Source organism: Taudactylus pleione, unplaced genomic scaffold (genome assembly GCF_031769625.1).
Source record: "Taudactylus pleione unplaced genomic scaffold, aTauple2 ptg001106l, whole genome shotgun sequence".
Lineage (NCBI taxonomy): Eukaryota > Metazoa > Chordata > Amphibia > Anura > Myobatrachidae > Taudactylus > Taudactylus pleione.
In genome coordinates this window covers 1,122,442-1,194,530 of record NW_028285507.1, presented here as the reverse complement: position 1 = coordinate 1,194,530, position 72,089 = coordinate 1,122,442, and positions in this window count along the sequence as shown.

Sequence of the window (72,089 nt, the reverse complement as noted above, 5' to 3'; positions counted from 1 at the left end):
AAAGTAGGTAAGTGTGAAATACAGGCTGACGGTGACTTATAGCAAACTAGGAGGCACATAGGCTGCCTGCGCAGAGGTTCGCAGTGACGTATGCAGAGGTTCGCAGTACTATACGCAGAGGTTCGCAGTAACGTATGCAGAGGTTCGCAGTAACGTACGCAGAGGTTCGCAGTAACGTACGCAGAGGTTCGCAGTAACGTGCGCAGAGATTCGCAGTAATGTACGCTGACTGACTTCCAGCTCTGCATTGACCACAAGGTGCTCAAAGCATAATTAGTCATAAAGTCAGAATACAGAATAGTGTGAATTACATCACAGGCATAAACATTATCACTTGTGAAAAATCCATTTCAATGGAGTTGTCCATTTTCTGCAATTGATTTTCTACTACAGCCAGGAGTCAGATCATGAGGTCTGTATAGCCACCCGCAGTGACCCGGAGCTAGGGATGGCCGCTGAATTGCAGTATGCCTTGCGATGGTGGATGTAGTATTGAGATTACATGGTGCACAGGTGCAGACAATGCCAGACATTTGCAAGGTGCTGTGTTGCAGACACCACTCCTGGGTGTCCACAGCTGAAATGAAGACATGATAGTGATAGTTGATAGTGATAGCATGGCAATCCCGGCATCAAGTGGAGAAAGCATTGTCATTGAGCTAGTAATATTGTTGGTTTTCAACCATCGGCTTCTGATGTTCCTCCATACCTGGAGCAAAACAAGACAAACTGACCTTGCAAAAGCAATGTCCCATCTCCAGGGAGCATACTGAGGAGGGGGCGTACCGAGGGGGGGGCGTACTGAAGAGGGGACGTACTCAGGAAGGGAAGTACTGAGGAGGGGGCGTACTGAGGAGGGGGTGTACTGAGGAGGGAGCATACTGAGGAGGGGGAGTGCTGAGGAGGGGGAGTGCTGAGGAGGGGGCGTACTGAGGAGGGGGAGTACTGAGGAGGGAGCGTACTGAGGAGGGGGAGTACTGAGGAGGGGGTGTACTGAAGAGGGAACGTACTGAGGAAGGGGCGTACTGAGGAGGGGGCATACTGAGGAGGGAGCGTACTGAGGAGGGGGAGTGCTGAGGAGGGGGAGTACTGAGGAGGGGGCGTACTGAGGAGGGGGCATACGGAGGAGGGGGAGTACTGAGGAGGGGGCGTACTGAGGAGGGAGCATACTGAGGAGGGGGTGTACTGAGGAGGGGGTGTACTGAGGAGGGAGCATACTGAGGAGGAAGCGTACTGAGGAGGGGGTGTACCGAGGAGGGAGCGTACTGAGGAGGGGGCATACTGAGGAGGGGGCGTACTGAGGAGGGAGCATTCTGAGGAGGAAGTGTACTAAGGAGGGGGCATACTGAGGTGATAGCGTACTGAAAAGGGGCATACTGAGGAGGGGCGTACTGAGGAGGGGGAGTACTGAGGAGGGGGCGTACTGAGGAGGGGGTGTACTGAGGAGGGGGTGTACTGAGGAGGGAGCATACTGAGGAGGAAGCGTACTGAGGAGGAAGCGTACTGAGGAGGGGGCGTTCTGAGGAGGGGGCGTACTGAGGAGGGGGTGTACTGAGGAGATAGCGTACTGAGGGGGGAGTGTACTGAGGAGGGGGTGTACTGAGGAGGGAACATACTGAGCAGGGAGCATACTGAGGAGGAAGCGTACGGAGGAGGGGGCGTACTGAGGAGGGGGCATACTGAGGAGGGGGTGTACCGAGGAGGGAGCGTACTGAGGAGTGGGCATACTGAGGAGGGGGCATACTGAGGAGGGAGCATTCTGAGGAGGGAGCATTCTGAGGAGGAAGCATACTGAGGAGGAAGCATACTGAGGAGGGGGTGTACTGAGGAGGGGGCGTACTGAGGAGGGGGTGTACTGAGGAGGGGGCGTACTGAGGAGGGGGCGTACTGAGGAGATAGCGTACTAAGGAGGGGGCATACTGAGGAGGGAACATACTGAGGAAGGGGCTTACTGAGGAGGGGGTTTACTGAGGAGGGGGTGTACTGAGGAGATAGCGTACTGAGGGGGGAGTGTACTGAGGAGGGGGCGTACTGAGGAGAGGGAGTACTGAGGAGGGAGCTTACTGAGGAGGGGGTGTACTGAGGAGGAAGCGTACTGAGGAGGGAGCATTCTGAGGAGGGAGCGTACTGAGGAGGGGGCGTACTGAGGAGGGGGTGTAGTGAGGAGGAAGCATACTGAGGAGGGGTTGTACTGAGGTGATAGCATACTGAGGAGGGAGCATACTGAGGAGGAAATGTACTGAGGGGGGAGTGTACTGAGGAGGGCGTGTACTGAGGTGATAGCGTACTGAGGAGGGGGCTTACTGAGAAGGGAGCACATTGAGGAAGGGGAGTACTGAGGAGGGGGTGTACTGAGGAGGGGGCGTACTGAGGAGGGGGTGTACAGAGGAGATAGCGTACTGAGGGGGGAGTGTACTGAGGAGGGGGCGTACTGAGGAGGGTGTGTACTGAGGTGATAGCGTACTGAGGAGGAAGCGTACTGAGGAGGGAGTGTACTGAGGTGATAGCGTACTGAGGAGGGAGCATACTGAGGAGGAAGCGTACTGAGGAGGGGGTGTACTGAGGTGACAGCGTACTGAGGAGGGGGCGTACTAAGGAGGGAGCATACTGAGGAGGGAGCGTACTGAGGAGGGAGCATACTGAGGAGCGGGTGTACTGAGGAGGGGGCGTACTGAGGAAGGGGGTGTACTGAGGAGATAGCGTACTGAGGGGGGAGCGTACTGAGGAGGGGGCATACTGAGGAGGGAGCGTACTGAGGAGGGAGCATACTGAGGAGGGAGCGTACTGAGGAGGGGGAGTACTGAGGTGATAGCATACTGAGGAGGGGTCGTACTGAGGAGGGAGCGTACTGAGGAGGGAGCATACTGAGGAGGGGGCGTACTGAGGAGGGGGAGTACTGAGGAGGGGGAGTACTGAAGAGGGGACGTACTGAGGAGGGAGCGTACAGAGGAGGGGGCCTACTGAGGAGGTGGCGTACAGAGGAGGGAGCATACTGAGGAGGAAGCGTACTGAGGAGGAAGCATACTGAGGAGGGGGTGTACTGAGGAGGGGGCGTACTGAGGAGGGGGTGTACTGAGGAGATAGCGTACTGAGGGGGGAGTGTACTGAGGCGGGGGTGTACTGAGGAGGGAACATACTGAGGAGGGAGCATACTGAGGAGGAGGCGTACTGTGGAGGGGGTGTACTGTGGAGGGGGTGTACTGAGGAGGGGGTGTACTGAGGAGGGGGCGTACTAAGGAGGGGGCGTACCGAGGAGGGGGTGAACCGAGGAGGGAGCATTCTGAGGAGGGAGCATTCTGAGGAGGAAGCATACTGAGGAGGGGGTGTACTGAGGAGGGGGCGTATGGAGGAGGGGGCGTACTGAGGAGGGGGCGTACTGAGGAGGGGGCGTATTGAGGAGATAGCGTACTAAGGAGGGGGCGTACTGAGGAGGGAGCATACTGAGGAAGGGGCTTACTGAGGAGGGGGTGTACTGAGGATGGGGCGTACTGAGGAGGGGGTGTACTGAGGAGATAGCGTACTGAGGGGGGAGTGTACTGAGGAGGGGGCGTACTGAGGAGAGGGAGTACTGAGGAGGGAGTGTACTGAGGAGGGGGTGTACTGAGGAGGAAGCGTACTGAGGAGGGAGCGTACTGAGGAGGGGGCGTACTGAGGAGGTGGTGTACTGAGGAGGAAGCATACTGAGGAGGGGGTGTACTGAGGTGATAGCGTACTGAGGAGGGAGCATACTGAGGAGGAAGCGTACTGAGGGGGGACTGTACTGGGGAGGGGGTGTACTGAGGTGATAGCGTACTGAGGAGGGGGCGTACTGAGAAGGGAGCACACTGAGGAAGGGGAGTACTGAGGAGGGGGTGTACTGAGGAGGGGGCGTACTGAGGAGGGGGTGTACTGAGGAGATAGCGTACTGAGGGGGGAGTGTACTGAGGAGGGGGCGTACTGAGGAGAGGGAGTACTGAGGAGGGAGCGTTCTGAGGAGGGGGTGTACAGAGGAGGAAGCGTACTGAGGAGGGGGCGTACTGAGGAGAGGGAGTACTGAGGAGGGAGCGTACTGAGGAGGGGGTGTACTGAGGTGGGGGCGTACTGAGGAGATAGCGTACTGAGGGGGGAGTGTACAGAGGAGGGGGCGTACTGAGGAGAGCGAGTACTGAGGAGGAAGCGTACTTAGGGGGGAGTGTACTGAGGAGGGGGTGCACTGAGGAGGGGGTGCACTGAGGAGGGGGCATACTGAGGAGGGGGCATACTGAGGATGGGGCGTACTGAGGAGGGGGTGTACTGAGGAGGGGGCATACTGAGGAGGGGGTGTACAGAGGAGATAGCGTACTGAGGGGGGAGTGTTCTGAGGAGGGGGCGTACTGAGGAGAGGGAGTACTGAGGAGGGAGTGTACTGAGGAGAGGGTGTACTGAGGAGGAAGCGCACTGAGGAGGGAGCGTACTGAGGAGGGAGCATACTGAGGAGGGAGCGTACTGAGGAGGGTGCGTAATGAGGAGGGGGTGTACTGAGGAGGAAGCGTACTGAGGAGGGGGTGTACTGAGGTGATAGCGTACTGAGGAGGGAGCATACTGAGGAAGAAGCGTACTGAGGAGGGGGTGTACTGAGGTGATAGCATACTGAGGGGGGATTGTACTGAGGAGGCTGTGTACTGAGGTGATAGCGTACTGAGGATGGGGCTTACTGAGGAGGGAGCATACTGAGGAAGGGGTGTACTGAGGAGGGGGTGTACTGAGGAGGGGGTGTACTGAGGAGGGGGTGTACTGAGGAGATAGCGTACTGAGGGGGGAGTGTACTGAGGAGGGGGCGCACTGAGGAGAGGGAGTACTGAGGAGGGAGCGTACTGAGGAGGGGGTTTACTGAGGAGGAAGCGTACTGAGGAGGGAGCGTACTGAGGAGGGGGTGTACTGAGGAGGGGGTGTACTGAGGATGGGTAGTACTGAGGAGGGGGTGTACTGAGGAGGGGGTGTACTGAGGAGATAGCGTACTGAGGGGGGAGTGTTCTGAGGAGGGGGCGTACTGAGGAGAGGGAGTACTGAGGAGGGAGTGTACTGAGGAGAGGGTGTACTGAGGAGGAAGCGCACTGAGGAGGGAGCGTACTGAGGAGGGAGCATACTGAGGAGGGAGCGTACTGAGGAGGGTGCGTAATGAGGAGGGGGTGTACTGAGGAGGAAGCGTACTGAGGAGGGGGTGTACTGAGGTGATAGCGTACTGAGGAGGGAGCATACTGAGGAAGAAGCGTACTGAGGAGGGGGTGTACTGAGGTGATAGCGTACTGAGGGGGGATTGTACTGAGGAGGCTGTGTACTGAGGTGATAGTGTACTGAGGATGGGGCTTACTGAGGAGGGAGCATACTGAGGAAGGGGTGTACTGAGGAGGGGGTGTACTGAGGAGGGGGTGTACTGAGGAGGGGGTGTACTGAGGAGATAGCGTACTGAGGGGGGAGTGTACTGAGGAGGGGGCGCACTGAGGAGAGGGAGTACTGAGGAGGGAGCGTACTGAGGAGGGGGTTTACTGAGGAGGAAGCGTACTGAGGAGGGAGCGTACTGAGGAGGGGGTGTACTGAGGAGGGGGTGTACTGAGGATGGGTAGTACTGAGGAGGGGGTGTACTGAGGAGGGGGTGTACTGAGGAGATAGCGTACTGAGTGGGGAGTGTACTGAGGAGGGGGCGTGCTGAGGAGAGGCAGTACTGAGGAGGGAGCGTACTGAGGAGGGGGTGTACTGAGAAGGAAGAGTACTGAGGAGGGGGTGTACTGAGGTGATAGCGTACTGAGGAGGGAGCATACTGTGGAGGAAGCGTACTGAGGAGGGGGTGTTCTGAGGTGATAGCGTACTGAGGGGGGAGTGTACTGAGGAGTGGGTGTACTGAGATGATAGCGTTCTGAGGAGGGGGCGTACTGAGGAGGGAGCATACTGAGGAAGGGGCGTACTGAGGAGGGGGTGTTCTGAGGAGGGGGCGTACTCAGGAGAGGGTGTACTGAGGAGATAGCGTACTGAGGGGGGAGTGTACTGAGGAGGGGGCGTACTGAGGAGAGGGAGTACTGAGGAGGGAGCGTACTGAGGAGGGGGTTTACTGAGGAGGAAGCGTACTGAGGAGTAAGCGTACTGAGGAGGGGGTGTACTGAGGAGGAATCGTACTGAGGAGGGGGCGTACTGAGGAGAGGGAGTACTGAGGAGGGAGCGTACTGAGGAGGGGGTGTACTGAGGAGGGGGCGTACTGAGGAGAGGGCGTACTGAGGAGAGGGCGTACTAAGGAGGGAGCTTACTGAGGAGGGAGCGTACTGAGGAGGGAGCGTACTGAGGAGGGGGCGTACTGAGGAGGGGGTGTACTGAGGACGAAGCGTACTGAGGTGATAGCGTTCTGAGGAGAGGGTGTACTGAGGAGATAGCGTACTGAGGGGGGAGTGTACTGAGGAGGGAGCTTAGGGAGGAGGGGGCATACTGAGGAGGGGGCATACTGAGGAGAGGGAGTACTGAGGAGGGAGCGTACAGAGGAGGGAGCATACTGAGGAGGGGGCGTGCTGAGGAGGGGGCGTACTGAGGAGAGGGAGTGCTGAGGAGGAAGCGTACTGAGGAGGGAGAGTACTGAGGAGGGAGCATACTGAGGAGGGAGCGTACTGAGGAGGGGGCGTACTGAGGAGGGGGCGTACTGAGTAGGGAGCTTACTGAGGTGGGAGCATAATGAGGAAGGGGCGTACTGAGGAGGGGGCGTACTGAGGAGATAGCGTACTAAGGAGGGGGCGTACTGAGGAGGGAGCATACTGAGGAAGGGGCGTACTGAGGAGGGGGCGTACTGAGGAGGATGTGTACTGAGAAGATAGCGTACTGAGGGGGGAGTGTACTGAGGAGGGGGCATACTGAGGAGAGGGAGTACAGAGGAGGGAGCGTACTGAGGAGGGGGTTTACTGAGGAGGAAGCATACTGAGGAGGGGGCGTACTGAGGAGGGGATGTATTGAGAAGGGAGCGTACTGAGGAGAGGGAGTACTGAGGAGGGAGCGTACTGAGGAGGGGGTGTACTGAGGAGGGGGCGTACTGAGGAGAGGGAGTACTGAGGAGGGAGCGTACTGAGGAGGGGGTGTTCTGAGGAGGGGGCGTACTGAGGAGAGGGAGTACTGAGGAGAGGGAGTACTGAGGAGGGAGCATACTGAGGAGGGAGCGTACTGAGGAGGGGGTGTACTGAGGAGGGGGTGTACTGAGGAGGAAGCGTACTGAGGAGTGGGTGTACTGAGGTGATAGCGTACTTAGGAGGGGGTGTACTGAGGAGAGGGAGTACTGAAGTGGGAGCGTACTGAGGAAGGGGTGTACTGAGGAGGGGGTGTACTGAGGAGGGGGCGTACTGAGGAGAGGGAGTTCTGAGGAGGGAGCGTACTGAGGAGGGGGTGTACTGAGGAGGGGGCATTCTGAGGAGAGGGAGTACTGAGGAGGGGGTGTACTGAGGAGGGGGTGTACTGAGGAGGGGGCGTACTGAGGAGAGGGAGTACTGAGGAGAGGGAGTACTGAGGAGGGAGCGTACTGAGGAGGGAGCGTACTGAGGAGTGGGCGTACTGAGGAGGGGGTGTACTGAGGAGGAAGCGTACAGAGGAGTGGGTGTTCTGAGGTGATAGCGTACTGAGGGGGGAGTGTACTGAGGAGGGAGCGTACTGAGGCGGGGGCATACTGAGTAGGGGGCATACTGAGGAGAGGGAGTACTGAGGGGGGAGTTTACTGAGGAGGTTGCGTACTGAGGAGGGAGCGTACTGAGGAGGGAGCATACTGAGGAGGGGGCGTACTGAGGAGGGGGTGTACTGAGGAGGAAGCGTACTGAGGAGGGAGCATACTGAGGAGGAAGCATACTGAGGAGGGATCATACTGAGGATGGGGTGTATTGAGGAGGGGGCGTACTGTGGAGGGAGCGTACTGAGGAGGGAGCATACTGAGGAAGGGGCGTACTGAGGAGGGGGTGTACTGAAGAGGGGGCGTACTGAGGAGGGAGCATACTGAGGAGGGAGCATACAGAGGAAAGGGCGTACTGAGGAGGGGGTGTACTGAGGAGGGAGCGTACTGAGGAGGGGAGTGTACTGAGGAGGAAACGTACTGAGGAGGGAGCGTACTGAGGAGGGGGTGTACTGAGGAAGAGGCGTACTGAGGAGGGGGCATACTGAGGAGAGGGAGTACTGAGGAGGGAGCGTACTGAGGAGGGGGTGTACTGAGGAGGGGGCGTACTGAGGAGAGGGAGTACTGAGGAGGAAGCGTACTGAGGGGGGAGTGTACTGAGGAGGGGGTGCACTGAGGAGGGGGCATACTGAGAAGGGGGCATACTGAGGAGGGGGCGTACTGAGGAGGGGGCGTACTGAGGAGGGGGTGAACTGAGGAGATAGCATACTGAGGGGGGAGTGTACTGAGGAGGGGGCGTACTGAGGAGAGGGAGTACTGAGGAGGGAGCGTACTGAGGAGGGGGTGTAGTGAGGAGGAATCGTACTGAGGAGGGAGCGTACTGAGGAGCGAGCATACAGAGGAGGGGGTTTACTGAGGAGGAAGTATACTGAGGAGGGAGCGTACTGAGGAGGGGGTGTACTGAGGAGGGAGCGTACTGAGGAGAGGGAGTACTGAGGAGGAAGCTTACTGAGCGGGGGGCGTACTGAGGAGATAGCGTACTAAGGAGGGGGCGTACTGAGGAGGGGGCGTACTGAGGAGGGAGCATACTGAGGAAGGGGCGTACTGAGGAGGGGGCGTACTGAGGAGGGTGTGTACTGAGGAGATAGCGTACCGAGGGGGGAGGGTACGGAGGAGGGGGCATACTGAGGAGAGGGAGTACTGAAGAGGGAGCGTACTGAGGAGGGGGCGTACTGAGGAGGGAGCATACTGAGGAGGAAGCGTACTGAGGAGGGGGTGTACTGAGGTGATAGCATACTGAGGAGGGGGCGTACTGAGGAGTGAGCGTACTGAGGAGGGAGCATACTGAGGAGGGAGCATAATGAGGAAGGGGCGTACTGAGGAAGGGGCATACTGAGGAAGGGGCGTACTGAGGAAGGGGCGTACTGAGGAGGGGGTGTACTGAGGAGGGTGTGTACTGAGGTGATAGCGTATTGAGGAGGGAGCATACTGAGGAGGAAGCATACTGAAGAGGGGGTGTACTGAGGAGATAGCGTACTAAGGAGGGGGCGTACTGAGGAGGGAGCATACTGAGGAAGGGGCGTACTGAGGAGGTTGTGTACTGAGGAGGGGGCATACTGAGGAGGGGGTGTACTGAGGAGATAGCATACTGAGGGGGGAGTGTACTGAGGAGGGGGCATACTGAGGAGAGAGTGTACCGAGGAGGGAGAGTACTGAGGAGGGGGTGTACTGAGGAGGGGGCGTACTGAGGAGGGGGCATACTGAGGAGAGGGAGTACTGAGGAGGGAGCGTACTGAGGAGGGGGCGTACTGAGGAGGGAGCGTACTGAGGTGGGGTAATAGTGAGGAGGGGGTGCACTGAGGAGGGGGCGTACTGAGGAGGGGGTGTACTGAGGAGGGGGTGTACTGAGGAGAGGGAGTACTGAGGAGGGGGGTGTACTGAGGAGTGGGCGTACTGAGGAGGGGGCATACTGCGGAGAGGGCGTACTGCGGAGGGGGCGTACTGCGGTGGGAGCGTACTGCGGAGGGAGCATACTGAGGAGGGGGCGTACTGAGGAGGGGGCGTACTGAGAGCCATGCAGCACTTGTGGCATGTCTGACCTGTCTCACATACAGAGGCTTTCCTAACACACTGAGAGCTATCATGCTGCGTATGCGATGCACGCCCATGTAACAGCGCTTAAACGGTCAGACACATCTGCGTTTTTCTAACTCACCAGTTACCTTCCCCAAATGCTGACTATCTGACACTTACTTTCAGAATGGGTTCTCTGTGCGCACAAAATCGCAAGACAATCCCTGTGAGTACTCAGTGCGACTTTTCTCGTTCTGCGTAAAAATCGCCATTGCGTACATCTCTGTGTCAGTCCCTGAGTCAGTGTCCACGTATCCAGCAGGTCTCTATTGTAACAGACACTGAAGCTTCACACGTGGCGGCCACATTTCTCTACTACCCGGAGACAAGCCAGCTGCACAGAAATACTGTAAACCAGGGCAGAGTAGCGACATCCAGCGATGCCGGGCGGCTCACCAGAAACTCTCACAGCTGGTTTTAATAACAAAACTTTAGTGCTAGATATAATTACTCTGCTTTAGATGTTCCTTTACCGTCGCTCCCAGAAAATGAGCTGACACCAATATGGATGCATAGGCTAGCTACCCTCGGGCACAGCAGCGTTCGGCCATCGGGGACCGGATCAGACCTTACCGAAACTGACTACAGGGACTGCAATGTTGCCGCAGAATCCGAGCCAGGCACAGACGCCAAATGCCATGTACAGGGCCTTGTACTGCTTACATGCCTTGTACCGCTTACATGCCTTGTACCGCTTACATGCCTTATACTGCTTACATGCCTTGTACCACTTACATGCTTTATACTGCTTACATGCTTTATAATGCTTACATGCCTTATACCGCTTACATGCCTTATACTGTTTACATGCTTTATACTGCATACATACCTTGTACCGCTTACATGCCTTATACTGCTTACATGCCTTGTACCGCTTACATGCTTTATACTGCTTACATGCCTTGTACCGCTTACATGCTTTATACTGCTTACATGCCTTGTACCGCTTACATGCTTTATACTGTTTACATGCCTTGTACTGCTTACCTGCTTTATACTGCTTACATGCATGCCTTATACTGCTTACCTGCTTTATACTGTTTACATGCATGCCTTATACTGCTTACCTGCTTTATACTGTTTACATGCATGCCTTATACTGCTTACCTGCTTTATACTGTTTACATGCCTTATACCGCTTACAGCCTTATACCGCTGACATGCCTTGTACCGCTTATGTGCCTTGTACCGCTTACGCGCCTTGTACCACTTACGTGCCTTGTACCACTTATGTGCCTTGTACCGCTTACGCGCCTTGTACCACTTACGTGCCTTGTACTGCTTACGTGCCTTGTACTGCTTACGTGCCTTATACTGCTTACATGCCATGTACTGCTTACGTGCCTTATACTGCTTACATACCTTATACTGCTTACATGCCATGTACTGCTTACGTGCCTTATACTGCTTACATACCTTATACCGCTTACATGCCTTGTACCGCTTACGTGCCTTATACCGCTTACGTGCCTTATACCGCTTACGTGCCTTGTACCGCTTACATGCCTTGTAACGCTTACGTCCCTTTTACCATTTACATGCCTTGTACCGCTTACGTGCCTTGTACTGCTTACGTGCCTTGTACCGCTTACATGCCTTATACCGCTTACGTGCCTTGTACCGCTTACGTGCCTTATACCGCTTACGTGCCTTGTACCGCTTACATGCCTTGTACCGCTTACGTGCCTTTTACCATTTACATGCCTTATACCGCTTACGTGCCTTGTACCGCTTACATGCCTTGTACTGCTTACAAGCCTTGTACTGATAACGTGCCTTGTACCGCTGATGTGCCTTGTATTGCTTACATGCCTTGTACCGCTTACGTGCCTTGTACCGCTTATGTGCCTTGTACCGCTTACGTGCCTTGTACCGCTTACGTGCCTTGTACCGCTTATGTGCCTTTTACAGCTTACAAGCCTTACACCGCTTACGTGCCTTGTACCGCTTACGTGGCTTTTACTGCTGTTGGGGTGACGAGGCTTCCTACCCCTGGATCATGGTATGAGAAACGCTGCTCCTATTTTATTAATTTTCCTTCCAGCCGGCTGGGAAGATAAGGAAACTCAACACACTTGTGATGAATTCCACTTAGCTCACAGAGGCACATCTTCTTTGAGCCGTCTTTTATACCTTCAGAAAACTGCTGTTACACACATTTGCCAAAAATGGTTTGACAGAAAACAATACATATGATTGGTTTTAACAAGTACATAGGATGTGTCAATGCGTCTTTCAGTTTGTTGTTTCTTCAGTGTCCAGACTTAGGCCCTGATTCAGAGCCGGTCGCTATTTGCGCTCGCTCGTCCAGAAAATAGGGGTGGCTATTCAAATGAACCGTTCGCTGTTTGCGGTCTGTTCACGCCTCTAGGTCTGAACGAGCGAACAAAACTTGCGGTCATTTTTTGGGAAACTACGCCCCCTGGCCGCTCGCATCCGACGTCATGTCCGCTATTTATTAGATTAATCGAGTACATCGACCAGGGTATGAACTGCTCGCTATTCTTGTGGTTGGTTTTTGCTACCACAATTTTGCGAGCAGTTCTGGCTAAAAATAACCCAGTGACGTGGTCAATGACGCTGCTGTTTTAAATATGCACACCCATAAAACGCCCGTTTTGACCTTTAAGCACGCCTGCGTTCTGATCTCCACTCCCCGTTTTCAAGCACCTTCCCCTGTTACCACCCACATACGCCTCCTCTTGTCACTCAAATTAGCAGGCATTCACTATTTTGCGAGCACATGAATTTCGGCCGCACTGACTGGTTCGCGCATGCGTATAGCGATCCGTACGCATGCGCAGTTTGGCAAACATCGCTCGGAGCGAACGAGCTGGTGCTTACGAGTGGCTCTGAATGAGGGCCTTAGTATCCTATTCTGGGATTCTTCAGTGACTGCTCTCCTTCAGCTGCTCGCTCAGTATAATGTGGTTCAATCTCATGATATTTGTGTAAAGGAAAATGGCTTTTTCTGATGAATCATACAGTATGTTTTAAATAAACACTATCAATTATTATAGACTCTCACACAGCTTACATGCCTTGTACCGCTTACATGCCTTGTACAGCTTACATGCCTTATACTGCTTACATGCCTTGTACAGCTTACGTGCCTTATACTGCTTACATGCCTTGTACAGCTTACGTGCCTTTTACTGCTTACATGCCTTGCACAGCTTACATGCCTTGTACAGGTTACGTGCCTTATACCGCTTACATGCCTTATACCGCTTACATGCCTTGTACTGCTTACGTGCCTTGTACTGCTTACATGCCTTGTACAGCTTACGTGCCTTGTACTGCTTACGTGCCTTGTACCGCTTACATGCCTTGAACCGCTTACATGCCTTGTACTGCTTACGTGCCTTGTACTGCTTACATGCCTTGAACCGCTTACGTGCCTTGTACCGCTTACATGCCTTGTACTGCTTACATGCCTTGAACTGCTTACGTGACTTGTACTGCTTATGTGCTTGTACCGCTTACATGCCTTGTACCGTTTACATGCCTTGAACCGCATACATGCCTTGTACCACTTACGTGCCTTGTACAGCTTACGTGCCTTGTACTGCTTACATGCCTTGTACTGCTTACATGCCTTATACTGCTTACGTGCCTTATACTGCTTATGTGCTTGTACTGCTTACGTGCCTTATACTGCTTACATGCCTTGTACAGCTTACGTGCCTTATACCGCTTACATGCCTTGTACTGCTTACATGCCTTATACCGCTTAGATGCCTTATACTGCTTATGTGCTTGTACTGCTTACGTGCCTTGTACAGCTTACGTGCCTTATACTGCTTACATGCCTTGTACAGCTTACGTGCCTTATACCGCTTACATGCCTTGTACTGCTTACGTGCCTTATACCGCTTACGTGCCTTGTACAGCTTACATGCCTTGTACTGCTTACGTGCCTTATTCTGCTTACATGCCTTGTACTGCTTACGTGCCTTATACTGCTTGCGTGCCTTGTACTGCTTACGTGCCTTATTCTGCTTACATGCCTTGTACTGCTTACGTGACTTGTACTGCTTACATGCCTTGTACAGCTTACGTGCCTTGTACAGCTTACGTGCCTTATTCTGCTTAAATGCCTTGTACTGCTTACGTGCCTTATACTGCTTACGTGCCTTGTACAGCTTACGTGCCTTGTACAGCTTACATGCCTTGTACAGCTTACGTGCCTTATACTGCTTACGTGCCTTGTACTGCTTACGTGCCTTGTACTGCTTGCGTGCCTTGTACTGCTTACGTGCCTTATTCTGCTTACATGCCTTGTACTGCTTACGTGACTTGTACTGCTTACATGCCTTGTACAGCTTACGTGCCTTGTACAGCTTACGTGCCTTATTCTGCTTAAATGCCTTGTACTGCTTACGTGCCTTATACTGCTTACGTGCCTTGTACAGCTTACGTGCCTTGTACAGCTTACATGCCTTGTACAGCTTACGTGACTTATACTGTTTACATGCCTTGTACTGCTTACGTGCCTTATACTGCTCATGTGCTTGTACTGCTTACGTGCCTTATACTGCTTACATGCCTTGTACAGCTTACGTGCCTTATACCGCTTAAATGCCTTGGACTGCTTACGTGCCTTATACCGCTTACATGCCTTATACTGCTTACATGCCTTGTACTGCTTATGTGCTTGTACCGCTTATGTGCCTTATACAGCTTATGTGCTTGTACCGCTTAAGTGACTTGTACTGCTTATGTGCCTTGTACAGCTTACGTGCCTTATACTGCTTACGTGCCTTGTACTGCTTACATGCCTTGTACTGCTTACATGCCTTGTACTGCTTACGTGCCTTATACTGCTTACATGCCTTGTACTGCTTACGTGCCTTATACTGCTTACATGCCTTGTACAGCTTACGTGCCTTGTACAGCTTACGTGTCTTGTACAGCTTACGTGCCTTGTACAGCTTACGTGCCTTATACTGCTTACATGCCTTGTACTGCTTACGTGCCTTGTACTGATTACGTGCTTGTACTGCTTACATGCCTTGTACAGCTTACGTGCCTTGTACAGCTTACGTGCCTTGTACTGCTTACGTGCTTTATACTGCTTACATGCCTTGTACTGCTTACGTGACTTGTATTGCTTACGTGCTTGTACTGCTTACATGCCTTGTACAGCTTACATGCCTTGTACAGCTTACTTGCCTTTTACTGCTTACATGCCTGGTACTGCTTACGTGCCTTATACTGCTTACATGCCTTGTACAGCTTACGTGCCTTGTACAGCTTACGTGCCTTGTACTGCTTATGTGCTTGTACTGCTTACGTGCCTTGTACTGTTTATGTGCCTTATACTGCTTACGTGCCTTGTACAGCTTACGTGCCTTGTACTGCTTACATGCCATGTACTGCTTATGTGCTTGTACTGCTTACGTGCCTTATACTGCTTACGTGACTTGTACTGCTTACGTGACTTGTACTGCTTATGTGCTTGTATTGCTTACGTGACTTGTACTGCTTACGTGCTGCTTACGTGCCTTGAACCGCTTACATGCCTTGTACTGCTTACGTGCCTTATACTGCTTATGTGCTTGTACTGCTTACGTGCCTTATACTGCTTACATGCCTTGTACTGCTTACGTGCTGCTTACGTGCCTTGAACCGCTTACGTGCCTTATACTGCTTATGTGCTTTGTTCTGCTTACGTGCTGCTTACATGCCTTGTACCACTTATGTGCCTTGTACCGCTTACATGCCTTGTACTGCTTATGTGCTTGTACTGCTTACATGCCTTGTACAGCTTACGTGCCTTATACCGCTTACATGCCTTGTACTGCTTACATGCCTTATACCGCTTAGATGCCTTATACTGCTTATGTGCTTGTACTGCTTACGTGCCTTGTACAGCTTACGTGCCTTATACTGCTTACATGCCTTGTACAGCTTACGTGCCTTATACCGCTTACATGCCTTGTACTGCTTACGTGCCTTATACCGCTTACGTGCCTTGTACAGCTTACATGCCTTGTACTGCTTACGTGCCTTATTCTGCTTACATGCCTTGTACTGCTTACGTGCCTTATACTGCTTGCGTGCCTTGTACTGCTTACGTGCCTTATTCTGCTTACATGCCTTGTACTGCTTACGTGACTTGTACTGCTTACATGCCTTGTACAGCTTACGTGCCTTGTACAGCTTACGTGCCTTATTCTGCTTAAATGCCTTGTACTGCTTACGTGCCTTATACTGCTTACGTGCCTTGTACAGCTTACGTGCCTTGTACAGCTTACATGCCTTGTACAGCTTACGTGCCTTATACTGCTTACGTGCCTTGTACTGCTTACGTGCCTTGTACTGCTTGCGTGCCTTGTACTGCTTACGTGCCTTATTCTGCTTACATGCCTTGTACTGCTTACGTGACTTGTACTGCTTACATGCCTTGTACAGCTTACGTGCCTTGTACAGCTTACGTGCCTTATTCTGCTTAAATGCCTTGTACTGCTTACGTGCCTTATACTGCTTACGTGCCTTGTACAGCTTACGTGCCTTGTACAGCTTACATGCCTTGTACAGCTTACGTGACTTATACTGTTTACATGCCTTGTACTGCTTACGTGCCTTATACTGCTCATGTGCTTGTACTGCTTACGTGCCTTATACTGCTTACATGCCTTGTACAGCTTACGTGCCTTATACCGCTTAAATGCCTTGGACTGCTTACGTGCCTTATACCGCTTACATGCCTTGTACTGCTTACGTGACTTGTACTGCTTATGTGCTTGTACTGCTTACATGCCTTATACTGCTTACATGCCTTGTACTGCTTATGTGCTTGTACCGCTTATGTGCCTTATACAGCTTATGTGCCTTGTACAGCTTATGTGCCTTGTACAGCTTATGTGCTTGTACCGCTTAAGTGACTTGTACTGCTTATGTGCCTTGTACAGCTTACGTGCCTTATACTGCTTACGTGCCTTGTACTGCTTACATGCCTTGTACTGCTTACATGCCTTGTACTGCTTACGTGCCTTATACTGCTTACATGCCTTGTACTGCTTACGTGCCTTATACTGCTTACATGCCTTGTACAGCTTACGTGCCTTGTACAGCTTACGTGTCTTGTACAGCTTACGTGCCTTGTACAGCTTACGTGCCTTATACTGCTTACATGCCTTGTACTGCTTACGTGCCTTGTACTGATTACGTGCTTGTACTGCTTACATGCCTTGTACAGCTTACGTGCCTTGTACAGCTTACGTGCCTTGTACTGCTTACGTGCTTTATACTGCTTACATGCCTTGTACTGCTTACGTGACTTGTATTGCTTACGTGCTTGTACTGCTTACATGCCTTGTACAGCTTACATGCCTTGTACAGCTTACTTGCCTTTTACTGCTTACATGCTTGGTACTGCTTACGTGCCTTATACTGCTTACATGCCTTGTACAGCTTACGTGCCTTGTACAGCTTACATGCCTTGTACTGCTTATGTGCTTGTACTGCTTACGTGCCTTGTACTGTTTATGTGCCTTGTACTGCTTACGTGCCTTGTACAGCTTACGTGCCTTGTACTGCTTACATGCCATGTACTGCTTATGTGCTTGTACTGCTTACGTGCCTTATACTGCTTACGTGACTTGTACTGCTTACGTGACTTGTACTTCTTATGTGCTTGTATTGCTTACGTGACTTGTACTGCTTACGTGCTGCTTACGTGCCTTGAACCGCTTACATGCCTTGTACTGCTTACGTGCCTTATACTGCTTATGTGCTTGTACTGCTTACGTGCCTTATACTGCTTACATGCCTTGTACTGCTTACGTGCTGCTTACGTGCCTTGAACCGCTTACGTGCCTTATACTGCTTATGTGCTTTGTACTGCTTACGTGCTGCTTACATGCCTTGTACCACTTATGTGCCTTGTACCGCTTACATGCCTTGTACTGCTTATGTGCTTGTACTGCTTACGTGCCTTGTACCGCTTACATGCCTTTTACCGCTTACATGCCTTGTACTGCTTATGTGACTTGTACCGCTTACATGCCTTGTACTGCTTATGTGCTTGTAGTGCTTACGTGCCTTGTACTGCTTATGTGCTTTATACTGCTTACATGCCTTATACTGCTTATGTGCTTTGTACAGCTTACGTGCTGCTTACATGCCTTGTACCACTTATGTGCCTTGTACCGCTTACATGCCTTGTACTGCTTATGTGCTTGTACTGCTTACGTGCCTTGTACCGCTTATGTGCCTTTTACCGCTTACATGCCTTGTACTGCTTATGTGACTTGTACCGCTTACATGCCTTGTACTGCTTATGTGCTTGTAGTGCTTACGTGCCTTGTACTGCTTATGTGCTTTATACTGCTTACGTGACTTGCACTGCTTATGTGCTTTATACTGCTTACATGCCTTGTACTGCTTACGTGCTTTATACTGCTTACGTGCCTTGTACAGCTTACATGCCTTGTACTGCTTACGTGCCTTGTACAGCTTACATGCCTTGTACTGCTTACGTGCCTTGTACTGCTTATGTGCTTGTACTGCTTACATGCCTTGTACAGCTTACATGCCTTGTACTGCTTACGTGCCTTGTACAGCTTACATGCCTTGTACTGCTTACGTGCCTTGTACAGCTTACATGCCTTGTACTGCTTACGTGCCTTGTACTGCTTATGTGCTTGTACTGCTTACATGCCTTGTACAGCTTACATGCCTTGTACTGCTTACGTGCCTTGTACAGCTTACATGCCTTGTACTGCTTACGTGACTTGTACTGCTTTCGTGCCTTGTACAGCTTATGTGCTTGTACTGCTTACATGCCTTGTACTGCTTACGTGCCTTGTACAGCTTACGTGCCTTATACTGCTTACATGCCTTGTACTGCTTACGTGACTTGTACTGCTTATGTGCTTGTACTGTTTACGTGCCTTGTACAGCTTACGTGCTGCTTACGTGACTTGTACTGCTTTCGTGCTGCTTACGTGCCTTGAACCGCTTACGTGCCTTATACTGCTTACATGCCATGTACTGCTTACGTGACTTGTACTGCTTATGTGCTTGTACTGCTTACATGCCTTGTACAGCTTACGTGCTGCTTACGTGGCTTGTACTGCTTACGTGCTGCTTACGTGCCTTGAACCGCTTACGTGCCTTATACTGCTTACATGCCATGTACTGCTTACGTGACTTGTACTGCTTATGTGCTTGTACCGCTTACATGCCTTGTACCGCTTACATGCCTTGTACTGCTTATGTGCTTGTACTGCTTACGTGCCTTGTACCGCTTATGTGCCTTTTACCGCTTACATACCTTGTACTGCTTACGTGCCTTGTACCGCTTGTGTGCCTTGTACAGCTTACATGCCTTGTACTGCTTATGTGACTTGTACCGCTTACATGCCTTGTACTGCTTATGTGCTTGTACTGCTTACGTGCCTTGCACTGCTTACATGCTTTATACCGCTTACATGCCTTGTACTGGTTACGTGCTTGTACTGCTTACGTGCTTTGTACTGCTTACGTGCTTTATACTGCTTACGTGACTTGTACTGCTTATGTGCTTGTACTGCTTACGTGCCTTGTACAGCTTACGTGCCTTATACTGCTTACGTGCCTTGTACTGCTAACGTGCCTTGTACAGCTTACGTGCCTTGTACTGCTTACATGACTTGTACTGCTTACGAGCCTTGTACAGCTTATGTGCTTGTACTGCTTACATGCCTTGTACAGCTTACGTGCCTTGTACTGCTTACGTGCCTTGTACAGCTTACGTGCCTTGTAGAGCTTACGTGCCTTGTAATGCTTACGTGCCTTATACTGCTTACGTGCCTTGTACTGCTTACGTGCCTTGTACTGCATACGTGCCTTATACTGCTTACGTGCCTTGTACTGCTTACGTGCCTTGTACAGCTTACATGCCTTGTACTGCTTACATACCTTGTACAGCTTACGTGCCTTGTACTGCTTACATGCCTTATACAGCTTACATGCCTTGTACAGCTTACGTCCCTTGTACAGCTTACGTGCCTTATACTGCTTATGTGCCTTGTACAGCTTGCGTGTCTTATACTGCTTACATGCCTTGTACTGCTTACATGCCTTGTACAGCTTACGTGCCTTGTACAGCTTACGTCCCTTATACTGCTTACGTGCCTTGTACTGCTTACGTGCCTTATACTGCTTACGTGCCTTGTACAGCTTACGTGCCTTATACAGCTTACGTGACTTATACTGCTTACATGCCTTGTACTGCTTACGTGCCTTATACTGCTTACATGCCTTATACTGCTTATGTGCTTGTACTGCTTACGTGCCTTATACTGCTTACATGCCTTGCACAGCTTACGTGCCTTGTACAGCTTACGTGCCTTATACTGCTTACGTGCCTTGTACTGCTTACGTGCCTTATACTGCTTACATGCCTTGTACTGCTTACGTGCCTTATTCTGCTTACGTGCCATGTACAACTTACGTGCCTTGTACAGCTTACATGCCTTGTACAGCTTACGTGCCTTGTACAGCTTACGTGCCTTATACTGCTTACATGCCTTGTACTGCTTACGTGCCTTGTACAGCTTACGTGCCTTGTACTGCTTACGTGCCTTGAACAGCTTACGTGCCTTGTACAGCTTACATGCCTTGTACAGCTTACATGCCTTGTACTGCTTATGTGCTTGTACAGCTTACGTGCCTTGTACTGCTTATGTGCTTGTACTGCTTACGTGCCTTGTACTGCTTACGTGCCTTGTACTGCTTACGTGCCTTTTACTGCTTACATGCCTTGTACTGCTTATGTGCTTGTACTGCTTACGTGCCTAGTACAGTTTATGTGCTTGTACTGCTGATGTGCTTGTACTGCTTACGTGCCTTGTACTGCTTACGTGCCTTGTACTGCTTACGTGCCTTGTACTGCTTACATGCCTTGTACTGCTTATGTGACTTGTACCGCTTACATGCCTTGTACTGCTTATGTGCTTGTACTGCTTACGTGCTTTGTACTGCTTACATGCCTTATACCGCTTACATGCCTTGTACTGCTTATGTGCTTGTACTGCTTACATGCTTTGTACTGCTTATGTGCTTGTACTGCTTACATGCCTTATACCGCTTACGTGCCTTGTACAGCTTACGTGCCTTATACTGCTTACATGCCTTGTACTGCTTACGTGACTTGTACTTCTTATGTGCTTGTACTGCGTATGTGCCTTGTACAGCTTACGTGCTGCTTACGTGCCTTGAACCGCTTACGTGCCTTATACTGCTTACATGCCTTGTACTGCTTACGTGACTTGTACTGCTTATGTTCTTGTACTGCTTACGTGCCTTGTACAGCTTACGTGCTGCTTACGTGACTTGTACTGCTTATGTGCTTGTACTGCTTACATGCCTTATATCGCTTACATGCCTTGTACTGCTTATGTGCTTGTACAGCTTACGTGCCTTGTACCGCTTATGTGCCTTGTACCGCTTACATGCCTTGTACTGCTTACGTGACTTGTACCGCTTACATGCCTTGTACCGCTTATGTACCTTGTACCGCTTACATGCCTTGTACTGCTTATGTGACTTGTACCGCTTACATGCCTTGTACTGTTATGTGCTTGTACTGCTTACATGCCTTATACCGCTTACATGCCTTGTACTGGTTACGAGCTTGTACTGCTTACGTGCCTTGTACTGCTTACGTGCTTTATTACGTGCCTTATACTGCTTACATGCCTTGTACAGCTTACGTGCCTTGTACTGCTTACATGCCTTGTACTGCTTACGTGCCTTGTACAGCTTACATGCCTTGTACTGCTTACGTGACTTGTACTGCTTACGTGCCTTGTACAGCTTACGTGACTTATACTGCTTACATGCCTTGTACTGCTTACGTGACTTGTACAGCTTACGTGACTTGTACTGCTTATGTGCTTGTTCTGCTTACGTGCCTTGTTCAGCTTACGTGCTGCTTACATGCCTTGAATCGCTTACATGCCTTATACTGCTTACATGCCATGTACTGCTTACGTGACTTGTACTGCTTATGTGCTTGTACTGCTTACGTGCCTTCTACAGCTTACGTGCTGCTTACGTGACTTGTACTGCTTATGTGCTTGTACCGCTTACATGCCTTGTACCGCTTACATTCCTTGTACTGCTTATGTGCTTGTACTGCTTACGTGCCTTGTACCGCTTATGTGCCTTGTACCGCTTACATACCGTGTACTGCTTACGTGCCTTGTACCGCTTATGTGCCTTGTACCGCTTACATGCCTTGTACTGCTTATGTGACTTGTACCGCTTACATGCCTTGTACTGCTTATGTGCTTGTACTGCTTACATGCCTTGTACTGCTTATGTGCTTGTACTGCTTACATGCCTTATACCGCTTACATGCCTTGTACTGGTTACGTGCTTGTACTGCTTATGTGCCTTGTACTGCTTACGTGCTTTATACTGCTTACGTGACTTGTACTACTTATGTGCTTGTACTGCTTACGTGCCTTGTACAGCTTACGTGCCTTGTACTGCTTACGTGCCCTGTACTGCTTATGTGCCTTGTACAGCTTACATGCCTTGTACAGCTTACATGCCTTGTACAGCTTATGTGCTTGTACTGCTTACGTGCCTTGTACAGCTTATGTGCTTGTAATGCTTATGTGCTTGTACTGCTTATGTGCCTTATACTGCTTACGTGACTTGTACTGCTTATGTGCTTGTACCGCTTACATGCCTTGTACAGCTTACATGCCTTGTACTGCTTATGTGCTTGTACTGCTTACGTGCCTTATACTGCTTACGTGACTTGTACTGCTTACGTGCCTTGTACCGCTTACATGCCTTGTACTGCTTACGTGCCTTGTACTGCTTACGTGCCTTATACTGCTTACGTGACCTGTACTGCTTACGTGCCTTGTACCGCTTACATGCCTTGTACTGCTTACATGCCTTGTACTGCTTATGTGCTTGTACCGCTTACATGCCTTGTACAGCTTACATGCCTTGTACTGCTTATGTGCTTGTACCGCTTACATGCCTTGTACTGCTTACGTGCCTTGTACCGCTTATGTGCCTTGTACCGCTTACATGCCTTGTACTGCTTATGTGACTTGTACCGCTTACATGCCTTGTACTGCTTATGTGCTTGTACTGCTTACATGCCTTATACCGCTTACATGCCTTATACTGCTTATGTGCTTGTACTGCTTACGTGCCATATACTGCTTACTTGCCTTATACTGCTTAAATGCCTTGTACTGCTTATGTGCTTGTACTGCTTACGTGCCTTGTGCTGCTTACGTGCTTTATACTGCTTACGTGACTTGTACCGCTTATGTGCTTGTACTGCTTACATGCCTTGTACAGCTTACGTGCCTTGTACTGCTTACATGCCTTGTACTGCTTACGTGCCTTGTACAGCTTACATGCCTTGTACTGTTTACGTGACTTGTACTGCTTACGTGCCTTGTACAGCTTATGTGCTTGTACTGCTTATGTGGTTGTACTGCTTACGTGCCTTGTACAGCTTACGTGACTTATACTGCTTACATGCCTTGTACTGCTTACGTGACTTGTACTGCTTATGTGCTTGTACTGCTTACGTGCCTTGTACAGCTTATGTGCTGCTTACATGACTTGTACTGCTTACGTGCTGCTTACTTGCCTTGAACCGCTTACATGCCTTATACTGCTTACATGCCATGTACTGCTTACGTGACTTGTACTGCTTACGTGCCTTGTACAGCTTAAGTGCTGCTTACGTGACTTGTACTGCTTATGTGCTTGTACAGCTTACATGCCTTGTACCGCTTACATGCCTTGTACTGTATATGTGCTTGTACTGCTTACGTGCCTTGTACCGCTTATGTGGCTTGTACCGCTTGCATACCTTGTACTGCTTACGTGCCTTGTACCGCTTATGTGCCTTGTACCGCTTACATGCCTTGTACTGCTTATGTGACTTGTACCGCTCACATGCCTTGTACTGCTTATGTGCTTATACTGCTTACGTGCCTTGTACTGCTTATGTGCTTGTACTGCTTACATGCCTTATACCGCTTACATGCCTTGTACTGGTTACGTGCTTGTACTGCTTACGTGCCTTGTACTGCTTACGTGCTTTGTACTGCTTACGTGACTTGTACTACTTATGTGCTTGTACTGCTTACATGCCTTGTACAGCTTACGTGCCTTGTACTGCTTAAGTGCCTTGTACTGCTTATGTGCCTTGTACAGCTTACATGCCTTGTACAGCTTACATGCCTTGTACTGCTTATGTGCTTGTACTGCTTACGTACCTTGTACTGCTTACGTGCTTGTACTGCTTACGTGCCTTGTACTGCTTATGTGCCTTGTACTGCTTACATGCCTTGTACTGCTTATGTGCTTGTACTGCTTACGTGTCTTGTACAGCTTATGTGCCTGTAATGCTTATGTGCTTGTACTGCTTACGTGCCTTGTACAGCTTACGTGCCTTATACTGCTTACGTGACTTGTACTGCTTATGTGCTTGTACTGCTTACGTGCCTTGTACAGCTTACGTGCTGCTTACGTGACTTGTACAGCTTACGTGCTGCTTACGTGCCTTGAACCGCTTACGTGCCTTATACTGCTTACATGCCTTGTACTGCTTACGTGACTTGTACTGCTTATGTGCTTGTACTGCTTACATGCCTTGTACAGCTTACATGCCTTGTACTGCTTATGTGCTTGTACTGCTTACGTGCCATGTACCGCATATGTGCCTTGTACAGCTTACGTGCTGCTTACATGACTTGTACTGCTTATGTGCTTGTACCGCTTACATGCCTTGTACAGCTTACATGCCTTGTACTGCTTATGTGCTTGTACTGCTTACGTGCCTTGTACCGCTTATGTGCCTTGTACCGCTTACATGCCTTGTACTGCTTACGTGCCTTGTACCGCTTATGTGCCTTGTACCGCTTACATGCCTTGTACTGCTTATGTGACTTGTACCACTTACATGCCTTGTACTGCTTATGTGCTTTTACTGCTTACGTGCCTTGTACTGCTTATGTGCTTGTACTGCTTACGTACTGCTTACGTGACTTGTACTGCTTATGTGCTTGTACCGCTTACATGCTTTGTACCGCTTACATGCCTTGTACTGGTTATGAGCTTGTACTGCTTACATGCCTTGTACAGCTTACGTGCCTTGTACTGCTTACGTGCCTTGTACTGCTTATGTGCCTTGTACAGCTTACATGCCTTGTACAGCTTACATGCCTTGTACTGCTTATGTGCTTGTACTGCTTACGTACCTTGTACTGCTTACGTGCTTGTACTGCTTACGTGCTTTATACTGCTTACGTACCTTGTACTGCTTACGTGCTTGTACTGCTTATGTGCTTGTACTGCTTACATACCTTGTACCGCTTACATGCCTTGTACTGCTTACATGCCTTGTACAGCTTACATGCCTTGTACTGCTTACGTGACTTGTACTGCTTACGTGACTTGTACTGCTTATGTGCTTGTACTGCTTACATGCCTTGTACAGCTTACGTGCCTTGTACAGCTTACGTGCCTTATACTGCTTACCTGCCTTGTACTGCTTACGTGACTTGTACTGCTTATGTGCATTGTACAGCTTACGTGCTGCTTACGTGACTTGCACTGCTTACGTGCTGCTTACGTGCCTTGAACCGCTTACGTGCCTTATACTGCTTACATGCCATGTACTGCTTACGTGGCTTGTACTGCTTATGTGCTTGTACTGCTTACGTGCCTTGTACAGCTTACGTGCTGTTTACGTGACTTGTACTGCTTATGTGCTTGTACTGCTTACATGCCTTTAACCGCTTACATGCCTTGTACTGCTTATGTGCTTGTACTGCTTACGTGCCTTGTACCGCTTATGTGCCTTGTACCGCTTACATACCTTGTACTGCTTACTTGCCTTGTACTGCTTACGTGCCTTGTACCGCTTATGTGCCTTGTACCGCTTACATGCCTTGTACTGCTTATGTGACTTGTATCGCTTACATGCCTTGTACTGCTTATGTGCTTGTACTGCTTACGTGCCTTGTACTGCTTATGTGCTTGTACTGCTTACATGCCTTTTACCGCTTACATGCCTTGTACTGGTTATGAGCTTGTACTGCTTACGTGCTTTATACTGCTTACGTGACTTGTACTGCTTATGTGCTTGTACTGCTTACGTGCCTTGTACAGCTTACGTGCCTTATACTGCTTACGTGCCTTGTACTGCTTATGTGCCTTGTACTGCTTACGTGACTTGTACTGCTTACGTGCCTTGTACAGCTTATGTGCTTGTACTGCTTACATGCCTTGTACTGCTTACGTGCCTTGTACTGCTTACGTGCCTTGTACAGCTTACGTGCCTTGTACAGCTTACGTGCCTTGTACTGCTTACGTGCCTTGTAAAGCTTACGTGCCTTATACTGCTTACGTGCCTTGTACTGCTTACGTGCTTTGTACAGCTTATGTGCTGCTTACATGACTTGTACCGCTTACATGCCTTATGCTGCTTACATGCCATGTACTGCTTACATGACTTGTACTGCTTATGTGCTTGTACCGCTTACATGCCTTGTACCGCTTACATGCCTTGTACTGCTTATGTGCTTGTACTGCTTACGTGCCATGTACCGCTTATGTGCCTTGTACCGCTTACATACCTTGTACTGCTTACGTGCCTTGTACCGCTTATATGCCTTGTACCGCTTACGTGCCTTATACTGCTTACATGCCTTGTACTGCTTATGTGCCTTGTACAGCTTACATGCCTTGTACTGCTTACGTGACTTGTACTGCTTACGTGCCTTGTACAGCTTATGTGCTTGTACTGCTTACATGCCTTGTACTGCTTACGTGCCTTGTACTGCTTACGTGCCTTGTACAGCTTACGTGCCTTGTACAGCTTACGTTCCTTGTACTGCTTACGTGCCTTGTACAGCTTACGTGCCTTGTACTGCTTACGTGCCTTGTACTGCTTACGTGCTTTGTATAGCTTTTGTGCTGCTTACATGACTTGTACCGCTTACATGCCTCATGCTGCTTACATGCCATGTACTGCTTACGTGCTTTATACTGCTTACATGCCTTGTACTGCTTACGTGCTATATACTGCTTACATGCCTTGTACTGCTTACGTGACTTGTACTGCTTATGTGCTTGTACTGCTTACGTGCCTCGTACAGCTTATGTGCTGCTTACGTGACTTGTACTGCTTATGTGCTTGTACCGCTTACATGCCTTGTACCGCTTACATGCCTTGTACTGCTTATGTGCTTGTACTGCTTACGTGCCATGTACCGCTTATGTGCCTTGTACCGCTTACATACCTTGTACTGCTTACGTGCCTTGTACCGCTAATGTGCCTTGTACCGCTTACATGCCTTGTACTGCTTATGTGACTTGTACCGCTCACATGCCTTGTACTGCTTATGTGCTTGTACTGCTTACGTGCCTTGTACTGCTTATGTGCTTGTACTGCTTACATGCCTTATACCGCTTACATGCCTTGTACTGGTTACGTGCTTGTACTGCTTACGTACCTTGTACTGCTTACGTGTTTTGTACTGCTTACGTGACTTGTACTGCTTATGTGCTTGCACTGCTTACGTGCCTTGTACAGCTTACGTGCCTTATACTGCTTACATGCCTGGTACTGCTTACGTGCCTTGTACAGCTTGCATGCCTTGTACTGCTTACGTGACTTGTACTGCTTACGTGCCTTGTACAGCTTATGTGCTTGTACTGCTTACATGCCTTGTACAGCTTACGTGCCTTGTACAGCTTACGTGCCTTGTACTGCTTACGTGCCTTGTACTGCTTACGTGCCTTGTACTGCTTACGTGCCTTGTACAGCTTATGTGCCTTGTACAGCTTATGTGCCTTGTACCGCTTATGTGACTTATACTGCTGACGTGCTTGTACTGCTTACGTGCCTTGTACTGCTTACGTGCCTTATACCGATTACATGCCTTGTACTGCTTTCGTGACTTGTACTGCGTATGTGCTTGTACTGCTTACGTGCCTTATACTGCTTACGTGCCTTTTACTGCTTACGTGCCTTGTACAGTTTACGTGCCTTGTACTGCTTACGTGACTTGTACTGCTTACGTGCCTTTTACTGCTTACGTGCCTTGTACCGCTTACGTGCCTTGAACCGCTTACGTGCCTTGTACTGCTTACATGCCTTCTACAGCTTACGTGACTTGTACAGCTTATGTGCCTTGTACCGCTTACCTGCCTTGTACTGCTTACGTGCCTTATATGCTTATGTGCTTGTACTGCTTACATGCCTTGTACAGCTTACGTGCCTTGTACAGCTTACATGCCTTCTACAGCTTACGTGACTTGTATTGCTTATGTGCTTGTACAGCTTACATGCCTTGTACAGCTTACATGCCTTGTACAGCTTACATGCCTTCTACAGCTTACGTGCCTTGTACAGCTTACGTGCCTTGTACTGCTTACGTGCCTTTTACTGCTTACGTGCCTTGTACCGCTTACGTGCCTTGAACCGCTTACGTGCCTTGTACTGCTTACATGCCTTCTACAGCTTACGTGACTTGTACAGCTTATGTGCCTTGTACCGCTTACCTGCCTTGTACTGCTTACGTGCCTTATATGCTTATGTGCTTGTACTGCTTACATGCCTTGTACAGCTTACGTGCCTTGTACAGCTTACATGCCTTCTACAGCTTACGTGACTTGTACAGCTTATGTGCCTTGTACCGCTTACCTGCCTTGTACTGCTTACGTGCCTTATATGCTTATGTGCTTGTACTGCTTACCTGCTTTGTACTGCTTACGTGCCTTATATGCTTATGTGCTTGTACAGCTTACATGCCTTGTACAGCTTACATGCCTTGTACAGCTTACATGCCTTCTACAGCTTACATGCCTTCTACTGGTTACGAGCTTGTACTGCTTATGTGCTTGTATTGCTTACATGCCTTGTACTGGTTACGAGCTTGTACTGCTTACGTGCCTTGTACAGCTTATGTGCCTGTACTGCTTACATGACTTGTACTGCTTATGTGCTTGTACCGCTTACATGCCTTGTACTGCTTACGTGCCTTGTACTGCTTATGTGCCTGTACTGCTTACGTGCCTTGTACAGCTTATGTGCCTGTACTGCTTACGTGACTTGTACTGCTTATGTGCTTGTACCGCTTACGTGCCTTGTACTGCTTATGTGCCTGTACTGCTTACGTGCCTTGTACAGCTTACGTGACTTGTACTGCTTATGTGCTTGTACTGCTTACGTGCCTGTACTGCTTACGTGACTTGTACAGCTTATGTGCCTGTACTGCTTACATGCCTTATACCGCTTACATGCCTTGTACTGGTTACGAGCTTGTACTGCTTACATGCCTTGTACTGGTTACGAGCTTGTACTGCTTACGTGCCTTGTACTGCTTATGTGCTTGTACTGCTTACGTGACTTGTACTGCTTATGTGCTTGTACTGCTTACATGCCTTGTACTGCTTACATGCCTTGTACTGCTTACATGCCTTGTACTGCTTATGTGCTTGTACTGCTTACAGGCATTGTACAGCTTACGTGCCTTGTACAGCTTACATGCCTTGTACAGCTTACGTGCTTGTACTGCTTACGTGCCATTTACTGCTTACATGCCTTGTACTGCTTACGTGCCTTGTACAGCTTACGTGCCTTGTACAGCTTATGTGCCTGTACTGCTTACGTGACTTGTACTGCTTATGTGCTTGTACTGCTTACATGCCTTGTACTGCTTACGTGCTTTATACTGCTTACATGCCTTGTACTGCTTATGTGCTTGTACTGCTTACAGGCATTGTACAGCTTACATGCCTTGTACAGCTTACATGCCTTGTACAGCTTACGTGCTTGTACTGCTTACGTGCCATTTACTGCTTACATGCCTTGTACTGCTTACGTGCCTTGTACAGCTTACGTGCCTTGTACAGCTTACGTGCCTTGTACTGCTTACGTGCCTTGTACTGCTTACGTGCCTTGTACTGCTTACGTGCCTTGCCTTGTACTGCTTACGTGCCTTGTACTGCTTATGTGCCTTGTACTGCTTATGTGCTTGTACTGCTTACGTGCCTTGTACTGATTACGTGCTTGTACTGCTTATGTGCCTTGTACTGCTTACGTGCCTTGCCTTGTACTGCTTACGTGCCTTGTACTGCTTATGTGCCTTGTACAGCTTACGTGCCTTGTACTGCTTACGTGCCTTGTGCTGATTACGTGCTTGTACAGCTTACGTGCCTTGTACTGCTTACGTGCTTTGTACTGCTTACATGCCTTGTACAGCTTACGTGCTTGTACTGCTTACATGCCATGTACTGCTTACATGCCTTGTACTGCTTACGTGCCTTATACTGCTTACATGCCTTGTACTGCTTACGTGCCTTGTATAGCTTACGTGCCTTGTACTGCTTACGTGCCTTGTACTGCTTACGTGCCTTGTACAGCTTACGTGCCTTGTACTGCTTACGTGCCTTGTACTGCTTACGTGCCTTGTACAGCTTACGTGCCTTGTACTGCTTACGTGCCTTGTACAGCTTATGTGCTGCTTACATGACTTGTACTGCTTACGTGCTGCTTACGTGCCTTGAACCGCTTACATGCCTTATACTGCTTACATGCCATGTACTGCTTACGTGACTTGTACTGCTTATGCGCTTATACTGCTTACGTGCCTTGTACAGCTTAAGTGCTGCTTACGTGACTTGTACTGCTTACATGCCTTGTACTGCTTATGTGCTTGTACTGCTTACGTGCCGTGTACCGCTTATGTGCCTTGTACCGCTTACATACCTTGTACTGCTTACGTGCCTTGTAACGCTTATGTGCCTTGTACCGCTTACATGCCTTGTACTGCTTATGTGACTTGTACCGCTCACATGCATTGTACTGCTTATGTGCTTGTACTGCTTACGTGCCTTGTACTGCTTATGTGCTTGTACTGCTTACATGCCTTATACCGCTTACATGCCTTGTACTGGTTATGTGCTTGTACTGCTTACGTACCTTGCACTGCTTACGTGCTTGGACTGCTTACGTGCCTTGTACAGCTTACGTGCCTTATACTGCTTACATGCCTTGTACTGCTTACGTGCCTTGTACAGCTTACATGCCTTGTACTGCTTACGTGACTTATACTGCTTATGTGCTTGTACTGCTTACGTGCCTTGTACCGCTTATGTGACTTATACTGCTTACATGCCTTGTACTGCTTACGTGCCTTATACTGCTTATGTGCTTGTACTGCTTACGTGCCTTATACTGCTTACTTGCCTTATACTGCTTACATGCCTTGTACTGCTTATGTGCTTGTACTGCTTACGTGCCATATACTGCTTACTTGCCTTATACTGCTTATGTGCTTGTACTGCTTACGTGTCTTATACTGCTTACTTGCCTTATACTGCTTAAATGCCTTGTACTGCTTATGTGCCTTATACCGCTTACATGCCTTGTACTGCTTACGTGCCTTATACCGCTTACATGCCTTGTACTGCTTTCGTGACTTGTACTGCTTATGTGCTTGTACTGCTTACATGCCTTGTACTGCTTACGTGCCTTGAACCGCTTACGTGCCTTGTACAGCTTTCGTGCCTTATACTGCTTACGTGCCTTATACTGCTTACGTGCCTTTTACTGCTTACGTGCCTTTTACTGCTTACGTGCCTTATACTGCTTATGTGCTTCATGCCTTGTACTGCTTACATGCCGTGTACTGCTTATGTGCTTGTACTGCTTACGTGCCTTGTACTGGTTATGTGCTTGTACTGCTTACGTGCCTTGTACTGGTTATGTGCTTGTACTGCTTACGTGCTTTATACTGCTTACGTGCCTTGTACAGCTTACGTGCCTTGTACAGCTTACGTGCCTTGTACAGCTTACAAGCCTTCTACAGCTTACGTGCTTGTACTGCTTACGTGCCTTTTACTGCTTACATGCCTTGTACTGCTTACGTGCCTTGTACTGCTTACATGCCGTGTACTGCTTATGTGCTTGTACTGCTTACGTGCCTTGTACTGCTTATGTGCTTGTACTGCTTACGTGCCTTATACTGCTTACATGCCTTGTACTGCTTACCTGCCTTGTACAGCTTACATGCCTTGTACAACTTACATGCCTTATACTGCTTACATGCCTTGTACTGCTTACCTGCCTTGTACAGCTTACATGCCTTGTACAACTTACATGCCTTGTACAGCTTACATGCCTTGTACTGCTTATGTGCTTCTACTGCTTACGTGCCTTGTACTGGTTACGTGCTTGTACTGCTTACGTGCCTTGTACTGCTTACGTGCTTGTACTGCTTACGTGCCTTGTACTGCTTACGTGCCTTGTACTGCTTACGTGCCTTGTACAGCTTATTTGCTTGTACTGCTTACGTGCCTTGTACTGCTTATGTGCTTGTACTGCTTACGTGCCTTGTACAGCTTACATGCTTATACTGCTTACATGCCTTGTACTGCTTACGTGACTTGTACTGCTTATGTGCTTGTACTGCTTATTTTCCTTGTACAGCTTACGTGCTGCTTACGTGACTTGTACTGCTTACGTGCTGCTTACGTGCCTTGAACCGTTTACGTGCCTTATACTGCTTACATGCCTTGTACTGCTTACGTGACTTGTACTGCTTATGTGCTTGGACTGCTTACGTGCCTTGTACCGCTTTTGTGCCTTGTACCGCTTACATGCCTTGTACCGCTTACGTGCCTTGCACCGCTTATGTGCCTTGTACCGCTTACATGCCTTGTACTGCTTATGTGACTAGTACCACTTACATGCCTTGTACTGCTTATGTGCTTGTACTGCTTATGTGCCTTGTACTGCATATGTGCTTGTACTGCTTACATGCCTTATACCGCTTACATGCCTTGTACTGGTTACGAGCTTGTACTGCTTACATGCCTTGTACTGGTTACGAGCTTGTACTGCTTACGTGCCTTGTACTGGTTATGTGCTTGTACTGCTTACGTGCCTTGTACTGGTTATGTGCTTGTACTGCTTACGTGCTTTATACTGCTTACGTGCCTTGTACAGCTTACGTGCCTTGTACAGCTTACGTGCCTTGTACAGCTTACAAGCCTTCTACAGCTTACGTGCTTGTACTGCTTACGTGCCTTTTACTGCTTACATGCCTTGTACTGCTTACGTGCCTTGTACTGCTTACATGCCGTGTACTGCTTATGTGCTTGTACTGCTTACGTGCCTTGTACTGCTTATGTGCTTGTACTGCTTACGTGCCTTATACTGCTTACATGCCTTGTACTGCTTACCTGCCTTGTACAGCTTACATGCCTTGTACAACTTACATGCCTTATACTGCTTACATGCCTTGTACTGCTTACCTGCCTTGTACAGCTTACATGCCTTGTACAACTTACATGCCTTGTACAGCTTACATGCCTTGTACTGCTTATGTGCTTCTACTGCTTACGTGCCTTGTACTGGTTACGTGCTTGTACTGCTTACGTGCCTTGTACTGCTTACGTGCTTGTACTGCTTACGTGCCTTGTACTGCTTACGTGCCTTGTACTGCTTACGTGCCTTGTACAGCTTATTTGCTTGTACTGCTTACGTGCCTTGTACTGCTTATGTGCTTGTACTGCTTACGTGCCTTGTACAGCTTACATGCTTATACTGCTTACATGCCTTGTACTGCTTACGTGACTTGTACTGCTTATGTGCTTGTACTGCTTACTTTCCTTGTACAGCTTACGTGCTGCTTACGTGACTTGTACTGCTTACGTGCTGCTTACGTGCCTTGAACCGTTTACGTGCCTTATACTGCTTACATGCCTTGTACTGCTTACGTGACTTGTACTGCTTATGTGCTTGGACTGCTTACGTGCCTTGTACCGCTTTTGTGCCTTGTACCGCTTACATGCCTTGTACCGCTTACGTGCCTTGCACCGCTTATGTGCCTTGTACCGCTTACATGCCTTGTACTGCTTATGTGACTAGTACCACTTACATGCCTTGTACTGCTTATGTGCTTGTACTGCTTATGTGCCTTGTACTGCATATGTGCTTGTACTGCTTACATGCCTTATACCGCTTACATGCCTTGTACTGGTTACGAGCTTGTACTGCTTACATGCCTTGTACTGGTTACGAGCTTGTACTGCTTACGTGCCTTGTACTGCTTACGTGCTTTATACTACTTACGTGACTTGTACTGCTTATGTGCTTGTACTGCTTACATGCCTTGTACAGCTTTCGTGCCTTGTACTGCTTACATGCCTTGTACTGCTTACGTGCCTTGTACAGATTACATGCCTTGTACTGCTTATGTGCCTTGTACTGCTTATGTGCTTGTACTGCTTACATGCCTTGTACAGCTTATGTGCTTGTACTGCTTACGTGCCTTGTACAGCTTACGTGCCTTATACTGCTTACGTGCCTTGTACTGCTTACGTGCCTTGTACTGCTTACGTGCCTTCTACTGCTTACATGCCTTGTACAGCTTACGTGCCTTATACTGCTTACGTACCTTGTACAGCTTACATGCCTTGTACAGCTTACGTGCCTTATACTGCTTACATGCCTTGTACTGCTTACATGCCTTGTACTGATTACGTGCTTGTACTGCTTACGTGCTTTATACTGCTTATATGCCTTGTACTGCTTACATGACTTGTATTACTTACGTGCTTGTACTGCTTACATGCATTGTACAGCTTACGTGCCTTGTACAGCTTACATGCCTTGTACAGCTTACATGCCTTGTACAGCTTACGTGCTTGTACTGCTTACATGCCATTTACTGCTTACATGCCATATACTGCTTACGTGCCTTGTACAGCTTACGTGCCTTGTACTGCTTATGTGCTTGTACTGCTTATGTGCTTGTACTGCTTACGTGCCTTGTACTGGTTACGTGCTTGTACTGCTTACGTGCCTTGTACTGCTTACGTGCCTTGTACTGCTTACGTGCCTCGTACTGCTTACATGCCTCGTACTGCTTACGTGACTTGTACTGCTTACGTGCCTTGTACAGCTTACGTGCTGCTTACGTGACTTGTACTGCTTATGTGCTTGTACTGCTTACATGCCTTATACCGCTAACATGCCTTGTACTGCTTACGTGCCTTGTACTGCTTCCGTGACTTGTACTGCTTATGTGACTTGTACCGCTTATGTGCTTGTACTGCTTACGTGCCTTATACCGCTTACATGCCTTGTACTGCTTATGTGCTTGTATTACTTACGTGCTTGTACAGCTTACATGCCTTGTACTGCTTACGTGCCTTGTACAGCTTACATGCCTTGTACAGCTTACATGCCTTGTACAGCTTACGTGCCTTATACTGCTTACATGCCTTGTACAGCTTACGTGCCTTATACTGCTTACATGCCTTGTACAGCTTATGTGCCTTGTACTGCTTACGTGCCTTGTACTGCTTACGTGCCTGTACTGCTTACGTGCCTCGTACCGCTTATGTGCCTTGTACAGCTTACGTGCCTTGTACAGCTTACGTGACTTATACTGCTTACGTGCTTGTACTGCTTATGTGCCTTATACTGCTTACGTGCTTGTACAGCTTACGTGCCTTATACTGCTTATGTGCTTGTACAGCTTATGTGCCTTGTACTGCTTACGTGACTTATACTGCTTACATGCCTTGTACTGCTTACGTGCCTTATACTGCTTATGTGCTTGTACTGCTTACATGCCTTATACTGCTTATGTGCTTGTACTGCTTACGTGCCTTATACTGCTTACGTGCCTTATACTGCTTATGTGCTTGTACTGCTTACGTGCTTTATGCTGCTTACATGCCTTATACTGCTTACATGCCTTGTACTGCTTATGTGCTTGTACTGCTTACGTGCCTTATACTGCTTACATGCCTTATACTGCTTACTTGCCTTATACTGCTTATGTGCTTGTACTGCTTACATGCCTTTTACTGCTTATGTGCTTGTACTGCTTACGTGCTTTATGCTGCTTACATGCCTTATACTGCTTACTTGCCTTATACTGCTTATGTGCTTGTACTGCTTACATGCCTTTTACTGCTTATGTGCTTGTACTGCTTACGTGCTTTATGCTGCTTACATGCCTTATACTGCTTACATGCCTTCTACTGCTTACGTGCCTTATACTGCTTACGTGCCTTGTACTGCTTACGTGCCTTGTACAGCTTACGTGCCTTGTACTGCTTACATGCCTTGTACAGCTTACGTGCCTTATACCGCTTATGTGCTTGTACAGCTTACGTGCCTTATACCGCTTACGTGCTTGTACTGCTTACATGCCTTATACTGCTTACGTGCCTTATACTGCTTATGTGCTTGTACTGCTTACGTGCCTTATACTGCTTACATGCCTTGTACTGCTTATGTGCTTGTACTGCTTACGTGCATTATACTGCTTACTTGCCTTATACTGCTTATGTGCTTGTACTGCTTACATGCCTTATACTGCTTACGTGCTTGTACTGCTTACGTGCTTGTACTGCTTATGTGCTTTATACTGCTTACATGCCTTTTACTGCTTATGTACTTGTACTGCTTACGTGCCTTATACTGCTTACATGCCTTGTACTGCTAATGTGCTTGTACCGCTTACGTGCCTTATACTGCTTACTTGCCTTATACTGCTTACATGCCTTGTACTGCTTATGTGCTTGTACTGCTTACGTGCCTTATACTGCTTACGTGCCTTATACTGCTTACATGCCTTATACTGCTTACTTGCCTTATACTGCTTACATGCCTTGTACTGCTTATGTGCTTGTACTGCTTACGTGCCTTATACTGCTTACATGCCTTGTACTGCTTATGTGCTTGTACTGCTTACTTGCCATATACTGCTTACATGCCTTGTACTGCTTATGTGCTTGTACTGCTTACGTGCTTATACTGCTTATGTGCCTTGTACTGCTTACATGCCTTGTACTGCTAATGTGCTTGTACCGCTTACGTGCCTTATACTGCTTACATGCCTTGTACTGCTTACGTGCCTTATACTGCTTACTTGCCTTATACTGCTTATGTGCTTGTACTGCTTACATGCCTTATACTGCTTATGTGCTTGTACTGCTTACGTGCTTGTACTGCTTATGTGCTTGTACTGCTTACGTGCCTTATACTGCTTACATGCCTTGTACTGGTTATGTGCTTGTACCGCTTACGTGCCTTATACTGCTTACATGCCTTGTACTGCTTTCGTGCCTTATACTGCTTACTTGCCTTATACTGCTTATGTGCTTGTACTGCTTACATGCCTTATACTGCTTATGTGCTTGTACTGCTTACGTGCTTGTACTGCTTACGTGCCTTGTACCGCTTATGTGACTTATACTGCTTACATGCCTTGTACTGCTTACGTGCCTTATACTGCTTATGTGCTTGTACTGCTTACATGCTTGTACTGCTTATGTGCTTGTACTGCTTACGTGCCTTATACTGCTTACATGCCTTGTACTGCTTATGTGCTTGTACCGCTTACGTGCCTTATACTGCTTACATGCCTTGTACTGCTTTCGTGCCTTATACTGCTTACTTGCCTTATACTGCTTATGTGCTTGTACTGCTTACGTGCTTGTACTGCTTACATGCCTTGTACTGCTTACGTGCTTGTACTGCTTACATGCCTTGTACTGCTTTCGTGCCTTATACTGCTTACTTGCCTTATACTGCTTACATGCCTTATACTGCTTATGTGCTTGTACTGCTTACGTGCTTGTACTGCTTACATGCCTTGTACTGCTTACGTGCCTTATACTGCTTATGTGCTTGTACTGCTTATGTGCCTTATACTGCTTACATGCCTTGTACTGCTTATGTGCTTGCACTGCTTACGTGCCTTATACTGCTTACTTGCCTTATATTTCTTATGTGCTTGTACTGCTTACGTGCCTTATACTGCTTACTTGCCTTATACTGCTTATGTGCTTGTACTGCTTACATGCCTTTTACTGCTTATGTGCTTGTACTGCTTACGTGCTTTATGCTGCTTACATGCCTTATACTGCTTACATGCCTTATACTGCTTACATGCCTTGTACTGCTTATGTGCTTGTACTGCTTATGTGCTTGTACTGCTTACGTGCCTTATACTGCTTACTTGCCTTATACTGCTTATGTGCTTGTACTGCTTACATGCCTTTTACTGCTTATTTGCTTGTACTGCTTACGTGCTTTATGCTGCTTACATGCCTTCTACTGCTTATGTGCCTTATACTGCTTACGTGCCTTGTACTGCTTACGTGCCTTGTACTGCTTACGTGCCTTGTACTGCTTACGTGCCTTGTACAGCTTACGTGCCTTGTACTGCTTACGTGCCTTGTACTGCTTACGTGCCTTATACCGCTTACGTGCCTTATACTGCTTATGTGCTTCTACTGCTTACGTGCCTTATACTGCTTACGTGCCTTATACTGCTTATGTGCTTGTACTGCTTACGTGCCTTATACTGCTTACATGCCTTGTACTGCTTATGTGCTTGTACTGCTTACGTGCCTTATACTGCTTACTTGCCTTATACTGCTTATGTGCTTGTACTGCTTACATGCCTTATACTGCTTACGTGCTTGTACTGCTTACGTGCCTTGTACTGCTTACGTGCCTTGTACTGCTTACGTGCCTTGTACTGCTTACGTGCCTTGTACAGCTTACGTGCCTTGTACAGCTTACGTGCCTTGTACTGCTTATATGCCTTGTACAGCTTACGTGCCTTATACCGCTTACGTGCTTGTACTGCTTACGTGCCTTATACTGCTTACATGCCTTCTACTGCTAATGTGCTTGTACCGCTTACGTGCCTTATACTGCTTACATGCCTTGTACTGCTTATGTGCTTGTACTGCTTACGTGCCTTATACTGCTTACATGCCTTGTACTGCTAATGTGCTTGTACCGCTTACGTGCCTTATACTGCTTACATGCCTTGTACTGCTTATGTGCTTGTACCGCTTACGTGCCTTATACTGCTTACATGCCTTGTACTGCTTATGTGCTTGTACTGCTTACGTGCCTTATACTGCTTATGTGCCTTGTACTGCTTACATGCCGTGTACTGCTAATGTGCTTGTACCGCTTACGTGCCTTATACTGCTTACATGCCTTGTACTGCTTATGTGCTTGTACCGCTTACGTGCCTTATACTGCTTACATGCCTTGTACTGCTTACGTGCCTTATACTGCTTACTTGCCTTATACTGCTTATGTGCTTGTACTGCTTACATGCCTTATACTGCTTATGTGCTTGTACTGCTTACGTGCTTGTACTGCTTATGTGCTTGTACTGCTTACGTGCCTTATACTGCTTACATGCCTTGTACTGCTTATGTGCTTGTACCGCTAACGTGCCTTATACTGCTTACATGCCTTGTACTGCTTTCGTGCCTTATACTGCTTACTTGCCTTATACTGCTTATGTGCTTGTACTGCTTACATGCCTTATACTGCTTATGTGCTTGTACTGCTTACGTGCTTGTACTGCTTACGTGCCTTGTACCGCTTATGTGACTTATACTGCTTACATGTCTTGTACTGCTTACATGCCTTATACTGCTTATGTGCTTGTACTGCTTACGTGCCTTATACTGCTTACGTGCCTTATACTGCTTACATGCCTTGTACTGCTTATGTGCTTGCACTGCTTACGTGCCTTATACTGCTTACTTGCCCTATATTGCTTATGTGCTTGTACTGCTTACGTGCCTTATACTGCTTACTTGCCTTATACTGCTTATGTGCTTGTACTGCTTACATGCCTTTTACTGCTTATGTGCTTGTACTGCTTACGTGCTTTATTCTGCTTACATGCCTTATACTGCTTACATGCCTTATACTGCTTACATGCCTTGTACTGCTTATGTGCTTGTACTGCTTACGTGCCTTATACTGCTTACTTGCCTTATACTGCTTATGTGCTTGTACTGCTTACATGCCTTTTATTGCTTATGTGCTTGTACTGCTTACATGCTTTATGCTGCTTACATGACTTATACTGCTTACTGGCCTTCTACTGCTTACGTGCCTTATACTGCTTACGTGCCTTGTACTGCTTACGTGCCTTGTACTGCTTACGTGCCTTGTACTGCTTACATGCCTTGTACAGCTTACGTGCCTTATACCGCTTACGTGCTTGTACTGCTTACGTGCCTTATACTGCTTATGTGCTTCTACTGCTTACGTGCCTTATACTGCTTACGTGCCTTATACTGCTTATGTGCTTGTACTGCTTACGTGCCTTATACTGCTTACGTGCCTTGTACTGCTTATGTGCTTGTACTGCTTACGTGCCTTATACTGCTTACTTGCCTTATACTGCTTATGTGCTTGTACTGCTTACATGCCTTATACTGCTTACGTGCTTGTACTGCTTACGTGCTTGTACTGCTTATGTGCTTTATACTGCTTACGTGCCTTTTACTGCTTATGTACTTGTACTGCTTACGTGCCTTATACTGCTTACATGCCTTGTACTGCTAATGTGCTTGTACCGCTTACGTGCCTTATACTGCTTACTTGCCTTATACTGCTTACATGCCTTGTACTGCTTATGTGCTTGTACTGCTTACGTGCCTTATACTGCTTACGTGCCTTATACTGCTTACTTGCCTTATACTGCTTACATGCCTTGTACTGCTTATGTGCTTGTACTGCTTACGTGCCTTATACTGCTTACATGCCTTGTACTGCTAATGTGCTTGTACCGCTTACGTGCCTTATACTGCTTACATGCCTTGTACTGCTTATGTGCTTGTACTGCTTACTTGCCTTATACTGCTTACATGCCTTGTACTGCTTACGTGCCTTATACTGCTTACATGCCTTGTACTGCTAATGTGCTTGTACCGCTTACGTGCCTTATACTGCTTACATGCCTTGTACTGCTTATGTGCTTGTACCGCTTACGTGCCTTATACTGCTTACATGCCTTGTACTGCTTACGTGCCTTATACTGCTTATGTGCTTGTACTGCTTACATGCCTTATACTGCTTATGTGCTTGTACTGCTTACGTGCTTGTACTGCTTATGTGCTTGTACTGCTTACATGCCTTATACTGCTTACATGCCTTGTACTGCTTATGTGCCTTATACTGCTTACATGCCTTGTACTGCTTTCGTGCCTTATACTGCTTACTTGCCTTATACTGCTTATGTGCTTGTACTGCTTACATGCCTTATACTGCTTACGTGCTTGTACTGCTTACGTGCTTTTACTGCTTATGTGCTTTATACTGCTTACGTGCCTTGTACTGCTTACGTGCCTTGTACTGCTTACATGCCTTGTACTGCTTACATGCCTTATACTGCTTACGTGCCTTATACTGCTTATGTGCTTGTACTGCTTACGCGCCTTATACTGCTTACTTGCCTTATACTGCTTACATGCCTTGTACTGCTTACGTGCCTTATACTGCTTACTTGCCTTATACTGCTTATGTGCTTGTACTGCTTACGTGCTTGTACTGCTTATGTGCTTTATACTGCTTACATGCCTTATACTGCTTACATGCCTTATACTGCTTACGTGCCTTGTACTGCTTACGTGCCTTGCACTGCTTATGTGCCTTGTACTGCTTACGTGCCTTGTACTGCTTATGTGCTTGTACTGCTTATGTGCCTTGTACTGCTTACGTGCCTTATACTGCTTACGTGCCTTATACTGCTTACGTGCCTTGTACAGCTTACTTGCCTTATACTGCTTATGTGCTTGTACTGCTTACGTGCCTTGTACTGCTTACATGCCTTATACTGCTTACGTGCCTTATACTGCTTACGTGCCTTGTACAGCTTACGTGCCTTGTACTGCTTACATGCCTTGTACTGCTTACGTGCTTGTACTGCTTACGTGCCTTGTACCGCTTATGTGACTTATACTGCTTACATGCCTTGTGCTGCTTACATGCCTTATACTGCTTATGTGCTTGTACTGCTTACGTGCCTTATACTGCTTACGTGCCTTATACTGCTTACATGCCTTGTACTGCTTATGTGCTTGCACTGCTTACGTGCCTTATACTGCTTTCTTGCCCTATATTGCTTATGTGCTTGTACTGCTTACGTGACTTATACTGCTTACTTGCCTTATACTGCTTATGTGCTTTTACTGCTTACATGCCTTTTACTGCTTATGTGCTTGTACTGCTTACGTGCTTTATGCTGCTTACATGCCTTATACTGCTTACATGCCTTATACTGCTTACATGCCTTGTACTGCTTATGTGCTTGTACTGCTTACGTGCCTTATACTGCTTACTTGCCTTATACTGCTTTTGTGCTTGTACTGCTTACGTGCTTGTACTGCTTACATGCCTTTTATTGCTTATGTGCTTGTACTGCTTACGTGCTTTATGCTGCTTACATGCCTTATACTGCTTACATGCCTTCTACTGCTTACGTGCCTTATACTGCTTACGTGCCTTGTACTGCTTACGTGCCTTGTACTGCTTACGTGCCTTGTACTGCTTACGTGCCTTGTACAGCTTATGTGCCTTGTACTGCTTACATGCCTTGTACAGCTTACGTGCCTTATACCGCTTACGTGCTTGTACTGCTTACGTGCCTTATACTGCTTATGTGCTTCTACTGCTTACGTGCCTTATACTGCTTACGTGCCTTATACTGCTTATGTGCTTGTACTGCTTACATGCCTTATACTGCTTACGTGCCTTGTACTGCTTATGTGCTTGTACTGCTTACGTGCCTTATACTGCTTACTTGCCTTATACTGCTTATGTGCTTGTACTGCTTACATGCCTTATACTGCTTACATGCTTGTACTGCTTACGTGCTTGTACTGCTTATGTGCTTTATACTGCTTACGTGCCTTTTACTGCTTATGTACTTGTACTGCTTACGTGCCTTATACTGCTTACATGCCTTGTACTGCTAATGTGCTTGTACCGCTTACGTGCCTTATACTGCTTACTTGCCTTATACTGCTTACATGCCTTGTACTGCTTATGTGCTTGTACTGCTTACGTGCCTTATACTGCTTACGTGCCTTATACTGCTTACATGCCTTATACTGCTTACTTGCCTTATACTGCTTACATGCCTTGTACTGCTTATGTGCTTGTACTGCTTACGTGCCTTATACTGCTTACATGCCTTGTACTGCTAATGTGCTTGTACCGCTTACGTGCCTTATACTGCTTACATGCCTTGTACTGCTTATGTGCTTGTACTGCTTACTTGCCTTATACTGCTTACATGCCTTGTACTGCTTACGTGCCTTATACTGCTTACATGCCTTGTACTGCTAATGTGCTTGTACCGCTTACGTGCCTTATACTGCTTACATGCCTTGTACTGCTTATGTGCTTGTACCGCTTACGTGCCTTATACTGCTTACATGCCTTGTACTGCTTATGTGCCTTATACTGCTTATGTGCTTGTACTGCTTACATGCCTTATACTGCTTATGCGCTTGTACTGCTTACGTGCTTGTACTGCTTATGTGCTTGTACTGCTTACGTGCCTTATACTGCTTACATGCCTTGTACTGCTTATGTGCTTGTACCGCTTACGTGCCTTATACTGCTTACATGCCTTGTACTGCTTTCATGCCTTATACTGCTTACTTGCCTTATACTGCTTATGTGCTTGTACTGCTTACATGCCTTATACTGCTTATGTGCTTGTACTGCTTACGTGCTTCTACTGCTTATGTGCTTTATACTGCTTACGTGCCTTGTACTGCTTACGTGCCTTGTACTGCTTACGTGCCTTGTACTGCTTACGTGCCTTGTACTGCTTACATGCCTTGTACTGCTTACGTGCCTTATACTGCTTACGTGCCTTATACTGCTTATGTGCTTGTACTGCTTACGCGCCTTATACTGCTTACTTGCCTTATACTGCTTACATGCCTTGTACTGCTTACGTGCCTTATACTGCTTACTTGCCTTATACTGCTTATGTGCTTGTACTGCTTACGTGCTTGTACTGCTTATGTGCCTTGTACTGCTTACGTGCCTTGTACTGCTTATGTGCTTGTACTGCTTACGTGCCTTATACTGCTTACATGCCTTATACTGCTTATGTGCTTGTACTGCTTATGTGCTTTATACTGCTTACGTGCCTTGTACTGCTTACGTGCCTTATACTGCTTATGTGCTTGTACTGCTTACGCGCCTTATACTGCTTACTTGCCTTATACTGCTTATGTGCTTGTACTGCTTACGTGCTTGTGCTGCTTATGTGCTTTATACTGCTTACATGCCTTATACTGCTTACATGCCTTGTACTGCTTACGTGCCTTGTACTGCTTACGTGCCTTGTACAGCTTACGTGCCTTGTACAGCTTACGTGCCTTGTACAGCTTACGTGCCTTCTACTGCTTACATGCCTTATACTGCTTACGTGCCTTATACTGCTTACGTGCCTTGTACTGCTTACATGCCTTATACTGCTTACATGCCTTGTATGTTTTGACTTTACAATTCCATTCACATCTGTCTGTGATTTCTGAGCTTCTCTGTATGGTATAATATATGGGATGAATGGTTTCCTATGGGCTTTTTCCCAGCACTGCGTTCTATAATTCCATCTTTGCTTTTGCAAAATCTGAATTCTGCAAGAGATATTTTGCGCGGGTTAATGCGCGTTTCCACTACAATAGATTACATTTGTACAGTGCATTAACATACATCACTCCTGCAGGGGTTATTTAAAACAGGGCACCTGGGGACAAAAATGCAAGGGGCAATTGAAGATTTCTTATCTTTGCCAAGCAAGCCGGGCATAATAAGGGCAGAGCAGGTGCATTGGCACTCAAAGCGACAAGATGGTCCTATCACCATAATATCATATTGGTAATGGTAACCCAAATTCTGTCACCAATTCTGCACACAAGAGAGAGCAGGTCAAGCGACATACTTTGCCATCATCACAGTGGTTAATGTGTTTATTTAGTTCCTGTCTTCTTACTGACTTCTGTGACTTCTGTACATGGCATATTCCTCATTGAGCGTGATCATGATCCGTGCACAGATTACTAAATTTCATCCGTGTCATTATCTTATCTCATAGCCCATCTTTTCCTGCTCCAACATGTATCTGAATTCTCCGCCGCGTTTCTGTGATTTTCCTGTTTTATATTCCCAGCAAGGCTTTACGTTTGATTTTCATGGTGTTACATTTTACTTTTAGCTTTACAACAGGAGTTTAGATGAAGAATGGGTCCTGGGTCTGTATGCAGAGAATACCAGGCCTGTGAAAATAATCTAATCCAATTGTACTGTTTTCAGACAATGGGAACTTAATCAATAAAACATTGTACAGTTCAGCAGATGTTCATAACCCCGAGTCAACAGCGAGCCACCAAGTCAGTAAATTAATGTCTTAGGCTATTCATCATCTCAAAGTACAAATGAATCATGTCAGCATTTTCCACGCTAATGGCTGCTGTAAAGTTTGCTTGCAAAGTGGTTCAAATACCGATACAGCAACTCTAATACTATATGAGAAGGTGCAAAAAGATTCTGTTACTGTATGAGACGGTACAAAGTGACTCTTACTGTATGAGATTGTAAAAAGTGATTATGTTACTATATGAGACGGTACAAAGTGACTGTTACTGTATGAGACTGTAAAAAGGGATTCTGTTACTGTATGAGATGGTACAAAGTGACTGTTACTGTATGAGACTGCACAAAGTGATTCTGTTACTGTATGAGACAGTACAAAGTGACTGTTACTGTATGAGACAGAATAAAGTTATTCTGTTACTGTATGAGATGGTACAAACTGACTGTTACTGTATGAGACTGTACAAAGTGATTCTGTTACTGTATGAGAAGTTACAAAGTGAATCTGTTACTGTATGAGATGATACAAAGAGATTCTGTTACTATATGAGAGGGTACAAAGTGATTCTGTAACTGTATGAGATGGTATAAAGTGATTCTGTTACTGTATGAGAAGTTAAAAAGTGATTCTGTTACTGTATGAGATGGAACAAAGTGAATGTTACTGTATGAGATGGAACAAAGTGACTGTTACTGTATGAGAAGGTACAAAGTGACTGTTACTGTATGAGATGGCACAAAGTGACTGTTACTGTATGAGATGGTATAAAGTGACTGTTACTGTATGAGATGGCACAAAGTAACTGTTACTGTATGAGATGGTATAAAGTGACTGTTACTGTATGAGATGGTACAAAGTGACTGTTACTGTATGAGATGGCACAAAGTGACTGTTACTGTATGAGATGGTATTAAGTGATTCTGTTACTGTATGAGATGGTACAAAGTGACTGTTACTGTATGAGACTGTACAAAGTGATTCTGTTACTGTATGAAATGGTACAAAGTGATTGTTACTGTATGAGACTGTACAAAGTGATTCTGTTACTGTATGAGACGGTACAAAGTGACTGTTACTGCATGAGACGGTAAAAAGTGATTCTGTTACTGTATAAGACAGTACAAAGTGACTGTTACTGTATGACACTGTACAAAGTGATTATGTTACTGTATGAGAAGTTGCAAAGTGATTCTGCTACTGTATGAGACAGAACAAAGTGATTCTGTTACTGTATAAGAGGGTACAAGGTGATTCTGTAACTGTATGAGACGGTACAAAGTGATTCTGTTACTGTATGAGAAGTTACAAAGTGATTCTGTTACTGTATGAGATGGTACAAAGTGACTGTTACTGTATGAGAAGTTACAAAGTGATTCTGTTACTGTATGAGATGGTATAAGGTGATTCTGTTACTGTATGAGATGGCACAAAGTGATTCTGTTACTGTAAGAGAAGAAACAAAGTGACTGTTACTGTAAGAGATGGAAAAAAGTGACTGTTACTGTATGAGACTGTACAAAGTGACTGTTACTGTATGCGATGGTAGAAAGTGATTATGTTACTGTATGAGATGGTACAAAGTGACTGATACTGTATGAGACGGTAAAAAGTGATTCTGTTACTGTATAAGACAGTACAAAGTGACTGTTACTGTATGACACTGTACAAAGTGATTATGTTACTGTATGAGAAGTTACAAAGTGATTCTGCTACTGTATGAGACAGAACAAAGTGAATCTGTTACTGTATAAGATGGTACAAAGTGATTATGTTACTGTATGAGACTGTACAAAGTGATTCTGTTACTGTATAAGAGGGTACAAGGTGATTCTGTAACTGTATTAGATGGTACAAAGTGACTGTTACTGTATGAGATGGAACAAAGTGAATGTTACTGTATGAGATGACACAAAGTGACTGTTACTGTATGAGAAGGTACAAAGTGACTGTTACTGTATGAGATGGCACAAAGTGACTGTTACTGTATGAGACTGCACAATGTGATTCTGTTACTGTATGAGATGGTACAAAGTGACTGTTACTGTATGAGACTGTACAAAGTGATTCTGTTACTGTATGAGACTGCACAAAGTGATTCTGTTACTGTATGAGATGGTACAAAGTGATTCTGTTACTGCATGGGATGGTACAAATTGATTCTGTTACTGTAGGAGACGGTACAAAGTGATTGTTACTGTATGAGACTGTACTATGTGATTCTGTTAATGTAGGAGAAGTTACAAAGTGATTCTGTTACTGTAGGAGATGGTACAAAGTGATTCTGTTACTGTATGAGAAGTTACAAAGTGATCCTGTTACTGTATGAGATGGTACAAAGTGATTATGTTACTGTATGAGACTGTACAAAGTGACTGTTACTGTATGAGACTGTGCAAAGTGACTGTTAGTGTATGAGATGGTACAAAGTGATTCTGTTACTGTATGAGATGGCACAAAGTGATTCTGTTACTGTAAGAGAAGAAACAAAGTGGTCATGTTACTGTATGAGATGGAACAAAGTGACTGTTACTGTATGAGACGGAAAAAAGTGACTGTTACTGTATGAGAATGTACAAAGTGACTGTTACTGTATGCGATGGTACAAAGTGATTCTGTTACTGTATGAGATGGTACAAAGTGATTCTGTTACTGTATGAGAAGTTACAAAGTGATTCTCTTACTGTATGAGACTGTACAAAGTGATTCTGTTACTGTATAAGAGGGTACAAGGTGATTATGTTACTGTATGAGAAGTTAGAAAGTGATTCTGTTACTGTATGAGATGGTACAAAGTGACTGTTACTGTATGAGACTGCACAAAGTGATTCTGTTACTGTATGAGATGGTACAAAGTGAATCTGTGACTGTATGGGACTGTACAAAGTGACTGTTACTGTATGCAATGGTACAAAATGATTATGTTACGGTATGAGAAGGTACAATGCGATTCTGTAACTGTGTGAGACGGAACAAAGTGAATGTTACTGTATGAGATGACACAAAGTGACTGTTACTGTATGAGACGGTACAAAGTGATTCTGTTACAGTATGAGATGGTACAAACTGACTGTAACTGTATGAGATGGTACAAAGTGATTCTGTAACTGTATGAGATGGTACAAAGTGATTCTGTAACTGTATGAGACTGTACAAAGTGATTCTGTTACTGTATGAGACGGAACAAAGTGAATGTTACTGTATGAGATGACACAAAGTGACTGTTACAGTATGAGACGGTACAAAGTGATTCTGTAACTATATGAGACTGTTCAAAGTGATTCTGTTACTGTATGAGACGGAACAAAGTGAATGTTACTGTATGAGATGACACAAAGTGACTGTTACTGTATGAGACTGTACAAAGTGATCCTGTTACTGTATGAGATGGTACAAAGTGACTATTACTGTATGAGACTATAGAAAGTGATTCTATAACTGTAGGAGATAGAACAAAGTGACTATTACTGTATGAGACTGTACAAAGTGATTCTGTTACTGTAGGAGAAGTTACAAAGTGATTGTTTTACTGTATGAGATGGTACAAAGTGATTATGTTACTGTATGAGATGGAACAAAATGACTGTTACTGTATGAGATGGAATAAAATGACTGTTACTGTATGAGACTGTACAAAGTGACTGTTACTGTATGAGATGGTACAAAGTGATTCTGTTACTGTATGAGATGGCACAAAGTGGCTGTTACTGTGTAAGACTGTACAAAGTGATTCTGTTAATTTATGAGATGGTACAAAGTGATACTGTTACTGTAAGAGAAGTTACAAAGTGATCCTGTTACTGTATGAGACGGAACAAAGTGACTGTTACTGTATGAGATGGAACAAAGTAATTATGTTACTGTATGAGACGGAACAAAGTGAATGTTACTGTATGAGATGACACAAAGTGACTGTTACTGTATGAGACGGTACAAATTGATTCTGTTACTGTATGAGATGGTACATAGTGATTCTGTTACTGTATGAGATGGTACAAACTGACTGTAACTGTATGAGACAGTACAAAGTGATTCTGTAACTGTATGAGAAAGTACAAAGTGATTCTGTTACTGTATGAGATAGTACAAATTGATTCTGTTACTGTGTGGGATGGTACAAAGTGAATCTGTTACTGTATGAGAGGGATCAAAGTGACTTACTGTATGAGATGACACAAAGTGACTGTTACTGTATGATACGGTACAAAATGATTGTAACTGTATGAAACTGTACAAAGTGATTCTGTTACTGTGTGAGATGGTAGAAAGTGATTCTGTTGCTGTATGAGACGGTACAAAGTGACTGTTACTGTATGAGACAGTACAAAGCAACTGTTACTGTATGAGACTGTACCTTCTCATACAGTAATAGAATCATTTTGTACAGTCTCATACAGATACAGTCACTTTGTACCTTCTCATACAGTAATAGAATCACTTTGTACCGTCTCATACAGATACAGTCACTTTGTACCTTCTCATACAGTAAAAGAATCATTTTGTACAAAGTGACTGTATCTGTATGAGATGGTACAAAGTGATTCTGTTACTGTATGAGATGGTACAAAGTGATTCCGTTACTGTATAAGAAGGTACAAAGTAAATCTGTTACTGTATGAGATGGTTCAAAGTGATTCTGTAACTGTATGAGACTGTACAAAGTGATTCTGTTACTTAATGAGATGGTAGAAAGTGACTGTTATTGTACGAGACGGTACAAAGTGATTCTGTTACTGTATGAGAAGTTACAAATTGATTCTGTTACTGTATCAGACTGTACAAAGCGACTGTTACTGTATGAGACTGTACAAAGTGATTCTGTTACTGTATGAGAAGTTACAAAGTGACTGTTACTGTATGAGATGGTACAAAGTGAATCTGTTAATGTATGAGATGGAACTAAGTGACTGTTACTGTATGAGATGACACAAAGTGACTGTTACTGTACAAGACTGTACAAATTGATTCTATTACTGTATGAGATGGTACAATGTGACTTTTACTGTATGAGACGTTACAAAGTGATTCTGTTACTGTATGAGATGGTACAAAGTGATTCTGTTATTGTATGAGACTGTACTAAGTGACTGTTACTGTATGAGATGGTACAAAGTGACTGTTACTGTATGAGACTGTACAAAGTGATCCTGTTACTGTATGAGATGGTACAAAGTGACTATTACTGTATGAGACTGTACAAAGTGATTCTATTACTGTAGGAGATAGAACAAAGTGACTATTACTGTATGAGACTGTACAAAGTGATTCTGTTACTGTAGGAGAAGTTACAAAGTGATTCTTTGACTGTATGAGATGGTACAAAGTGATTATGCTACTGTATGAGAAGTTACAAAGAGATTCTGTTACTGTAAGAGAAGTTACAAAGTGATCCTGTTACTGTATGAGATGGAACAAAATGACTGTTACTGTATGAGATGGAATAAAATGACTGTTACTGTATGAGACTGTACAAAGTGACTGTTACTGTATGAGATGGTACAAAGTGATTCTGTTACTGTATGAGATGGCACAAAGTGGCTGTTACTGTGTAAGACTGTACAAAGTGATTCTGTTAATTTATGAGATGGTACAAAGTGATACTGTTACTGTAAGAGAAGTTACAAAGTGATCCTGTTACTGTATGAGATGGAACAAAGTGACTGTTACTGTATGAGATGGAACAAAGTGATTATGTTACTGTATGAGACGGAACAAAGTGAATGTTACTGTATGAGATGACACAAAGTGACTGTTACTGTATGAGACGGTACAAATTGATTCTGTTACTGTATGAGATGGTACAAAGTGATTCTGTTACTGTATGAGATGGTACAAACTGACTGTAACTGTATGAGACGGTACAAAGTGATTCTGTAACTGTATGAGAAAGTACAAAGTGATTCTGTTACTGTATGAGATGGTACAAATTGATTCTGTTACTGTGTGGGATGGTACAAAGTGAATCTGTTACTGTATGAGAGGGATCAAAGTGACTGTTACTGTATGAGAAGGTACAAAGTGACTGTTACTGTATGAGAGGGATCAAAGTGACTGTTACTGTATGAGAAGGTACAAAGTGACTTACTGTATGAGATGACACAAAGTGACTGTTACTGTATGATACGGTACAAAGTGATTGTAACTGTATGAGACTGTACAAAGTGATTCTGTTACTGTATGAGATGGTAGAAAGTGATTCTGTTACTGTATGAGATGGTACAAACTGACTGTAACTGTATGAGATGGTACAAAGTGATTCTGTAACTGTATGAGAAAGTACAAAGTGATTCTGTTACTGTATGAGATGGTAGAAAGTGATTCTGTTGCTGTATGAGACGGTACAAAGTGACTGTTACTGTATGAGACAGTACAAAGCAACTGTTACTGTATGAGACTGTACCTTCTCATACAGTAATAGAATCATTTTGTACAGTCTCATACAGATACAGTCACTTTGTACCTTCTCATACAGTAATACAATCACTTTGTACCGTCTCATGCAGATACAGTCACTTTGTACCTTCTCATACAGTAATAGAATCATTTTGTACAAAGTGACTGTATCTGTATGAGACGGTACAAAGTGATTCTGTTACTGTATGAGATGGTACAAAGTGATTCCGTTACTGTATAAGAAGGTACAAATTGATTCTGTAACTGTATGAGACTGTACAAAGTGATTCTGTTACTTAATGAGATGGTAGAAAGTGACTGTTATTGTATGAGACGGTACAAAGTGATTCTGTTACTGTATGAGAAGTTACAAATTGATTCTGTTACTGTATCAGACTGTACAAAGCGACTGTTACTGTATGAGACTGTACAAAGTGATTCTGTTACTGTATGAGAAGTTACAAAGTGACTGTTACTGTATGAGATGGTACAAAGTGAATCTGTTACTGTATGAGATGGAACTAAGTGACTGTTACTGTATGAGATGACACAAAGTGACTGTTACTGTACAAGACTGTACAAATTGATTCTATTACTGTATGAGATGGTACAATGTGACTTTTACTGTATGAGACGTTACAAAGTGATTCTGTTACTGTATTAGATGGTACAAAGTGATTCTGTTATTGTATGAGACTGTACAAAGTGACTGTTACTGTATGAGATGGTACAAAGTGATCCTGTTACTGTATGAGATGGTACAAAGTGACTATTACTGTATGAGACTGTACAAAGTGATTCTATTACTGTAGGAGATAGAACAAAGTGACTATTACTGTATGAGACTGTACAAAGTGATTCTGTTACTGTAGTAGAAGTTACAAAGTGATTCTTTTACTGTATGAGATGGTACAAAGTGATTATGTTACTGTATGAGAAGTTACAAAGAGATTCTGTTACTGTAAGAGAAGTTACAAAGTGATCCTGTTACTGTATGAGACGGAACAGAGTTACTGTTACTGTATGAGATGGAACAAAGTGATTATGTTACTGTATGAGATGGAACAAAATGACTGTTACTGTATGAGATGGAATAAAATGACTGTTACTGTATGAGACTGTACAAAGTGACTGTTACTGTATGAGATGGTACAAAGTGATTCTGTTACTGTATGAGATGGCACAAAGTGGCTGTTACTGTGTAAGACTGTACAAAGTGATTCTGTTAATTTATGAGATGGTACAAAGTGATACTGTTACTGTAAGAGAAGTTACAAAGTGATCCTGTTACTGTATGAGACGGAACAAAGTGACTGTTACTGTATGAGATGGAACAAAGTGATTATGTTACTGGATGAGATGGTACAAAGTGATACTGTTACTGTATGAGATGGCACAAAGTGACTATTACTGTATGAGACGGTACAAAGTGACTATTACTGTATGAGACTGTACAAAGTGATTCTGTTACTGTATGAGATGGTACAAAGTGACTGTTACTGTATGAGACTGCACAAAGTGATTCTGTTACTGTATGAGACTGCACAAAGTGATTCTGTTACTGTATGAGATTGTAGTTAAAATACATTTGCTCGAAGTGTAAAAAACAAACTAAATGTAAAAATTATTACCCCCCCCCCCCCGACAGCATCACAACACCTTCCTCCGGGGGGCCATCCTCAAGCAAGGCATCCTCTGGCTGCATGGGTACTCAACTCCTTATTGCAATGTTGTGTAAAATCCCACACAGGACCACAATGCGAGAAACCATATCCGGCGAGTACATGAGGGCACCACCAGAGTGATGGAGACACCGGAACTGGCCCTTTACAAGGCCGATACAGAGCTCCACCACCTGCCTGGTGGCAGTAAACGCGGCATTATATAGAATTTGGGGCCCTGGTGTGGGATTCAAATAAGGTGTCAGCAGCCAGGGCATGCAAGGATATCCACTGTCACCTGATGGAAATGGAACACCAAAAGATACATAAATTGACCATGAAAACATGTTGACACTATTACTATAGCTACATCCTTCATTTATACTTACCAAGAAGCCACGTGTCACCAGCTTGCAGTGTGCTTAATTTTGGCCAAATCCCTGAATGCTGGATCACGTACGCATCATGGCTGCAGCCTGGAAATTTGGCATTCAGGGAGATTATCTGGAGGGAGGCATCACATAGCACCATTACATTTAGCGAATGGAAATGTTTTCGGTTCCTATATATTTGTTCCCTGCATGCAGGGGGCTGAAGTGCTATGTGAGTGCCATCCACTACCCCTATGACATGTGGAAAGCCTACAATCTCAAAAAAACTTCTGCTTTACCACATCAAGGGCTTCCGTATCCAAAGGCATACTAATAAAATGTGCTATATGATTAAAGAATGCATCTAGCACACACCTCAGGATCCGTGAAAATGAGGGCTGGGAGAGTCCACCCACCAGCCCCACAGTGGTTTGGAAGGACCCTGAGGTGCAGAAATGTAACACTGCTAACAACTGTGTAAGTGGTGATATTGCTGTGGGAATGTGAATCTGACTTTCTAGATCATTCTTTATTATTGAAAGAGTGTCTAGGATAATATTTGGAGGCAGGCGATAAGTGGTTACAACCACATCATCAGGCATTCCAAAAAGGGTGACATGTGTTCTATATATCTTGGCCCTTGCACGCCTCCTATGCCTATGCCCAGGAGGAGGCTGAGGAAGGTTGGTGTGGGGCAACATGGCCACTATTAGCTGGCCCACTTTGCTCTGTAAATTTAAAAAAAAAAATGTTTTTGAGAATGATTTTTGAATATTTGCCCCAAAATACTTAGCTTTGTAATAATGGTGCATATTCTTACAGGGTCGGGCAGTGCCATCTTCAGGCATCCTTACAGGTGTATTTGGTGTACGGTTTATTTTTTGGGGGAAGAAAAAGAAAATAATTTTTTATAAACCACTATTACTACTATTATTGTTAAAAAACACAATTCTGAAAAAATAAAAAATAAATTTTTAAAAAGAGCTTGAGACATCGGTGACAAGAAATATGGGGACTGGACAACAGGTGAGGGAGGAGATATCCAGGGCTACTTTCGTCATTTTGGCTGGCTCGGAGGAAGAGGTAAGCTACGGACAGCCGACTGGCGTGTAACACTCCAACTGGCCTGGCCAGAGGTAGATGGGATTTCCTCTGGCCTAGGCATAGGGCTCTCCATACTTGCGGGGGTGGCTGTTGGGCTGCCAGAGGTGGTGGCCCTGGGAGGAAGGGAGTCTCGCTCCATCAAGGCAGGTGGGTTTGCCTGCTCCTGGGTATTGGCCCAATGATCAAAGGCCGATTGTTAGTTAAATTGTGCTGAAAGGCGAATTTAAAAAAAATAAAAAAAAATTTTTGCAAAAATGTCTATATTTAACTATATCAATGTATACAATGTTTAAAAAGTATGGTATCTGAAAAGGCTGCTACGCAAAACACAATGCTAGATGTTTTAAAAACTGTTTTAAAAAAATAAGTTTAAAAAGCACAAATAAACATTTGTGTTGCTTGGTTTGTGTGGTTCCAATTAGAAACATCGCAAGTAACATCGGATTGACGATTGTACTTTTGTGGCTTATAGGCCTTTCTTGCCTACCTTAGCCTGGACGATCATCCTGTTCGTAGAGTGACATTGTCATGCATCCGCAATTTTTGGTCGTACGAAGCAGATAATTTATGCACTCCCCTAAAATGCCTGGAAACGCTGAAGAACGCCTCCGTTTGCAGACCACCACCCCCGTATACTCCCACAAACGGACTTTCCTGTCAATCAACTTTAGCAATCCACTTCCGTGTCGGAAGCCCTACGACCGACAGTATTTTTCATCGGTAGAGCTCGTATGCACATGCACACAGCTAGCTGTGCGCCGTCGCTGAAAGAAAAACTGCGGCCGCTACGACCGACTCTGAATGAGGTCCTCTATCCCTCCTCCTAATGCCTAATCCTAACCCCACACTCTATCCCTCCTCCTAATGCCTAACCCTAACCCCGCACTCTATCCCTCCTCCTAATGCCTCCCCCTAATGCCTAACCCTAACCCCGCACCCTATCCCTCCCCCTAATGCCTAACCCTAACCCCGCACTCTATCCCTCCCCCTAATGCCTAACCCTAACCCTGCACTCTATCCCTCCCCCTAATGCCTAACCCTAACCCCGCACTCTATCCCTCCCCCTAATGCCTAACCCTAACCCCGCACTCTATCCCTCCTCCTAATGCCTAACCCAAACCCCGCACTCTATCCCTCCTCCTAATGCCTAACCCAAACCCCGCACTCTATCCCTCCTCCTAATGCCTAACCCTAACCCCGCACTCTATCCCTCCTCCTAATGCCTAACCCTAACCCCGCACTCTATCCCTCCCCCTAATGCTTAACCCTAACCCCGCACTCTATCCCTCCCCCTAATGCCTAACCCTAACCCCGCACTCTATCCCTCCCCCTAATGCCTAACCCAAACCCCGCACTCTATCCCTCCTCCTAATGCCTAACCCTAACCCCGCACTCTATCCCTCCTCCTAATGCCTAACCCAAACCCCGCACTCTATCCCTCCTCCTAATGCCTAACCCTAACGCCGCACTCTATCCCTCCTCCTAATGCCTAACCCTAACCCCGCACTCTATCCCTCCCCCTAATGCCTAACCCTAACCCTGCACTCTATCCCTCCCCCTAATGCCTAACCCTAACCCCGCACTCTATCCCTCCTCCTAATGCCTAACCCTAACCCCGCACTCTATCCCTCCCCCGAATGCCTAACCCCGCACTCTAGCCCTCCCCTTAATGCCTAACCCTGCACTCTATCCCTCCCCCTAATGCCTAACCCTAACCCCGCACTCTATCCCTCCCACTGATGTCTAACCATGCACTCTAAGCCTCCCCATAATGCCTAACCCCACACTCTATCCCTCCTCCTAATGCCTAACCCCGCACTCTATCCCTCCCCCTAATGCCTAACCCCGCACTCTATCCCTCCCTCTAATGCCTAACTCTAACCCCACACTCTATCGCTCTCCCTAATGCCTAACCCTAACCCCGCACTCTATCCCTCCTTCTAATGCCTAACCCTAAGCCCGCACTCTATCCCTCCCTCTAATGCCTAACCCTAAGCCCGCACTCTATCCCTCCCCCGAATGCCTAACCCTAACTCCGCACTCTATCCATCCCCCGAATGCCTAACCCCGCACTCTATCCCTCCCCCTAATGCCCGATACTTACCTTCGGAATGCCAGTGGTCGGGATTCTGGTGCCGATATTTAGCCTGTCGGCATCCCGCATGCCGGGATGCTGACTACATCCCGTCTGACACACGTGACCAGCCCCCCTGGGCGCTCTGTAACCCTCTTATTTGTCTTCACTCATTTCTGGTTCCAATGCGTCCTGTCTGCCTCACTCACAGTATTACTGGGCAGAACACGGAGACTCTAGCAAACAGCTAAACAGAATATGATCCAACTTCCGTCCCCACAAGGGTGGGGCGAAGTAAACAGAGGCATGTGCCAGCTGTGGCCCCTGGACCCAGGTACAACCAACACCTCAACACATACTGACTGCATAGTGCAAATTATAGCGGGCAGTCACAGGTGACGATGCCATGGAAATCATTAGCTTAGAATGTCCGTTTTCAGAATACAGATGTAGACGAGAGGGATTTGCTTCTGTTAGTAAGAGACCTTGCAGCACATGTTAGAGTGACGGCCAGGCATGGCGATGTCTGCTGAGAGTTGTTATACAGCAACACTTGGAAGCCTGCAGGTTCCTGCTCCAACATTGGAGAACAATCCCATCTAACGCTGATTTCTAAGTCATTCTAGTTACACCTCACTGTTAGCATAATCTTTATACATAGGAGTTTTGCACGATAAAAACCATTAATCCGACCTGAGTTGGCCACGGCAGCCAGACTTACTATCTCATGTGAATGCAAGTATCACGCGACTTCATGTGCATAGTCACACCGCCTGCTGTTAATGTGTTGCAGCTGCAAACTACATAATTGGTATCGGCCAGTGAGGTGAGGTAAATGGCTGGGGAGGCACTGGCAGTGACTTGCGGTGAGGTAAATGGCTGTGGAGGCACTGGCAGTGACGTGCGGTGAGGTAAGTGGCTGGGGAGGCACTGGCAGTGACGTGCGGTGAGGTAAGTGGCTGGGTAGGCACTGGCAGTGACGTGCAGTGAGGAGTGACAGGGGAAGCAGTGACAGGGGGAGGCAGTGAAGGGGGGAGGCAGTGCCTCACCTGCCATACACTTTTTACTCCAGAGTTTTGACTATAAAAATAATTAGAATAATAAAAAGAAGATATTTATAATATTTTCTTATCATTTTTATAGTCAAAACTTTGGAGTATACCTAAGTATGACAGGAAAGGCTCTGCCTCACCTCACCACACATCACTGGTATCGGCGCTTACACCTACTCCTCAGAATCAGGCGTCCCTTTGTCATTCGCACGCTGCGTAATAGCCCGGAACTCTGGCTCCACGATCACAAAATGGCTCATTCCATGCACGCCTCATAATAGCGCGGAACTCTGGCTACACACCTACAAAATGTCTCCCTCCACCGTGTGCAGGCAGTGAATTATCTGCAAATCTCTGAGCATTTCATAAAGAACTTCTGATCTGGCCAAATTATGACCTTGGTATGGCAGCCCTTATACGTCCATATCTGCCCTCCTCTACGTCACCTGTGCCCTCCTCTATGCCACCTGAGCCCTCCTCTACGTCACCTGTGCCCTCCTCTACGTCACCTGAGCCGTTCTCTATGTCACCTGTGCCCTTCTCTATGTCACCTGTGCCCTTCTCTACGCCACCTGTGCCCTTCTCTACCCCACCTGAGCCCTTCTCTATGCCACCTGAGCCCTTCTCTATGCCACCTGTGCCCTTCTCTACCCCACCTGTGCCCTTCTCTACCCCACCTGAGCCCTTCTCTACGCCACCTGTGCCCTTCTCTACCTCACCTGTACCCTTCTCTACACCACCTGTGCCCTTCTCTACACCACCTGTGCCCTTCTCTACCCCACCTGTGCCCTTCTCTACCCCACCTGAGCCCTTCTCTACCCCACCTGTGCCCTTCTCTACGCCACCTGTGCCCTTCTCTATCCCACCTGTGCCCTTCTCTACGCCACCTGTGCCCTTCTCTACCCCACCTGTGCTCTTCTCTACGCCACCTGTGCCCTTTTCTATGCCACCTGTGCTCTTCTCTACGCCAGTGGAGCCCTTCTCTACGAGACCTGTGCCCTTCTCTACACGACCTGTACCCTTCTCTATGCCACCTGAGCCCTTCTCTACGCCACCTGTGCCCTTCTCTATGCCACCTGTGCCCTTCTCTATGCCACCTGAGCCCTTTTCTACGCCACCTGTGCCCTTTTCTACGCCACCTGTGCCCTTCTCTACGAGACCTGTGCCCTTCTCTACGCCACCTGTGCCCTTCTCTACGCCACCTGTGCCCTTCTCTACGCCACCTGTGCCCTTCCATTGCAGGGTTGGAAAATACAGAAGTATCAACATTTATTTACAGTCTCCAGAATTATGGGGGTATAAAGGCAGCAAAAGTGCAAAATCTCTCTACAAACGTCACCTACAGCTTGTACCTATTTGGTAGATCACATACAATGAGATGGGATTATTTATGAATTTGTACATTGAAGCTGTTGGCTGGTTATGATGAGGCATTTGCAGGAAATGGGCTCCCAGAAGATCCTGTCCCGACAAAGGCTTAGAACTAAGGCATACGCTACCTTTTTATTTCCCATTTGACACGCGGCTTTTTAGTGCACATATGCGCCGCCTGTAAATGTATGTGTGACTTTCTATGTTTGCATTAGTCTGTACTTACGTAACGTATTGTCAGTTTTATCCCCATGGCAAGTGTTCTGGAGCCTGGCACTATAAGTGGGCTTTTTCCATGCCCACAGAGAGTTAAAGCGAGGAACTGCGTTATGGCACACACCCGCTAAACGGCCCCGTTACTTTTAAAAGCGCAGCCCTCCAAAAACAGCCATATTAGGGTGGCTGATTGCATTTTTTGGATAATTAAACAGGCCCCTATTCATGTTTTATATTGTATGTACAGGGCAGAAACGTTGGCGTTGTGTAACGCGCAATAGGGTGCAACATTTCCAGTTGTTTTTCAGGCTGCAAAATCACGTACTAGGCCCGAAAACGGACGTTTGTGTGTAGACTGGGATATACTTATAATTTCCTCCCACTCAGAAATAACATTAACTGCTGATGACATTTTCCTGCAGCATTGAGGATGGTTCCCAGTGCCCGTACCCAGCGATATTATCTGGTGTCTTTTCCATTTGTTCTCATTATTGGGATCTAAATATCAAATACACATTGACAACTGTTCTGATTGCGACGGCAGCCGAGAAAGCAAAAATCACATTAAACCGAAGCGGTTTGTATTTTGCCAATGAAATTATATTGTTCTCCGGCAATGCTTCATGTATAGTAATTGAGAACAACTATATTTAAAATGAAACCCAGCTCGATTTGTACTTAATGTGTTACTCTCTCTATAACCATTCCTGCATAAAACGTGTGTGAGTGCTATGTACTATGGTAGATGAAGTCTCTGGTTCCTGGCACTTATTGCTTTATTACAGATGACGTTGGAGTAATATTCCCAGTTGTTGCAGGTATTGCATTAAGGAAAAAAAAAAAAAACCTGAGTCATTTTTTAAAAAATACCAGAAGGATAAAATATTCGGTTTCTGTGCGGGCTGTAATAATACCTCTTCTGTCTCAGCTCTGCAGGGACCTGATCTGTGCCTTGGGCTGTACGTAATGGGCTCACCCACACTCGCCAACCTAAACTAATGTAGTCCAAAGTACATTACGCGGGGAGCAGTGCGCCGCAGGAGCGTGACGCTGCATAATGATGACATTACAGGCAGTCAGGGCTACTGTGTATTGTGCACTGATATATCGCATCAGGTCTGGTGGCGCTGGGATTGATCCAAGTATGTTTTACAATATTGGTGTAATCTTCATCTCGATTCTGCTGACCCCACTTGTTACATGCGGCAGCAACGCCCTGATATATCTGTTATCTCACTTATTATATACTTACATGCTACACTCTGCCCTATTGTATCTGTGAAATGTACAAGATATTATTTATTGGCGATGGCTATATAGTGCGCGGTGAGGCCATAGTTATATAGTGCGCAGTGAGGAGATGGTTATATAGTGCGCGGTGAGGAGATGGCTATATAGTGCATGGTGAGGAGATGGCTATATAGTGCACAGTGAGGCCATGGCTATATAGTGCAAGGTGAGGAGATTGCTATATAGTGCACGGTGAGGCCATGGCTATATAGTGCAAGGTGAGGAGATGGCTATATAGTGCGCAGTGAGGAGATGGCTATATAGTGCGCGGTGAGGAGATGGCTATATAGTGCATGGTGAGGAGATTGCTATATAGTGCACGGTGAGGAGATGGCTATGTAGTACACGGTGAGGAGATGGCTATTTAGTGCACGGTGAGACCATGGCTATATAGTGTGCATTGAGGAGAAGGCTATATAGTGCACGGTGAGGCGATGGCTATATAGTGTGCATTGAGGAGAAGGCTATATAGTGCATGGTGAGGAGATGGCTATATAGTGTAGTGTTAGGCCATGGCTATATAATGCACGGTGAGTAGATGGCTATATAGTCCACGGTGAGGAGAAGGCTATATAGTGCACGGTGAGGAGATGGCTATATAATGCACGGAGGGGCCATGGCTATATAGTGCATGGTGAGGTAATAGCTATAAAGTGCATGGCGAGGAGATGGCTATATAGTGCACGGTGAGGCCATGGCTATATAGTACACGGTGAGGCCATGGCTATATAGTGCAAGGTGAGGAAATGGCTATGTAGTACACGGTGAGGAGATGGCTATTTAGTGCACGGTGAGACCATGGCTATATAGTGTGCATTGAGGAGAAGGCTATATAGTGCACGGTGAGGCGATGGCTATATAGTGTGCATTGAGGAGAAGGCTATATAGTGCATGGTGAGGAGATGGCTATATAGTGTAGTGTTAGGCCATGGCTATATAATGCACGGTGAGTAGATGGCTATATAGTCCACGGTGAGGAGAAGGCTATATAGTGCACGGTGAGGAGATGGCTATATAATGCACGGAGGGGCCATGGCTATATAGTGCATGGTGAGGTAATAGCTATAAAGTGCATGGCGAGGAGATGGCTATATAGTGCACGGTGAGGCCATGGCTATATAGTGCACGGTGAGGCCATGGTTATATAGTGCATGGTGAGGTAATAGCTATATAGTGCACGGTGAGGTAATAGCTATATAGTGCACGGTGAGGAGATGGCTATATAATGCATGGTGAGGCCATGGCTATATAGTGCACGGTGAGGCCATGGCTATATAGTGCACGGTGAGGCCATGGCTATATAGTGCACGGTGAGGCCATGACTATATAGTGCACGGTGAGGCCATGGCTATATAGTGCGCGGTGAGGCCATGGCTATATAGAGCAGGGAGAGGCCATGGCTATATAGTGCACGGTGAGGCCATGGCTATATAGTGCACGGTGAGGAGATGGCTATATAGTGCACGGTGAGGTCATGGTTATATAGTGCACGGTGAGGCCATGGCTATATAGTTCAAGGTGACGAAATGGCTATATAGTGCACGGTGAGGAGATGGCTATATAGTGCACGGTGAGATCATGGCTATATAGTGCGCGGTGAGGAGATGGCTATATAGTGCACGGTGAGGCGATGGCTATATAGTGTGCGTTGAGGAGATGGCTATATAGTGCACGGAGAGTAGATGGCTATATAGTCCACGGTGAGAAGGCTATATAGTGCACTGTGAGGAGATGGCTATATAATGCACGGACGGGCCATGGCTATATAGTGCATGGTGAAGTTATAGCTATATAGTGCACGATGAGGTAATAGCTATATAGTGCACGGTGAGGAGATGGCTATATAGTGCACGGTGAGGCCATGGCTATATAGTACACGGTGAGGCCATGGCTATATAGTGCGCGGTGAGGAGATGGCAATATAGTGCATGGTGAGGCCATGGCTATATAGTGCACGGTGAGGCCATGGTTATATAGTGCATGGTGAGGTAATAGCTATATAGTGCAAGGTGAGGTAATAGCTATATAGTGCACGGTGAGGAGATGGCTATATAGTGCACGGTGAGGCCATGGCTATATAGTACACGGTGAGGCCATGGCTATAAAGTGCGCGGTGAGGAGATGGCTATATAGTGCATGGTGAGGCCATGGCTATATAGTGCACGGTGAGGCCATGGTTATATAGTGCATGGTGAGGTAATAGCTATATAGTGCACGGTGAGGTAATAGCTATATAGTGCACGGTGAGGAGATGGCTATATAATGCATGGTGAGGCCATGGCTATATAGTGCACGGTGAGGCCATGGCTATATAGTGCGCGGTGAGGAGATGGCTATACAGTGCATGGTGAGGCCATGGCTATATAGTGCACGGTGAGGAGATTGCTATATAGTGCACGGTGAGGCCTTGGCTATTAAGAGCACGGTGAGGCCATGGCTATATAGTGCAAGGTGAGGAAATGGCTATGTAGTACACGGTGAGGAGATGGCTATATAGTGCACGGTGAGACCATGGCTATATAGTGCACGGTGAGGCGATGGCTATATAGTGTGCGTTGAGGAGAAGGCTATATAGTGCATGGTGAGGAGATGGCTATATAGTGCAGTGTTAGGCCATGGCTATATAATGCACGGTGAGTAGATGGCTATATAGTCCATGGTGAGGAGAAGGCTATATAGTGCACGGTGAGGAGATGGCTATATAATGCACGGAGGGGCCATGGCTATATAGTGCATGGTGAGGTAATAGCTATAAAGTGCCTGGTGAGGAGATGGCTATATAGTGCACGGTGAGGCCATGGCTATATAGTACACGGTGAGGCCATGGCTATATAGTGCGCGGTGAGGAGATGGCTATATAGTGCATGGTGAGGCCATGGCTATATAGTGCACGGTGAGGCCATGGCTATATAGTGCATGGTGAGGTTATAGCTATATAGTGCACGATGAGGTAATAGCTATATAGTGCAAGGTGAGGAGATGGCTATATAGTGCACGGTGAGGCCATGGCTATATAGTACACGGTGAGGCCATGGCTATATAGTGCGCGGTGAGGACATGGCAATATAGTGCATGGTGAGGCCATGGCTATATAATGCACGGAGGGGCCATGGCTATATAGTGCATGGTGAGGTAATAGCTATAAAGTGCCTGGTGAGGAGATGGCTATATAGTGCACGGTGAGGCCATGGCTATATAGTACACGGTGAGGCCATGGCTATATAGTGCACGGTGAGGAGATGGCTATATAGTGCATGGTGAGGCCATGGCTATATAGTGCACGGTGAGGCCATGGTTATATAGTGCATGGTGAGGTAATAGCTATATAGTGCACGTTGAGGAGATGGCTATATAATGCACGGTGAGGCCATGGCTATATAGTGCACGGTGAGGCCATGGCTATATAGTGCACGGTGAGGCCATGGCTATATAGTGCATGGTGAGGTTATAGCTATATAGTGCACGATGAGGTAATAGCTATATAGTGCACGGTGAGGAGATGGCTATATAGTGCACGGTGAGGCCATGGCTATATAGTACACGGTGAGGCCATGGCTATATAGTGCGCGGTGAGGACATGGCAATATAGTGCATGGTGAGGCCATGGCTATATAGTGCACGGTGAGGCCATGGTTATATAGTGCATGGTGAGGTAATAGCTATATAGTGCAAGGTGAGGTAATAGCTATACAGTGCACGGTGAGGAGATGGCTATATAGTGCACGGTGAGGCCATGGCTATATAGTACACGGTGAGGCCATGGCTATAAAGTGCGCGGTGAGGAGATGGCTATATAGTGCATGTTGAGGCCATGGCTATATAGTGCACGGTGAGGCCATGGTTATATAGTGCATGGTGAGGTAATAGCTATATAGTGCACGGTGAGGTAATAGCTATATAGTGCACGGTGAGGAGATGGCTATATAATGCATGGTGAGGCCATGGCTATATAGTGCACGGTGAGGCCATGGCTATATAATGCACGGTGAGTAGATGGCTATATAGTCCACGGTGAGGAGAAGGCTATATAGTGCACGGTGAGGAGATGGCTATATAATGCACGGAGGGGCCATGGCTATATAGTGCATGGTGAGGTAATAGCTATAAAGTGCATGGCGAGGAGATGGCTATATAGTGCACGGTGAGGCCATGGCTATATAGTGCACGGTGAGGCCATGGTTATATAGTGCATGGTGAGGTAATAGCTATATAGTGCACGGTGAGGTAATAGCTATATAGTGCACGGTGAGGAGATGGCTATATAATGCATGGTGAGGCCATGGCTATATAGTGCACGGTGAGGCCATGGCTATATAGTGCACGGTGAGGCCATGGCTATATAGTGCACGGTGAGGCCATGACTATATAGTGCACGGTGAGGCCATGGCTATATAGTGCGCGGTGAGGCCATGGCTATATAGAGCAGGGAGAGGCCATGGCTATATAGTGCACGGTGAGGCCATGGCTATATAGTGCACGGTGAGGAGATGGCTATATAGTGCACGGTGAGGTCATGGCTATATAGTGCACGGTGAGGCCATGGCTATATAGTTCAAGGTGACGAAATGGCTATATAGTGCACGGTGAGGAGATGGCTATATAGTGCACGGTGAGATCATGGCTATATAGTGCGCGGTGAGGAGATGGCTATATAGTGCACGGTGAGGCGATGGCTATATAGTGTGCGTTGAGGAGATGGCTATATAGTGCACGGAGAGTAGATGGCTATATAGTCCACGGTGAGGAGAAGGCTATATAGTGCACTGTGAGGAGATGGCTATATAATGCACGGACGGGCCATGTCTATATAGTGCATGGTGAAGTTATAGCTATATAGTGCACGATGAGGTAATAGCTATATAGTGCACGGTGAGGAGATGGCTATATAGTGCACGGTGAGGCCATGGCTATATAGTACACGGTGAGGCCATGGCTATATAGTGCGCGGTGAGGAGATGGCAATATAGTGCATGGTGAGGCCATGGCTATATAGTGCACGGTGAGGCCATGGTTATATAGTGCATGGTGAGGTAATAGCTATATAGTGCAAGGTGAGGTAATAGCTATATAGTGCACGGTGAGGAGATGGCTATATAGTGCACGGTGAGGCCATGGCTATATAGTACACGGTGAGGCCATGGCTATAAAGTGCGCGGTGAGGAGATGGCTATATAGTGCATGGTGAGGCCATGGCTATATAGTGCACGGTGAGGCCATGGTTATATAGTGCATGGTGAGGTAATAGCTATATAGTGCACGGTGAGGTAATAGCTATATAGTGCACGGTGAGGAGATGGCTATATAATGCATGGTGAGGCCATGGCTATATAGTGCACGGTGAGGCCATGGCTATATAGTGCGCGGTGAGGAGATGGCTATACAGTGCATGGTGAGGCCATGGCTATATAGTGCACGGTGAGGAGATTGCTATATAGTGCACGGTGAGGCCTTGGCTATTAAGAGCACGGTGAGGCCATGGCTATATAGTGCAAGGTGAGGAAATGGCTATGTAGTACACGGTGAGGAGATGGCTATATAGTGCACGGTGAGACCATGGCTATATAGTGCACGGTGAGGCGATGGCTATATAGTGTGCGTTGAGGAGAAGGCTATATAGTGCATGGTGAGGAGATGGCTATATAGTGCAGTGTTAGGCCATGGCTATATAATGCACGGTGAGTAGATGGCTATATAGTCCATGGTGAGGAGAAGGCTATATAGTGCACGGTGAGGAGATGGCTATATAATGCACGGAGGGGCCATGGCTATATAGTGCATGGTGAGGTAATAGCTATAAAGTGCCTGGTGAGGAGATGGCTATATAGTGCACGGTGAGGCCATGGCTATATAGTACACGGTGAGGCCATGGCTATATAGTGCGCGGTGAGGAGATGGCTATATAGTGCATGGTGAGGCCATGGCTATATAGTGCACGGTGAGGCCATGGCTATATAGTGCATGGTGAGGTTATAGCTATATAGTGCACGATGAGGTAATAGCTATATAGTGCAAGGTGAGGAGATGGCTATATAGTGCACGGTGAGGCCATGGCTATATAGTACACGGTGAGGCCATGGCTATATAGTGCGCGGTGAGGACATGGCAATATAGTGCATGGTGAGGCCATGGCTATATAATGCACGGAGGGGCCATGGCTATATAGTGCATGGTGAGGTAATAGCTATAAAGTGCCTGGTGAGGAGATGGCTATATAGTGCACGGTGAGGCCATGGCTATATAGTACACGGTGAGGCCATGGCTATATAGTGCACGGTGAGGAGATGGCTATATAGTGCATGGTGAGGCCATGGCTATATAGTGCACGGTGAGGCCATGGTTATATAGTGCATGGTGAGGTAATAGCTATATAGTGCACGTTGAGGAGATGGCTATATAATGCACGGTGAGGCCATGGCTATATAGTGCACGGTGAGGCCATGGCTATATAGTGCACGGTGAGGCCATGGCTATATAGTGCATGGTGAGGTTATAGCTATATAGTGCACGATGAGGTAATAGCTATATAGTGCACGGTGAGGAGATGGCTATATAGTGCACGGTGAGGCCATGGCTATATAGTACACGGTGAGGCCATGGCTATATAGTGCGCGGTGAGGACATGGCAATATAGTGCATGGTGAGGCCATGGCTATATAGTGCACGGTGAGGCCATGGTTATATAGTGCATGGTGAGGTAATAGCTATATAGTGCAAGGTGAGGTAATAGCTATATAGTGCACGGTGAGGAGATGGCTATATAGTGCACGGTGAGGCCATGGCTATATAGTACACGGTGAGGCCATGGCTATAAAGTGCGCGGTGAGGAGATGGCTATATAGTGCATGTTGAGGCCATGGCTATATAGTGCACGGTGAGGCCATGGTTATATAGTGCATGGTGAGGTAATAGCTATATAGTGCACGGTGAGGTAATAGCTATATAGTGCACGGTGAGGAGATGGCTATATAATGCATGGTGAGGCCATGGCTATATAGTGCACGGTGAGGCCATGGCTATATAGTGCGCGGTGAGGAGATGGCTATACAGTGCATGGTGAGGCCATGGCTATATAGTGCACGGTGAGGAGATTGCTATATAGTGCACTGTGAGGCCTTGGCTATTAAGAGCACGGTGAGGCCATGGCTATATAGTGCAAGGTGAGGAAATGGCTATGTAGTACACGGTGAGGAGATGGCTATATAGTGCACGGTGAGACCATGGCTATATAGTGCACGGTGATGCGATGGCTATATAGTGTGCGTTGAGGAGAAGGCTATATAGTGCATGGTGAGGAGATGGCTATATAGTGCAGTGTTAGGCCATGGCTATATAATGCACGGTGAGTAGATGGCTATATAGTCCATGGTGAGGAGAAGGCTATATAGTGCACGGTGAGGAGATGGCTATATAATGCACGGAGGGGCCATGGCTATATAGTGCATGGTGAGGTAATAGCTATAAAGTGCATGGTGAGGAGATGGCTATATAGTGCACGGTGAGGCCATGGCTATATAGTACACGGTGAGGCCATGGCTATATAGTGCGCGGTGAGGAGATGGCTATATAGTGCATGGTGAGGCCATGGCTATATAGTGCACGGTGAGGCCATGGTTATATAGTGCATGGTGAGGTAATAGCTATATAGTGCACGGTGAGGAGATGGCTATATAATGCACGGTGAGGCCATGGCTATATAGTGCACGGTGAGGCCATGGCTATATAGTGCACGGGGAGGCCATGGCTATATAGTGCACGGTGAGGCCATGGCTATATAGTGCACGGTGAGGCCATGGCTATATAGTGCACGGTGATGCCATGGCTGTATAGTGCACGGTGAGGCCATGGCTATATAGTGCGCGGTGAGGAGATGGCTATATAGTGCACGGTGAGGCCATGGCTATATAGTACACGGTGAGGCCATGGCTATATAGTGCACGGTGAGGCTATGGCTATATAGTGCACGGTGAGGCCATGGCTATATAGTGCACGGTGAGGCCATGGCTATATAGTGCGCGGTGAGGCCATGGCTATATAGTGCGCGGTGAGGAGATGGTTATATAGAGCGCGGTGAGGCCATGGCTATATAGTGAACAGTGAGGAGATGGCTATATAGTGCACGGTGAGGCCATGGCTATATAGTGCACAGCGAGGCGATGGCAATATAGTGCATGGTGAGGTAATAGCTATATAGTGCACGGTGAGGCGATGGCTATATAGTGCAGTGTGAGGTAATAGCTATATAGTGCACGGAGAGGCCATGGCTATATAGTGCATGGTGAGGTAATAGCTATATAGTGCACGGTGAGGCGATGGCTATATAGTGCAGGGTGAGGTAATAGCTATATAGTGCACGGTGAGGCGATGACAATATAGTGCACGGTGAGGCGATGACAATATAGTGCACGGTGAGGAGATGGTTATATAGTGCACAGTGAGGAGATAGCTATATAATGCACGGAGGGGCCATGGCTATATAGAGCACGGTGAGACCATGGCTATATAGTGCGCGGTGAGGAGATGGCTATATAGTGCACGGTGAGGCGATGGCTATATAGTGCACGGTGAGGAGATGGCTATATAGTGCACGGTGAGGAGATAGCTATATAATGCACGGAGGGGCCATGGCTATATAGTGCGCGGTGAGGAGATGGCTATATAGTGCGCGGTGAGGAGATGGCTATATAGTGCATGGTGAGGCCATGGCTATATAGTGCACAGTGAGGCCATGGTTATATAGTGTGCGGTGAGGAGATGGCTATATAGTGCACAGTGAGGCGATGGCTATATAGTGGACGGTGAGGCCATGGCTATATAATGCACCGAGGGCCATGGCTATATAGTGCACGGTGAGGCCATGGCTATATAGTGCGCGGTGAGGAGATGGCTATATAGTGCACAGTGAGGCCATGGTTATATAGTGTGCGGTGAGGAGATGGCTATATAGTGCACGGTGAGGCCATGGCTATATAATGCACGGAGGGGCCATGGCTATATAGTGCACGGTGAGGCCATGGCTATATAGAGCACGGTGAGGCCATGGCTATATAGTGTGCGGTGACGAGATGGCTATATAGTGCATGGTGAGGCCATGGCTATATAGTGCACGGTGAGGAGATGGGTATATAGTGCATGGTGAGGCCATGGCTATATAATGCACGGAGAGGCCTTGGCTATATAGTGCACGGTGAGGCAATGGCTATATAGTGCAGGGTGAGGTAATAGCTATATAGTGCACGGTGAGGCGATGGCTATATAGTGAACGGTGAGGTGATGACTATATAGTGCACGGTGAGGTAATGGCTATATAGTGCACGGTGAGGAGATGGCTATATAGTGCAAGGTGAGGCCATGGCTATACAGTGCACGGTGAGATGGCTATATAGTGCACGGTGAGGCCATGGCTATATAGTGCAGGGTGAGGAGATGGCTATATAGTGCAGGGTGAGGAGATGGCTATATAGTGCAGGGTGAGGAGATGGCTATATAATGCACGGAGAGGAGATGGCTATATAGTGCACTGTGAGGAGATGGCTATATAGTGCAGGGTGAGGAGATGGCTATATAGTGCAGGGTGAGGAGATGGCTATATAATGCACGGTGAGGAGATGGCTATATAGAGCACGGTGAGGAGATGGCTATATAGTGCACGGTGAGGAGATGGCTATATAGTGCACGGTGAGGAGATGGCTATATAGTGCAGGGTGAGGAGATGGCTATATAATGCACGGAGAGGAGATGGGTATATAGTGCATGGTGAGGAGATGGTTCTATAGTGCATGGTGAGGAGATGGCTATATAGAGCACGCTGAGGCCATGGCTATATAGTGCACGGTGAGTAGAAGGCTATATAGTGCACGGTGAGGTGATGGCTATATAGTGCACGGTGAGGAGATGGCTATATAGTGCGCATGAGGCCATGATTATATAATACACGGAGAGGCAATGGCTATATAGGGCACAGTGAGGAGATGGCTATATAGTGCACGGTGAGGAGATGGCTATATAGTGCACGATGAGGTGATGGCTATATAGTGCGCGGTGAGGCCATGGTTCTATAGTGCACGGTGAGGAGATGGCTATATAGTGTGTGGTGAGGCCATGGCTATATAGTGCACGGTGGGGCCATGGCTACATAGTGCATGGTGAGGAGATGGCTATATAGTGCACGGTGGGGCCATGGCTATATAGTGCACGGTGAGGTGATGGCTATATAGTACACGGTGAGGAGATGGCTATATAATGCAAGGAGAGGCCATGGCTATATAGTGCACGGTGAGGCCATGGCTATATAATGCACGGAGAGGCCATGGCTATATAATGCACGGTGAGAAGATGGCTATATAGTGCACGGTGAGGCCACGGCTATATAGTGCACGGTGAGGAGATGGCTATATAGTGCACGGTGAGGCCATGGCTATATAGTACACGGTATGGAGATGGCTATATAATGCAAGAAGAGCCCATGGCTATATAGTGCACGGTGAGGCCATGGCTATATAATGCACGGAGAGGCCATGGCTATATAATGCACGGAGAGGCCATGGCTATATAATGTACGGTGAGAAGATGGCTATATAGTGCACGGTGAGGCCATGGCTATATAGTGCAGGGTGAGGAGATGGCTATATAGAGCACGGTGAGGAGAAGGCTATATAGTGCACGGTGAGGAGATGGCTATATAGTGCACGGTGAGGAGATGGCTATATAGTGCAGGGTGAGGAGATGGCTAAATAATGCACGGAGAGGAGATGGCTATATAGAGCACGGTGAGGAGATGGCTATATAGTGCATGGTGAGGTGATGGCTATATAGTGCGCGGTGAGGCCATGGTTATATAGTGCACGGTGAGGAGATGGCTATATAGTGTGTGGTGAGGCCATGGCTATATAGTGCACGGTGGGGCCATGGCTACATAGTGCATGGTGAGGAGATGGCTATATAGTGCACGGTGGGGCCATGGCTATATAGTGCACGGTGAGGTGATGGCTATATAGTACACGGTGAGGAGATGGCTATATAATGCAAGGAGAGGCCATGGCTATATAGTGCACGGTGAGGCCATGGCTATATAATGCACGGAGAGGCCATGGCTATATAATGCACAGTGAGAAGATGGCTATAGAGTGCACGGTGAGGCCACGGCTATATAGTGCACGGTGAGGAGATGGCTATATAGTGCACGGTGAGGCCATGGCTATATAGTACACGGTGCGGAGATGGCTATATAATGCAAGAAGAGCCCATGGCTATATAGTGCACGGTGAGGCCATGGCTATATAATGCACGGAGAGGCCATGGCTATATAATGCACGGTGAGAAGATGGCTATATAGTGCTTGGTGAGGCCATGGCTATATAGAGCACGGTGAGGAGATGGCTATATAGTGCACGGTGAGGCCATGGCTATATAGTGCACGGTGAGTAGATGGCTATATAGTGCACGGTGAGGCCATGGCTATATAATGCACGGTGAGAAGATGGCTATATAGTGCACGGTGAGGCCATGGCTATATAGTGCACAGTGAGGAGATGGCTATATAGTGCACGGTGAGGAGATGGCTATATAGTGCACGGTGAGGAGATGGCTATATAGTGCATGGTGAGGC